Source organism: Chelonia mydas, chromosome 2 (assembly GCF_015237465.2).
Source record: "Chelonia mydas isolate rCheMyd1 chromosome 2, rCheMyd1.pri.v2, whole genome shotgun sequence".
Classification (NCBI taxonomy): Eukaryota; Metazoa; Chordata; order Testudines; family Cheloniidae; genus Chelonia; species Chelonia mydas.
The window spans coordinates 18,833,572-18,905,660 of NC_057850.1; the positions used below are offsets into that span (position 1 = coordinate 18,833,572).

A 72,089-nucleotide genomic window follows, 5' to 3' on the forward strand; every position below is an offset into this window, starting at 1 on the left:
TTCGGCACATATGCCCAAGCCAGCGGAGGCATCTCTGTTTGAGGAGGAGTGTTTGCATGCTGGGTATTGCTGGCCCATTTCAGCACCTCAATGTTGGTGACTCTGTCCCTCCAGGAGATTCCAAAGGTTCAATGAAGGCAATGCATATGAAAGCTGTTGATACTCTTATCAGGAAAAGAGGCTAAGGTCCATGTCTCGCTCCAATACAAAAATGGGCTGATAACACATGCACGATACACACAGATCTTTGTGTGTTCAATCAGTTTGTTTTGCCATACCCTCTTGTTCAGTCTAGACATTGTTGTGGCAGCTTTTCCACTGTGGATGTTGAGTTCTGTGAATTCACTACCTATGAATTGGTCAATTCAGAACATTAAATATTGCTTCATGTAATTACTGTCTAATGCAAATCAAACAATAGTTGAAAGACATAATGGTGCTGAAAACTAAACAAAATTCTAATGTCTTCTTACAATGCTTAGTGCCTACAGAAGTCTTAGGCCTAATCTGCACTAGAAAAGTTACGGCTACACTGTCAAACACTCCTAGTGCAGATACATCTTATACTGGCAAAAGATGGCAATCAGTATAGCTCAGACCAGTTCCCCAAGCAAAATAAGCTGTGCCAGCAAAAGCATTTTTTTTTATTTTGGGCCAGTATCACTATGTCTACATTAGAGCTTTTGCTGGTATAAAAATGTCATAAAGAAGTCATTCCCCTCTAACCAACATTACTATACCTGCCAAAGTTTTATGTGTAGACCTTATTATGACTATACAGTAAATTTGTTGAGAAATATGGAAACAATTATGTTTATGGCATACACACACTAGTTTGATTTTGTGTAGTACATTTAAGCAATAAGTATTATTTGATTTGCATTAGACATTGATTACCTGGAATATTCTGTGTTCTAAAATTGAGCAGCTGTGATTTTCTCCCGTACAGGACAATGAACCTGTATTGTGTCTAATTGTCCATAATGTAAATTGAATTGTTCCAATTACTAGAACTAATATATAATCGAAAGGAAGTCCTTGTTTTACTTTTGTTTCTTATTGCATGTTGGGATTGGGTTTTAACATTCAGTACCAGAGAATTTCCATTTTGCTTTGTTGTATGGCCAGACAATGTGGCTATGGTATTATGTTTAAAATCCATAACAAAAAATCATAGTCAAAACAAAGTTAATACAAAACCATTAACACAGTGCAGTGCACCATGTATGCAGCTGCAGCAGCAAGGAACATAGGACTGGAAGGGACATCCTGGATATTGGAGTCCATCCCTTACTATTGCAGGCCACCTCATTGCATAATTGTGGACTTAAAGCACAGGACTGAAATCTAGATATGTCTGGATGCTAGTCCTGGCTATGCCATTTACTAGTTGTATGGCACCTAATCTGTGCTTCTGCTTCCTCCTCAGTATAAAGGAGATCGTTACATTGTCCCGCCTCACAAGGGTGCTAGGAATTTTTTTGTTTTTTGAATAGTTGTCATGTGCTAAGCATTCTTGATTAACTTTATGTCATTAGATTAGGAGATACGTCCAATATGGAATTGGGCCTCAATTTTGCATCAATATCTGCTGATACAGACCTCTGCACCTGTGTGCCACTGACTTTAATGGGACTCCACATGGGCACAGGACTCAATCCTAAGGGATCCTCATGTGCAATCAGGGCCTTAGTTACTTAAACTTAGTTACTTCCTCTGTGTGTGATACCTCCACAGTTGGGCTTAAGGTGGAGCCCCCCTATTTTAGGCCAATTCTTCAAAAAATTTAACCACATAGAATTACAGGACTGGAAGAGACCTTGAGAGATCATATAGTCCAATGCCCTGCACTCATTGGAGGACTGAGTATTATCTAGACATGTTTCAGTCCCAGTGACCTCAGTGGGATTGACGTATGTGCATAAGAGTTTTGCTAAAATCAGGGCCAAACATAGGAGAGGCTGCTGCTATTGTATTATCCATGAAACTCTCTCACCCCTGGAACTTGTTCTCCATCTTGTTCTGGCAAAGCCCAAAAGTTTAACAAACACAGGCATGTGACAAAGTCCTCTGGCCAAATTCTAGTTGCGGTTACACCAGTATAAATCCAAATCAACTCTAATAAAGTCAATGTAGTTACTCTGATGTAAGTCACAGTCTAATCTGGGTACATCTTTTTTCCCCAGCTACAGGTATATGGGACAGATAAAATGTGTTTGTTAGGGTATTAGTTAAGGTTGTATAGTCAGTCCATTCACATGGTGAATGTTTCTTGACAGTCTCCATTTTAATTATTGTGACCCACATTCTGCCAACTCTTCCACTAGGGCAGATCCTTAGCAGGTGGAAGTCAGCATAGCACCACTCACTTCAATGGAAGCATGCCCATTTAGATAATTTGAAGCTGACTAGTTGATTAGAGCTTCGTGAACATTCATCTCATAATGGGACTGCTGGTGAAGTAAGGTATTCCTCTATGCAAGAATCCCGCCCTGTGAAAACAACCAGAGCAATGGATGGGCACTTGTAACAAATCAGAAGCAGCAAACAAAATGCATTAAAGTTCCAACAGGTAAAAGTGGAATAAACATCCACGAAACTTGGGCACATCTTAGTATTTAAGGGCCATTTCCATGAATATTTCACTACTAATACATCTTTCATTCCATAAACAAAAAATCACAGCAGCAGCAACAAAACATTAAACGGGGGTTAGAGATTTCTCATTTTCCCTTTTATGGGATTATAGGAGATACCAACCACTTTTGCAAGTGGCAATAAGTAACCATTTCAAAGCACTTGTTGAGCAGTAAATGTGTTTTCTGTAGAATAAGAGAATCCACATTACTGCCATTAACAACTGCCACATATCACCCCAAAGGTGGCTGCATTTCAGTTTTAAGCAAAACAATTACAATATTGTACAAAGGGCTTCATCTGTAGGTTGACACACACTAGGCAATTCTCAATGACAGGTGCTAAATAAATGCAAAGCATTGTTTCAGTTAATAGGTGGTACTCTTCCTTCTGAGACATAACTCAGCATATTGCTAGGAGGTGCTGTACTTTTGGAGACGAGCTAGATTCTCCATGCCACTGCACCACTTAGAGCTGTGCAAGGACATCATGAAATTCTACCAAGTATTTTATGCCTGTTTTCAGAGGTAAATTTGAACCCCAGGTGCAGGGCAGCAGAGAATCTTGCCCAGAACCATTCAGAAACCCGAAGTCTTGAGCACAGATGAGATACAGGATTCTCAGTCTAATTAATTTTACTATGATGGGATAGTATGAATGTTATAAGCAGCAGTACTTTCATAAATGCATAGACTTTAAGGCCTGAAGGGACTATTATGATCATCTAGTGAGATCTCCTGGTGGAAGATGTTCATTAGGTATATTGAAAATGCTTGCAGTTTATGATAGTTGGTGCTTTGAATAAAATTCAAATGTAAAGAGCAATGGCTGGTTGTACAGACAAATCTAAATTTGTACATAAAAATATCCAAGCATGGCATATTTTGCTAGGATACCAATAGCAGCCCTGGAGTCCTGGCTAGATTTCATTTCTACGCCTGGGAGGGAGAAGGCATTGACCAGCACTCAAGCTTTCACCAAGCAGTGCACAGAGCTTTCCATATGAAGCAAAGAATTTAAAAGAAGTGTAATAAAACCCACAAATATTACAAAAATTGGAAATCACATGCTAAAAGGTCACATCAACAATTCTCACATCAGTTTTAACTTCCAATTCATACACAAAGCTCATTAAGCAAACACTTTCTGAATGACTACAAGCGTAATACCCTTAACTCTGCCCCTTAAAAATCCAGTAACTACAAAGAACTGAACTTTATCCATTCATCCCTTAACTTTGACACATATACATAACTTAAAAACCTTATTCATAGACTTGCCAGCAAATTAAAGTAGTATGGGCTTGATGAATGGACTATAAAGGTGGATAGAAAGCTGGCTAGATTGTCGGGCTCAACAGGTAGTGATCAATAGCTCCATGTCCAGCTGGCAGCCGGTATCAAGCGGAGTGCCCCAAGGGTCGGTCCTGGGGCCAGTTTTGTTCAATATCTTCATTAATGATCTGGAGGATGGCGTGGATTGCACCCTCAGCAAGTTTGCAGATGACACTAAACTGGGAGGAGAGGTAGATATGCTGGAGGGTAGGGATAGGATACAGAGGGACCTCGACAAATTAGAGGATTGGGCCAAAAAATCTGATGAGGTTCAACAAGGACAAGTGCAGAGTCCTGCGCTTAGGACGGAAGAATCCCATGCACCGCTACAGACTAGGGACCGAATGGCTCGGCAGCAGTTCTGCAGAAAAGGACCTAGGGGTTACAGTGGACGAGAAGCTGGATACGAGTCAACAGTGTGCCCTTGTTGCCAAGAAGGCCAATGGCATTTTGGGATGTATAAGTAGGGGCATTGCCAGCAGATTGAGGGACGTGATCGTTCCCCTCTATTCGACATTGGTGAGGCCTCATCTGAAGTACTCTGTCCAGTTTTTGGGCCTCACGCTACAAGAAGGATCTGGAAAAATTGGAAAGCATCCAGTGGAGGGCAACAGAAATGATGAGGGGACTGGAACACATGAGTTATGAGGAGAGGCTGAGGGAACTGGGATTGTTTAGTCTGCAGAAGAGAAGAATGAGGGGGGATTTGATAGCTGCTTTCAACTACGTGAAAGGGGGTTCCAAAGAGGATGGATCTAGATTGTTCTCAGTGGGTAGCAGATGACAAAATGAGGAGTAATGGTCTCAATACAGTGGTGGAGGTTTAGGTTGGATATTAGGAAAAACGTTTTCACTAGGAGGGTGGTGAAGCACTGGAATGCGTTACCTAGGGAGGTGGTGGAATCTCTTTCCTTTGAGGTTTTTAAGATCAGGCTTGACAAAGCCCTGGCTGGGATGATTTAGTTGGGGATTGGTCCTTCTTTGAGCAGGGGGTTGGATTAGATGACCTCCTGAGGTCCCTTCCAACCCTGATATTCTATGATTCTATGACTTGCCTTTCATAGAGCCATAGACAATCCTCAAAAATGAAATTCAAGGGAACGTCAGTATCATTTTTCTCAGTGTTTGCATTGTGGCAGTGGCCAGAGGCCAAGGGTAGTGCCTAAAAGAAAGAAAACAAACAGAGAAAGATGATTCAGCACCTAAGGACCTCCTTGCTTTGGGGGTCTTTAGAAGGCAGCTTTACAGATTTCCTTCTCTGTGCCCGTGCTGGGGAAATCCTCCCCAACTGGAACTTAGGCTTTTAGGGCCCCTTCACATCACTCTATCCCTTTTGTCAGGCACAAAGTGCTAAAAAGAGGGGTGAGAATTTTACCCTGAGGCTCCTGACTCCCAGTCTCTTGTAGAACCATCCAGTCATATTCCCCTAGCAACCAAAATAATTCCTACCAGTAGTTGGACAAAACCAGAGAGCTGCAGTAGGAACATCGACTAAACATTACTCCTGTGCAGATTATAGAGAAACGATTTACGTTGTAACAAGCCATCAAACTTGATGCTGGAGAACAATCCACAAACTCAGCTATACATATGTGCCAGTGTTTCAAAAGGGTAAACAGGATGACCCAGGTAATTATAGCCTGTCAGCCTGACACTGATCCTGAGCAAGAAAATGGAGTGGCTAATCTGGGGCTCAAATAAAGAATTAAAGGAGGGTAATAGAATTCGTGCTAACCAACATGGGTTTACCGAAAGTAGATTCTGTCAAACTAACTTGATATCTTTTTTATGAGGTTACAAGTTTGGTTGTTAAAAGTAATAGTGTTGATATAACTTACTTTGACTTGGTACCAAACATTTTGATTAAAAATTAGAATATAAAATGAGCATAGTACACATTAAATGGATAAAAATTGGCTAATAGGTCTCAAAATGTAATTATAAATGGGGAATCTATCATCAAGCAGGAGTGTTTCAAGTGGGGTCCAGCAGGGATTGGTTCTTGGTCCTATTAAATATTTTTATTAATGATCTGGAAGAAAATAAAATAATCAACTGATAAAGATTGCAGATGGTACAAAAACTGGGGAAGTGGTAAGTTGTAAAAAGAGGACAGGTCACAGATTCAGAGGTAACTGGATCCCTTGAAGCTGGGAGCAAGCAAACTATATGCATTTAGATAGGTTTCAGAGTAGCAGCTGTGTTTGTGTTTGCAAAAAGAAAAAGGAGGACTTGTGGCACCTTAGAGACTAACAAATTTGAGCATAAGCTTTCGTGAGTTACAGCTCACTTCATCAGATGCATGAAATGCATTTAGTATGCATTTTCTATATGCATTTAGTATGGCTAAAAGTAAACACATAGAAGATCCAGGAACAAAGAATAATGGCCACATTTAAAGGATGTGGGGCTCTTTCCTGGGAAGCAGAGACTCTGAAAAAGGTTAGGAGGTTGTGGTGGATAATCAGCTGAACAAATTCCCAGTGTGACGCGTTGGCCAAAAGAACTAATGTGATCCTTGGATGCATAAACAGGGGAATCTCCAGTAGGAAAAGAGAGGTTATTTTACCTCTGTATTTGGCATTGGTGCAACCACTGCTGGAATACGGAGTTTAGTTCTTGTGTCCACCATTCAAGAAGGATGTTGGAAAAAAAAAAAAAATCAGAGAAAAGTCATGAGAATGAATAAAGGATTAAAAAACATGCCTTTAGTGGCTCAAGGAGCTCAGTCTATTTCACTTAGCAAAGAGAAAGTAAAGGTATGACTTGATTACAGTCTACATAGGGAACAAATGGGCTCTTCACTCTAGCTGAGAAAGGTATAACATGATCCAGTGTCTGGAACTTGAAACTAGAGAAAATTTAGATTGGACATTCGACATACATTAAAAAGAAGTGTGGGTAATGAACCACTAGAACAATTTACTGGGGTTGTGGTGGATTCTCAGTCACTGACCATTTTTAAAACCAAGATTGGATGTTTTACTAAAAGATACACTCTAGGAATTATTTTGGGGACCTTGTATGGCCAGTGTTTATACAGACAGTCAGACTAGATCATCACAATGGTCCCTTTTGACCTTGGCTTTTAGGAGTCTTATGTTATAAGGGGAAAAATATGCACAGTACAAAGCCCATTAGAGTCAGAAGGAAGATTTACCAATGACTTCAATGGAAGTATTCATTGGGACTTAAAATAGGAATCCAGGAGCAGAATTAATATTATTTGATTTCTTGTCATTGAAAACGTTTCCATGTAATGGCGTGTGTGAACTAGGTATAGTAACTGTTGATTTAACATCAGTGTAATGATTTTCATAGGGTATTGTTTGCACGCACCTGTTTTAAGTAGATGTATTTAAGGGCATATCTTGTCTTGAACTGTATTTAACTTTAACTAATATAACATCTTTTTTTGCTGTGAAGTTTTCATTAGCAAACAATTGTGCTTTATCCTGTATTGCACGCAACAGAGCCCACGCATTTGCGGAACCCTTTCCCACAGCCCTTTCTTTTTTCCTTTGGACTGCAGATTGAAGAAGAAGAGCCATTTGCAAGGTTAATCTGAGTTGACAAGCCTCCTTCATATTTTATATGTTCCTTAAATTCACATGATGGCACAGCCACCGGTTTCTGCTTACTCTGCTAACGCAGGAGTGGCCCCCTGATCAACAAGCTAGCAAAACACAAACTCCTGTCTGTAAACAATGGAGCATTGGAAAAATGCTGCTCAGCTGGTTCCTTGTGTAGTTTATGAGCTACCTGAGTGATAAGGAAGGCCTGCATGGGCTTCCAAAGAGCCAAGCCAAAGTGATTCAGTAGCATCTAAATCTGCCAGATCAAGCTCCGGCGTTAATGATTGTTTAGCTGGTGGTCATCCTGGATAGCTATTACAAAGGAGCGGACAGATCTTTATTAGACTGTAAGATCTTTGGGAGGGACCACGTTGTGTGCACTTGTGTAGATTGGGGACTCTATGCTCCTGTAAAAAATATTTGATAAAAATAACATTAATTAAAATAATAAAGGGGAAATATTAGTGACAGACAGTTGATGAACAGTGCATACTGGTTATGATCTATGAAAGGGCATGGTTATGTTTCGAAACATCATTAGTCAAAATAGGTTCACTCCTGAAACAAATGGCCACTCAGTCTCAAGGCATCAGTTCACCTAGGCTTATATGAATTACATTATCCTTAACTATAGCATAAATAATTAAGTATATTTGCTTACGTGGCCTCATTTTTAGTTCTTTCTGGGCATGGCACTTCCAGTCTATTTTAACTGTATAACCACGCACACGGGTAAGTAGACAAGCAGTTGTCTTTACACAATTATTTCTGATTCAAAACTCAAGGGCAAACTAATAAAACTTCATCAACTCAGACTGATATCATGCTTGAGTTTTCAGACTCCAGACATTAGTAATTTGAACTTGCTCTTAAAGCCCTGAAAATGACCATAAAAACAGCTGGTTTAAAAAAGAAAAAAGTGAAAAAGGAAAAAAAAAGTTTTAAATACAAAAAAAAAAAATAATAATAATAAAAAAAAAAATCAAAGTTTGGAAGTTTTGATCTGGCCTAACCATTAATGATTTCATCTCTTTCAGAAGTTTTCTGTAATCGCTCCCTCATTTGTCCATTTCCATGAACTTGTGTGTGTGTGTGGTATAATACACACACACACACACACAGTGTATTATTTACCTTTAAGAAACCTTTGTAGCTCTTTAACCTAAAGTGTCTTAATAAAAATATGCTTATTCTTACTTAAGCCATATCATGCTATAGCCTCATGAGGCACATAAGGACTCCCAGTCTGACGCTGGACAGGATAGATTTTAAAGCTTCTTCCTACAGCCAAACCTCTACCACCCACTACACAATCTTTTCCCTGAATTTCATCTACAGCCCCAATGAAACACACCAGATTTCAATTAAAGTAAGTATTCTCCCTTTTCTGTCAATACCCATGTGTAGGTTCCTCAGTCACTATTCACAATCCTGAAGACCAGGAATATTTCCAGGGGGGTGGAAATCCAGCTACTCAAGCAGTTCTTGAAAACCGACAGCCATTTCCCTTGCAATGATCACTTGATAGATTATCTCAGCAATTTCTTGGGATCCCATCAGTATTGTGCCAACAGAGTGGGCTGTGTATGTGTACCATTGATTTCTACTTCAGGAAAATAGGAGAGCTATGATCAACACCCGCTCTGGCAGCTGGCCTACCAAAAAAGGACCAAGAACTAATATTAGCAGTATCTAATGAAGATTCTCTTTTCCTACAAGCAGAAGAGACATGTACAGCATCACAGAACTGGAAGGGACCTCGAGAGGCCATCTAGTCCAGTCCCTTGCACTCAAGGCAGGACTAAGTATTATCTAGACCAGTGGTTCTCAAAGCCCGTCCGCCGCTTGTTCAGGGAAAGCCCCTGGCGGGCCGGACCAGTTTGTTTACCTTCCGTGTCCGCAGGTTCGGCCGATCGCGGCTCCCACTGGCCGTGGTTTGTCGCTCCAGGCCAATGGGGGCTGCGGGAAGGGCAGCCACTATGTCCCTTGGCCTGTGCCGCTTCCCGCAGCCCCCATTGGCCAGGGGCTTTCCCTGAACAAGCAGCGGACCGGCTTTGAGAACCACTGATCTAGACCATCCCTGACAGGTGTGGTCCAACCTGCTCTTAAAAATCCCCAATGATGGAGATTCCACAACCTCCCTAGGCAATTTATTCCAGTACCTAACCACTCTGACAGTTAGGAAGTTTTTCCTAATGTCCAACCTAAACTGCCCTTGCTTTAATTTAAGCCCATTGCTTCTTGGCCTATCCTCAGAGGCTAAGAAGAACAATTTTTCTCCCTCCTCCTTTAACAACCTTTTATGTACTTGAAAACTGGTATGTCTCCTCTCAGTCTTCTCTTCTCTAAGAAAACCCAGTTTATTCAATATTCCCTCATAGGTCATGTTTTCTAGACCTTTAATCATTTTTGTTCTTCTCTGGACTCTCTCATATTTTCCACATCTTTCCTGAAATGTGGCACCCAGAACTGGACACAATACTCCAGTTGAGGCCTAATCAGTGCAGAGTAGAGAGGAAGAATTACTTCTGGTGTCTTGGTTACAATACTCCTGCTAATACATCCCAGAATGATGTTTGGTTTTTTTGCAACAGCGTTACACTGTTGACTCATATTTAGCTTGCGATCCATTATGACCCCCAGATCCCTTTCCACAGTACTCCTTCCTAGGCAGTCATTTCCCATTTTGTATGTGTGCAACTGATCGTTCCTTCCCAAGTGGAAGGAAGACCACATAAGAAGATCTATGTTGAGACCAGAAAGTCTTGATGAATCGGCTATGCAGAAGTGCGGTTTAACCTGACCCTCTGGAGACATTTCTACAGCACATATTGCTGTATTTTCTAGGGATTATACATGGATTAACCACACAGCAGGAGCTACCAGGAGTTTTATAACAAATCCACAGCCACCTAGGAATTTCAAGGCTATCATTGTGCTTTACACCATGCCAATTTGGAACGTCACTGTTACAAGAAGATACATCTCCTCCAGCTCCAAAAGCACAAGCCCCTTACACTTGACCCAAAAGGAAAATTTCTATCAGTCCACTTACACCCTTGAGGCGTTCTGATTCCATCCAGTAGAGGGAAGAGCAGTATACGTATTATATACACATGTATCTTCATTGCAGCATAGTTAAAATCAATTTTTGACAGAATGAATGAATGAATGGAGTTAAGATCCTTCCAATACACTCAGGCCCTTCCAGCTAAAAACTTGATCTCACAAAAATTGATTCCAGTCATGCAAAAAAGAAAAAAAAACATTCACTTCCCCATATTGGCTGCATGTTGTGCCCTTCTTCCCAGGACATAACCTATTCCCTGTGTTCAGTCCACAAAATGTGTCCTATAATTTGCAATAGCTACAGCATCTTTTAAAGGAAACACAATGGTAGACCATGCAAAGGATTCTGGGTATTACTTTCATCCACAAGTACCCACTGAACATGACTGAGCAGAAATAGGAATTGCCCTACTGGAGGGAGACCAGCTGGTTAGAAATGTTGCATCTTAATGTTTCTGGATTAACCAGTTGATTGATTTGTCTTCATTTTAGACAACTGTCTGCTCAGTCTAGGTCTGGGGTTACCTTGGTAGCCACAGTGCACATCATAGATCTGCATTTTAAGAGAGATCTTTCAGTCTAGGAATGAATCAGGTTTTCTTTGTTCAAGAAGCAATGAAAACACGCAGGTTCATTCAATGAATGACTTTCCTAACAGACTGAAAGCATGTGAAAAAACCATCTGAAGGGTGGGAAACCTCATGAACTTCAAGATTTTACAAAACTTTTGGGGGTCTTATAACAAGAATGTGAGTTTGTGAAACCAGTTTAAGCCAAAAATGTTCTTCCAAGTATGATTCAGTTGTTTGTGGGATGAAGCCCACAAACTCCCACACGCTTTAGCAATCGGCCTGAGTTTCAAAGTTCGAATGAAGGCCCTGCTATCAAATTTCTTCAAGCTTGGCAGCGACTGGATTTGGTATGGATATGTTGTTTAGGGCAACTGTTGAGACCCAGCTACCAAGTTAGCAACTGGATGTTAACTTCCGCCTAAATGGGATTTTTCAGATCCAGCATTTTGGTTTCTACCGGTCTGATTTAGAACATTTCATTTTAAAATAATAGAATTGCCATATTGATCAGACCAGTTGTCTAACTTGACCTCCTACTAACAGCAGCCAGTACAAGATGCTTCAGAAGCGGATGCAAGAAAATCTGAAGTGGACCACAGAGAATAGTCTCCTCATAGGAAAGGCTTCCTACTAGTACCCAACAGTTCATGGTTGGTTTATGCCTTGAAACATGAGGGTTTATATCCCTTACAATTGTCAGGATAACAGTGGATACATTTTATCAATATCCATGTCTAGTCCTTTTCTGAATCTTACTAAGCTCTTGGTAGCTATGATTAACCCTTTTAATGGGGTTTTCAAATGTGGGGACACTTGGCAATATATATTCTTTTAAAAAGCACTTCCAACTTAAAGTCCTGAAAACGAGGCAAAGGTTCTTAAAAATGTACCTGATGTCCACAGTGTTGCCATCTCTGTCTGTAAATATTTGGTGTTTTTCTTTAAATTCTCAGCTCCTGGCCTGAAAGTAGGGATTGCCAGATGTTAACATGCTATTACTTTAATTTAGTGGGAACAAGAGGGGCCAGACCACCCTTGGGTCTACCTGTTTGCATGCTTTAGCATCCCTCTCTAAAAAAAATTCAAAGTCTTGTAAATAAACAGACTCATCCTTGGAAAGGCACGTTTCTTGGATGAAATCAAATTGAGCTAAATAATTCCAGAAAGCCAAATCTCAGGATTTACTTTTTTATAGCCAGCAGTATTCCACAAGACAGATTTGATACAAGTTTTACTGAAATCCCCATCAGGCCCATCGAGTCAATTCACCTTCCTTTCCTACTGCCTCAACTGAAAATTTGCCATGAAAAACTGCCCTATTGTCCTTATGATTAGGCCTAATTCTCTGAATATGGTGGTCTTCAGTCCTCCGGGTGGCTTTTGGGTCTTGAGCAAGAGGGTCTGAGACCAGGCTGTTTGGTTTCACCTAAACAGTCCAGCAAGAGTTGCTTGGGTGGTCTGGTAATTTATTTTGTTGTTAAAAGGATCAGAGATTCTTTCTGGCCGTATGTTCATAAGCTGTTTCCTTTTGACTTTTTCTATTGAATGGCCTCTATAGCTTAGAAGAGCTCTCTCACTCCAGGTTTTCTTACCCACCCACCCATCTTTAAACGCCACCTTTAACTCTCTCATGATCCGATATAAGAGAGCCTTTTTTATCTTTAGAGTTTAGTTACTGGGTAAAGAATAAAACTCTAGCAATACATATATAGGACATTGCAAATGGGCCTGTGATGCAACCTTTTCCCTAGAGAGGTTTTAAAAACAAGAGCCACAGGTCAAAGGTGCTTAGAAATTTCTTATTCTTAAATCGGGGTGGTTTCAATTAGATTGGGTTGAGAGGATAAAGCAACATGTGGAGACTCCTAAGGCTGCCTACTAACCTCAGAGGTATGGGAAGGAATAGCAAGAATGGTTTGGGAGTTGTCATCACCTTTTGGGGACGTACCAGGCTCAGTACTGATGGATGTAAATCTGACACCCGAGCCATTACGTGGATCCGGATCAGAAGAGATGCTAAGCACCCTCTTCTGATTATCAGATATTAACGAGAGGCACTCAGGGTTAATACTTCCCTTAGAATAGTTGGGCTCTTGCCAAACCTGTCATAACCCCACCACCACATTCACAGCATAACCTTGAAATCAAAGAAAGTTTGATTTCTGAAATAGCTTTAATCATCATATCCACTAACTTCCCTAAGGACAGTCAATGCTCTCAGCAGAGAACTTGTTCTGCTAACAACCCTGGGAAAGAGTTTTAAAAATCGCCCTGTGTAGGATGTGTGGTTCTGCGAGGACAGCCCAGATCCCTATTATGACCATGAGAGAACTGTCCAGTCCTTGATTCACAGGAGGCATTACTTACTCCTTGCTTATAGTTAGAATTGGATAATCAACCAGAGAACTCAAACTAGGGGCAGGACAAGAACCTGATAATGAAATCGTGAATCAGAGGGTCTCTCAGGTAAGAAGTGTGCTCCTTAACTCCTTCCCACCAAAATAACCGGGTGGTAGCTGGTATACAGATACTAGGAAGATTTTTATGGGAGGTATTTTCTGGGCCTCTGCAGGACCCCTCTTGCCAGGGTATGAGGGGTTATGAATTCTGTCATTTTGATTTGACCAATAGTGGAAAAAGATACACTTACAACTGAGACCAGTCATGAGGCCCCTCAGGGGAACCCAGGCCTGTTAGGCCCCTTGCTACCCCTTGGCCATAGCATGAGGGACCTTTGTCTGTGCCTGCCGTGGGTCAGCTCCCCAAACCCCTACCCCCCCCCCCCCCGACCACAAGCACTTCCTTCTAGGCCTACTCAGCCCCCGCCCCTGTCCCACTCCCCCCACCGTCCCCAGGTTAGAGAGGTCACATTCCAACTCTCGAGCCCTCTGAGCATCTCCCTGGTGGTTCCAGACCCTGGTTCACTGGACACTCACAGTGTTCATAGATTCACTGCTTCCAAAGAGACAGAGAGCTTACCAGTTACACCTCAGATCACCGCTCTGCTTAACACACAGCACTTAGATATGTTTATAGTGAAAAAAAAAGTAAAAAAAAAAAAAAAGTTTACCAAAGTATAGAGATTCAGGTGATAGCAAGTAGAAGTACAGGAAACAAAATGGTTACATATAAAATAAAATCAGAACAGGCATTCCAGAACTTAGATATACTTAACTAGATACTTTCATGTCTCCTAGAGCAGAATTCCAGCACTTTACAGCCAGATTTGGCTGTGATCATCCATTCATGGGACGAGTCATGTTGTCACCTGGTCTCAGTTACAGATCCAGGGTGCACCTCTGCACCCCCAGCTATATGCCAACAATCCATCACCTTTACTCGTAAATAGGATGTATCTGGCTGTTTATTTCTTCTCAAAGATTTCACAATCCCTTGATTAGCATTTGGCTCAGTATGCAAATAGGCACCCATTGTGAGACACAATGCCCAACACACACGTGACAGGACAGGGAGATAAGTATCTGTTATGTCCTGCTTGAAAAGAACCTGTACAAGACAGGTCACCACCTGCCTACTTGGCTACCTTAGGAATGTAATTTTCACTATAGACACAATATTTAAGGGGTTATCTGTACATTCATTTTGCAATGATTATGATGATCAGTGGGTTACTAGCTCTCGGTAGAGACTCACTTGCCATCTTGTAGTGAATTATTTTGCATATATATATATATGACCCAGGGGATGCCTGTAAACCTCTATGCCAGTTGGCCTCATGAGGTCCCTGATCACACCTCACCCCTTACCTTGACATTATAAGGTTAGCCACTGGCTAATCTGTAGGTGTCAGCTTGGAACCCTCTTGCCTGAACATTTCATCTGCCACCACATTTTCTGTGCCTTTAATATGTACAGCTTCCATATCATATTCTTGCAGAACTTTGCTAAAGCGTAGCAGTCTGGAATTAGCTTCTTTCGTTCTATGAAGCCATGCCAATAGAGAGTGGTCTGTTAGGACTCAGAACTTCCTATTGAATAGGTAAGGTGCTCCACTACCCACCCTCCTCCCCTCTACTTTGGAGTACTAATCAGACAACTTTAAGGTAGAGAAGGAACTGAGGGGGTTGCAGGATGCATGCGCTCAGGCAGACCCTAATGATGCCGTGAGACAGCAGCTGAGCACGTGCATCCCAACCAGGCACTGCTACCGAAGATCTCCGATCAACAACGCTGGGATGCACCATCACCTGGAGTGGAGCACCCACAGGGACACACATCTCGAAGAACCTCAGTTACTGCAAGGTGAGTAACTTTCTCTTTAGTAGCACTGGGGAGTTGTGTGAGGCTTGGGATGGAATATAGGTAAGTGTATTGGCTGGTTAAGGTGGAATGTAGACACCACCTTGGGGAGGAATTTGGGGTGGGAGTTGCATAGTAACCTTGTCTGTAGAGAAAATGGTGTTTAGAGGGTAGGCCATCAGAGGGCTTATTTCACCAACCCTTCTCGTTGACATTATGGCAACCAAGAAAGCCACTTTCATAGACATGTGGAGCAGGGATGAGGTAGCCAGGGACTCAAAAGGGGGTTTCATAAGAGTGCGGACAACTAGGTTGAGAATCCAGGAGGCTACTGGTGAATGAATCTCAGGGTAGAGATGTTGCAGACCTGTGAAGAAGCATTTCATGGTGGGGTGAGCGAAAAGTGAATAGCCATCTGTCATAAATATAAAGGGAAGGGTAAACCCCTTTAAAATCCCTCCTGGCCAGAGGGAAAATCCTCTCACCTGTAAAGTGTTAAGAAGCTAAAGGTAACCTTGCTGGCACCTGACCAAAATGACCAATGAGGAGACAAGATACTTTCAAAAGCTGGGAGGAGGGAGAGAAACAAAAGGGTCTGTGTCTGTCTGTATGCTGCTTTTGCCGGGGATAGAACAGGAATGGAGTCTTAGAACTTTTAGTAAGTAATCTAGCTAGGTATGTGTTAGATTATGATTTCTTTAAATGGCTGAGAAAAGAACGGTGCTGAATAGAATGACTATTCCTGTCTGTGTACCTTTTTTGTAACTTAAGGTTTTGCCTAGAGGGATTCTCTATGTTTTGAATCTAATTACCCTGTAAGGTATCTACCATCCTGATTTTACAGAGGTGATTCCTTTACTTCTATTAAAAGTCTTCTTGTAAGAAAACTGAATGCTTTTTCATTGTTCTCAGATCCAAGGGTTTGGGTCTGTGGTCACCTATGCAAATTGGTGAGGATTTTTACCAAACCTTCCCCAGGAAGTGGGGTGCAAGGGTTGGGAGGATTCTGGGGGGAAAGACGTGTCCAAACTACGTTTCCCAGTAAACCCAGTTAAAAAGTTTAGTGGTGGCAGTGGAAATCCAGGGTCAAAGGATAAAATTAATTTGTACCTTGGGGAAGTTTTAACATAAGCTGGTGAAAGTAAGCTTAGGAGGTTTTCATGCAGGTCCCCACATCTGTACCCTAGAGTTCAGAGTGGGGAAGGAAACTTGACACCATCCAGGGTGTGATGGAAGGCGGTAAGGGCCGCGAGATGTACTCTGATAGAACTGAGCGAAAGCCTGTCCTGTTTTAGTTTGAAAAGATAGTCGAAGATGTCAGGGCGGGTTGCAGTCTGGGGTGTCAGGTGGCTGTGGAAGCACCAGGTGGAGAAGCGTTTCCACTTTTGCAGGTAAGCCTTATGAGTGGAGTCCCTTCTCCCATGCAGGAGGATGTGCTGGATCTGTTCCAAGATGGCTAATTCATGGATTGAAACCACGAAGGAACCATGCCGTCAATGGAGTTTCTGGAGCTGCGGATGAAGAAGCCGACCGCGGTTCTGGGAGAGGAGATCTGGTCTGTCGGGGAAGAGCCCTTGGAGGATGGATGGACATGGCATCCTTACCTGCTACGCATGTCTGTCTGGGCCAAACTGAGACAATAAGTATGACCCGGGCCTTGTTCTCTGTGAGCTTGCGTAGAACCCTGTGTATCAGTGGAATCTGTGAAAAAGCGTACATGAGGGAGTTGTTCCAAGGAATGAGGAACACATCTCCTAGAGATGTGTTTCCGAGTCCCGCTCTGGAGTGAAATAGATGGCATTTGCGGTTTTGAGGTGTGGCAAAACAGGTCTATCGACGGAGTACCCCAGTGGGACTAGAGCTGTCGGAGTATCATGGGATGTAATTCCCATTTGTGTTCCTTGGAGAAGTGTCTGCTGAGTGTGAGATGGATGTGCAGATGCATCTCTGATAGGGTCCAGCGGCCCTGCGCCTTGTGGTCACCTAGGTGCGCTCCCCAACCTATCAGGGAAGTGTCTGTGGTAAGCATGAGTACTGGGGAGCGTGGATGGAAGGGAACACCCATGCATAGGTTCTCTGGTTTTGTCCACCAACGTAGGGAGGTCAATACATACGGTGGCGGAGTCAGTGTTATGCAGAAACTGTGTCCGTTGGATTTGTAGTTGGAGTTGAGCCAACCCTGAAGGCATCTCATGTGCAGCCTGGTGAATTTGACCACGAAGGTGGTGGCTGCCATGTGACCAAGAAGCTGAAGGCAGATCCGTGCCTATATTCTGGGGCGAACAGAGATCGTGCCTATGAGATGTGGAATAATGAGGAATCTGTTGTGTGGAAGCAAGGCTCTGGTTCGAATCGAGCACAGGTGAGCTCTAATAAACTCTATCTGCTGTGTAGGTATTAGGGTGGATTTCTGGAAATTTATTTGCAAGCCTAGGACTGTGGAAAAGGGAGATGGTAAAGCTTGTCACTTTTAATGTCTCGTCGTAGGAGCTGGCTTTGATAAGGCAGTTGTGTCAGAGTGTGAATTGCAGGAAGCGTCTGTGTGCCAAATGAATGGATATATGGAAAGTCATCTTGTAGGTCGAGGGCTGTGAATCAGTTCCCTTGTTCCAGTGTGGATATTATTGTGCCCAATGTGACCATCTTGAATTTTTGTACACATACAAACTAATTCAGTCAGTGTAGGTCTAAAATAGGTCTCCACCTCCGCCCCCACCCCCCGCCTTTCTTTTGGGTCAGAAAGTAGTGGGAGTAGAACCCTTTTCCCCAATGTTGCGTCAGTACATGTGCGACTGCATCTAGGTGGAGAAGATGAGCCCCCTGCACACGGAGAAGGTGCTCGTGAGAGGGGTCCCTGAAGAGGGACGGGGAAGGGGAAAGGGATGGAGAAACCGGACTGAACTATTTCCAGGATCCAGTGGTCCTGCGTGATCTGTTGTCAGACATCGTAGAAAACCTGGAGGCAGTAGCCAAATGGGCAAATAGGCGGCGGAGTTGCACAGACCCCCGACCAGCACTTCAAAATTGTTGTTTGTTACCCGATGGGTGGGAAGTCGTTGGTTGCACCCGGTTTTGCCTGCACCTAGGAGGTCTGTTGTGGTTTCTCCCAGTGTTATACGGTCTGGACTGGGGTTGGGGATATTGTTGTGCGCAGGGCCTCTGATAAGGTTGATACCGTGGTCTTCTGGGGATGGATGGGTACGCAAAGTGGCCCTAGAGTCTTTCATAGTGTGAAGGACTTCATCGGCGGTTTTTTGAAAAAAAAGTTTGTCTTAATCAAAGGGAAGATCCTCCACTTTGGTCTGCAAATCTTTGGGGATTCCAGATGCCGAGAGCCAGGAAGATCTGCATCACCATTGCAGTGGCACGGGCTGCTGTATCATACATGTCCATGGACTTGTAATGTCATCCTAGACACCAACTGACCCTCAGTGAGGACTGACTTGAAGTCCGCTCTCCTGTCCTCCAGTATATGGGATGCAAAATCAAAGAGCTCATTGTAGTTGTTGTAGTCATAGCTTGTAAGGAGGGCCGAACAATTTGCAATTCTAAATTGTAGAGTAGAAGAGGTATAAACCTTGCAGCCCAGGAGGTCAAGGTGTTTAAGGTCCTTGTCCTGCGGAGCGGGGCTGGTGGTATGGCTGCTTTGCTCTCTGCGTTGCTGCATCCACCACAAGAGAATTGGGTTGTGGATGGGAAAATAAGAAATTGACATCCCTCGCGGGCATGTAGTACTTACATTCAGCTTTCTTTCATGTTGGTGGGATGGAGGCAGAGGTCTGCCAGAGAGTATCAGCTGGTTCTAGGAGAGCTTCATTTATGGGTAGTGCGATCTTTGAGGGGTGCAGAGGGTTGGAGGATTTTGAGGAGTCTATGTTGTTTCTCCTGGACTTCCTCCAAAGGGATGTCCTGGCTGAGTGCCAGTCTCTTGAAAAGTTCCTTGAATTGCTTAAAGTCGTCCACGTTCTGTGGAGGAGGAGGCGGCATGAGGGCGACTTCTGCGGCTGATGGCGAGGCAGGAGCCAGTAAATCCAGGAAGGGTTCATAGCCCACGTCTTCAGGAGGGGGTTCAGGAGCTCCACGTCTTGATGGAGCTGGGGATATAGACATAGGACAAGCTTGCAGTCCAGTAGAGGTGGCAGGAGCAGACCACAGGTACCACTGAGGCCAGAGAACTGGGTAGGAAAAGTTGGGTCCTGGCCACCGAGTCACAAAGTAGGGAAACTGAGGCTATTCTTATGATGTGCCATGTCTTGGGGTACGTATGGCTCTGGTGGAGGGGGAAACTCAGGTGGGGAGAACTCTGCCTGCTGTGTGTTGTTCTTACTATCAGTGAAAGTAGCCAGGTGAGGTGGTGAGAGATGCTGTTCAAACAGCGAGTGCTCCCTGTCTAGGAGCAGAGAGTCAGGCTCAGGGGCCACAGAGATATCCTGCTGATGCAGGAATTGTTGCTGCTCCCTAGGCTGGTGTGCGAGCAGCAGCCCGGAGTGATTTTATTTTCACTTTTGTAGAACCTGTGAAACATTTGTTAGAGCCCCGCAGGGAGGTCTGAATCTGCTCTGGGGATGGTGGGCAGGCTCAGTGCTGATGTTCTGGTCAGCACTGGGGTGGAACGCGTTGCCAGCACTGGGTCCATTGTCGGTGCTGGCAGGACCAGTGTTGCAGAGAGCTTCCCCCTGTAGGAAGTCGGGTCCCTGCTTTTGCATCCTGTGAGAGTTGCTGCTGAAGTGCTGGGGCCCTCAGAGTTGCCTGCTCTCGGCACTGACAGCACCAAGGGTAAAGACCTTGCAGGAGATCCTTTACCCTTTTGAGTGTCTCAGAGGAGACATTAGTGCTTCCTGCCTCTTTGCGGGAGAGGGTGGGGCTGGGCTCCCGGTCAGTTCTGACCGGCAGGGGAACATGAGGGAGAGGCTTTACTGCCCTTCTCTGTAGACGGCTGCAGAGCTTTCTCCATGAGAAGCGTTTTTAGCCGCAAGTCTTTGTCACGGCGAGCTCTAGTTTTTAAATTGGTGTGGTGGAGACACTTCACAGGGACGTGTGTCTCGCCAAGGCATTTAACGCAGAGTGAGTGCCCGTCCGACTGCGACATAGACTCCTTGCAGGAGCCACATTTCTTAAAGCCTGGCGACTGCAGCATAATGAAAGTATGAGTGGCCAGGGAAGTCTCCACAAGACACTAACTTGAGAAAAAGAGACTAACTTTTTTTTTTTTGACACTAACAAACTACGCTAAAGGAAAGGGAGAACTGGGAAATGGCTAGCTAACTCTTTCTATTTTTCTCTACTTATTTCCTACAGTAACCAGGGAAGAGATAAGCACTGCCCCGAGTCCAGTCTTCAGCCGAGGACGGTTGAGAAGGAACTGAGGGGGGTGTGGACGCACGTCTCAGGCAGACCCTAACGATGATGCAAGACAGCAGCTGAGAGCGTGCGTTCCAACTAGGCACTGCTACCGAAGATCTCTGATCAACAGCGCTGGGACGCACCGTCACCTGGAGTGGAGCACACACAGGGACAGCACTCGAAAAAGAACCATAGTTCAAGCAGCTGCAGCTCGGGCCCACCCCATCCAGAAGCCAGAGAACAGAAATGCAGCACTTCCTAGCCACTCACACATAGTCTGCCTCAAATCCTCGCTGTCCAGGGCAGCCATGGTTACAGACAAGGTCAACCAGGAGCCGCCATCACCACCAGATCTAACAGGCAGCACTGCCATGTCCAGAGGCAGCCGGCCCATCTGCCAGACCTAGCCAGAGGAAGCATTGCCTTGGAATTCCAGAATTATATTGGGATAAAGGAGATCAGATTTTGGCCCACAATGTAAGAGTTGGGGCTCAAACCTGTAAGGACTTCACAGTTAAATCTGAATCTTAAGGCTTTATTGTGCCTAGGCATTAAAATCTAATTTGTCTTGTGCCCTTTTATATCATATTACATGAGCCAACTGGAATTGACAAGGCTAGATAGGGTTGGTTTATTATATTATATTCAATTTCTTACTGGTAACTAGTATAGGTTTAGGTCCAAATTATCAAAAGTAACTGACCATTTAAAGTGCCCAATCTGAGACACCTGAGAGCGGCCTGAATCCCACAAAGTGCTACTCACCCAACCTTTGAAAATCAAGTCCATTTAAGTATCTCATTGGGCACCCCAGAAATCACTGGCCACTTTTCAAAACCAAAACCTTAAAACTAGACATTTGGCATTTATCCTACTCATGCTGTTGGGAGAATGCATACACTTCCTTAGTGATAACTGAAGGGAGTGGGGGAGGTGGAATAAAGAAAACAAGTTCTCATGCAAATTGCGAGATTAATGTATATTTTAAAAATAACCATTTATCTGAAACGCTTGGGGCCAGTCAGTCAATCTTCTCCTCTAGGGAGAAATAAGCATAAGGAAGCAAATCCCCTTTTTTGTATTTTTGGTCATAGTTGTGTCTGGCCAATATTTTTATGCCAAGATAATAAGCACTTTAGAAGTACTTCATATACAGTAGATAATGTACAAACAGAAGTTACCTGCCTCACAAAATAAATCACTATAGCCCCTATAGGAGGTCACAGTCTAGGATGACAATGCATATTGCACATACTCATAGTAAAAGACGCTCCTTGAACCAAGAACTTGCAGTCTAAATAGACATGATACACAAAGAGCTGGGCGAATGCAAGCATAATCCCCATTTTAGTGATGGTGAATTCAGTTTGTGTATTGAGAACTGTGTTAAAATTATAAGCTCTCTTTAAATTTGCAGTGGTTTTCTAGTCCTGCTTGCGGCCTAGGGGGCTCTGTAGGGAATTGAGAGAGCTGGGTCTTTCAGGGTATATCTGCACTGCAATAAAAACATCTGGGGCTGGCCTGTGTCATCTGGCTCATATTGTGGGGCTTTAAAATTGCCCTATAGGTGTTCAGGCTTGGGATGGAGCACAGGCTCTGGGACCCTCTCACGGTGTCCCAGAGTCCTGGCTCCAGCCCAAGCATCTACACTGAAAATTTATAGACCTGCAGCCTGAGTCAGCTGAAACAGGCCATCTGTGGGTGTTTTACTGCAATGTAGACATAACCTCAGTAGTCATGGTAAATAGCTAGCATAGGGAGCAGCCTGCTTTCTCTCTGTTTTCAGTTCTTGCATATTCCAGTTTTGAATTCTAAGAAATAAAAGTGATGTGTGAAGTTGCAACCTTCCACAGAGTTTTTTATCCAACTTCTGTTCCTGAGTCATGAACATAACAGAACTGAGGCAGAGTGGGGAAGTGACTGGCCCTATTTCACACAAAGAGCAGCAGAGCAAGGAATGGAAGACAGATCTCCTGAGCGTTTTAACCACAAGACCATCCTTCCTCTAACTCCCAAATTGATAGCATGTTAAGAGAGCTACATTTTTGGCTTGTTGAATTATAGGTGTCGGAAGGGGGGGAAAATAAGTTCTTGAAGATAGAGGATTACTATAGAAATAATTTATGATCCTTCACAGCTCAGTAGGGTTCCTGACTCACAGGCAGTGAAGAGGGATATCACACGGCCAGTTCTCCCTCCTTTTATGCCGCTCCCTTACTTGGATCTACTGGATTTTCATCCCTTCTCCTCATGGAAACAGAGAGGATCATTTGGCTTTTATCATTTAGCACCAAGGCATGACATTTCTGTTTAATCAACACTAACCCTTGAGTGAGTTAAATGACATCTGGGGCTGGACATTGGACAGGAATTATTGACCTCAGCGAGTCATCAATAGCACATACGTTAGCAGGGATAGTCAATAAATCAGGGACTCCACTTCCTAGCACTGCACATATTATAATGCAGAAAAACAACACTAACACAAAATGCAAGTGGGCCCAAGATCATGCCCTAGCATATCCCAGAGGAACAAGATCAGAATTAAGGTATTGATGGCAACAAAATGAGAAAGAAAATAGTAAGTTAAGTCATAGCCCAAAGGTTTTAATTTCATGCTTTGAAAGTCTCTCTTCTCTCTGCTTGTTATTTCACGTTCTGGTATCAGATAATAAATTAAGGCTACACTAGTCATTCAATAGCTACACCTATTGAATTTAAAGCAGGATGGAAAGTCTATATATTCTTCAATAGCTACGATGCAACTATAGAGAGCATTAATGAAAGGGACAAAACAAATCCACTATGTTAGAAGTGAGAACAATGGTTTCCAACAGTTACACAGGGTACTCAAAATAAACCAATCACCAAAAATATAGTAAATACATAATGGAAAAAAATACATAGAATCATAGAAGATTAGGGTTGGAAGAAACCTCAGGAGGTCATCTAGTCCAACCCTCTGCTCAAAGCAGGACCAACACCCACTAAATCATCCCAGGTAGGGCTTTGTCAAACAGGGCTTTAAAAATCACTAAGGATGGAGATTCCACCACCTACCTAGGTAATTCATTCCAGTGCTTCACCACCCTCCTAGTGAAATAATGTTTCCTAACATCCAACCTAGACCTCCCCCGCTGCAACTTGAGACCATTAATCCTTGTTCTGTCATCTGCCACCACTGGGAACAGCCTAGCTCCATCCTCTTCAACTACCTGAAAGGGGGTTCCAAAGGCTGCTATCAAATCCCTCCTCACTCTTCTCCTCTTCAGACTAAATAATCCCAGTTCCCTCAGCCTCCCCTCATAAGTCACATGCCCCAGCCCCCTAATCATTTCATTGCACTCCTCTGGGCTCTCTCCAATTTGTCCACATCCTTTCTGTAGTCGGAGCCCAAAACTGGACGCAGTACTCCAGAAGTGGCCTCACCAGTACCGAATAGAGGGAAATAATCACTTCCCTTGATATGCTAGAAATGTTCCTACTAATGCAGCCCAATATGCCATTAGCCTTCTTGGCAACAAGGGCACAGTGTTGACTCATATCCAGCTTCTCATCCACTGTAATTCCGAGGTCCTTTTCTGCAGAACTGCTGCTTAGCCAGTCTGTCCCCAGCCCGTAGCAGTGCATGGGATTATTCTGTCCTAAATGCAGGACTCTGCACTTGTCCTTGTTGAACCTTATCAGATTTCTTTTGGCCTAATCCTCCAATTTGTCTAGGTTACTCTGGAATATATCCCTACTCTCCAGCATATCTACCTCTCCCACCAGTGTCATCCGCGAACTTGCTGAGGGTGCAATCCATCCCATCATCCAGATCATTAATGAAGATGTTGAATAAAACTAGCCCCAGGACCAACCCCAGGGGCACTGTGCTTGATATCGGCTGCCATGCTTGTATAGAAAGTATGTCATTGAGTTTATAAAAACATAGGAGTTACCATAACAAGATACTGGACTAAGTGGATGTCTAGACTCTGACAGTGGCCAGTTCCAGATGCTTCAGAAGAAGGCGCAAGAAACCTTGCAATGGGCAGTTATAGGATAGTCTTACCCCAGGAAAACTTTCCTCCTAATCTCCATTATTTAGAGATGGTGTTTTGCAACATGAGGGTTTATAGCACTTCCAAACCGCCATAAAAATATAGCAAACAAGGAGGGAACACTATGACAAGTATAGATTATAAAATGCAGAATAGCTCAAAATCTATGGATTTGCGAAAAGTACTGTTAAAAATAAACAATAGGAGATGCCCTTTCCCCCCTGCATTCCATGTCCCCATGATGTTTGGTAGTTGTAGAGATAGCTGGATTATCTCCTGTCACCAGCGTGAAATGTAAGTGGACAGTAATGCAGCGGAAGACACTCAGGCTATAGGGAGGCCTGGCTCACTGAAGACAACTACCCAAAACGTAGGCTGTGAATCTAAACATCCAAACCTTTAAAGGCTCCAGCACCTTTGGGATTCTCTCTCTCCCCAAATCATTGGTAATATCTTCATCCACCAGCAGGCCACAGAGCCATCTTCTATTGCTAGACATTTTAATTCACCCAGTTCACCCAGGCAACGAGACGAGACACCGGACATAAAAGGAATTACTGAAATATAAAATGACAGATCAATGGGATACGGTGATAACTAGCTATGAACTACATGGGAAAGAAAGTTGGGTCAAAGATGTGTGGAATTGCCACTGAACCTAGAAGTTATCATGGAATCTAAGGAGATCAAATTTTGGATTAGAGAGAACTGTGTATCTCTGTGGATAAAAATCCCCAATCACAAATATAGGCCTGGTCTACACCCAATCCCAGCTTCTGGGAAACAGAGGCTAGGGACACCATTCCTGCCTATCCTGGCTAATAGCCATTGATGGCTCTATCTTCCATGAATCTAACTCCCTTTTGAACCCCGGTATAGTATTGGCCTTCACAACACCCTCTGGCAAGGAGTTCCAGAGGTTGGCAGTGCGTTGTGTGAAAAAAAAAAAAAAAACACAAACAACTTTGTGTTTGTTTTAAACCGGCTACCTATTAATTTCATTTGGTGGCCCCTTGTTCTTGTATTATGAGGAGGAGTAAATAACACTTCCTTATTTAATTTCTCTATACCACTCATGATTTTATCCCCATTGACTCTGCCTATGCTTCTCGTTCCAGTGGAGTACCGGAGTCGATGGGAGAGGGTTTGGCAGTCAATTTATCACGTCTTCACTAGACTCGATAAATCAAACCCCGCTGGATTGATCACCCCAGAGGTAAGTGTCAACATACCCATAGTAGCAGCATTATTTAGGTGGTCCTCCTGATCACGAAAGACAAGGTAGGGTGAGGTAATAGCTTTTATTGGACCAACTTCTGTTGGTTGACAGAGACAAGCTTTTGACACACACACTCACTACCAGAAGTTGGTCCAATAAAATATTACTTCACCCATCTTGCCTCTCTAATATCCTGGACTGACACGACTACAACTATGCTACATACAACTCAGGAAACAGTTAAAGCTGAGGAGTACCAAAAAGGCAATTACATCTCATCAACAAGTAATACATTAACTATCTGAATATAAACTGGTCAAATATCCCCATCAAGACTTCTTTAGAAAAGTAATTTCTCAGTTGCTTCTGACAGCAGTTGACTCTAGAGCAGACCAGAAAGAGAAGCTATTCTCAACTTAGTCCTGAGTAACACAGGTTTGAGCTATACACAAGATAATTTGCCAAAGGAAACTGCTGAATGTAGAATGAAACAGTAGAAAATACACAGGTGGGTTCCTAGAAGACAGCAGAAACAATTAATATCCTACAGTCACTTTACAGACTTTTAGTCAATCCTTACAGTAACTCTGATGTATGCAGTTATTACCCCAATTTTACAAATGGGGAAAACAGACAGAAGTAAAGGGACCTTCCCAAGATCACAGAGGGCCTGATCTAAAGCCTACTGAAATCAGTAGGAGTCTTTCCACTTGGCTTTGGATCAACCCCAGAAATAGTGACTGTTAGAGCTGGAATTAGAACTCACCATGGGTCCTAGTTATATGCTCACCTGTCTCCATTACATACAGGAAGATGGATTATGCCACTGGAGTGTCTTTCCAATCCTATCATTAATTGCTAATAATGAAGTCATGGCACAATGGCCATATGATCTAAAATAATTTCCCAGTGTAGGGGGGAGAGAGCTTCTGCTTGAGTGCCTGGAGCACTGGACCTGGTGCAAATCTGAAGCCTGAACCAGGGGCTGTGAACCCAAGTCAGGCCATGTAATAAAGCAGATGCTTACAAGTTCACTGTCCTGTACATGAACTTGGCAAAGTTGTTGCTAGTATATTAGGCATTAGCTATTTCCATAAATATATTTCAAGGCTAGTACAGATACACCTCAATCTAGTACAAGATAAGATGGTTTGACAGAACAATGAATAGGGATGTTGCGTCTGAGATATCAGGAACAAGGGGAGGTAATTGATGTCATGAAACATTTAAGGTGGTACATAAGTTATTTATTCCAGTTGTTTGTCTCAGTCTATAAATGTCAGGGTACCTTGCCTTAGCCCTTTGTGTGGCTGAGGGGACAGCAGAAAATCCCACTTCTCATTGAGCCATTCCTGGTCACTGGACACTCATATGCTAGTGTATTAGTAGTTCCTACGGGATGCTAGTAATGTGCCTTGAGGGCAATCAACTTGGCAGAGCACCTTTGTTACTTAACTGTGCCTGTGGTCTTTCTTGAGTAACAACGAGGTCTGCTGAATCAGCAGGCTCTATTATCTGCTAACACTGGAGCTCCAAGGACAGAAGCACTGAGCAGCCCAGACAGTGTTATCGAGGCAACAACATTCCAGCCTTCAGCACTTAGCACCACCAAATAGGTTATAAAAAGTACTTTGTCCTTAAAGAATATCTAATCTCTACTGCATGTTCTGAGTGGCATAATGTTCAGCTTCCTCTTAGACCTTCTTTCTAAAAAAAGGATGGTGGAGATGATTTCTGAAGGGCAGGTGAATACTTCATGGATCTGTTTCAGTGGAAAAGAGGACAAAACAGTGTTAGTCTAGTCATAAGTGCAGCTCCAGTTTAAGCATCTTGATCCAAATTATGTCCCATAAATCCTGATAGCAAGTTAGCAGAATAGTTTGTAATTAATCTTATACTTAGCCCCCTGCTAGCTTCTTTCCACCAGCTATTTGTAGTGCTGATGCAAATGACTCTTCAAGGATGGGCCTCTTGCACTGGGATAAACTTTTTTTTTTGCTTTAATAAATTAGATTTTCTCTCTGGTAAAGACATCTAGCTACTGAATCCTGTCTCCGATCTTACACAGCAGCTACCTACAACATGAGCCACCCATAGTCAGTTGCCAAAGTGGTGATGCCATTTCATTTCACTATTCTTAAAACAAAAGCTATCATCAACTTTCAGGAATGGATCAGTAGCCAGGTCCCATTCAAATGGTTAACACATATTGGGGCGGGGGAGAAGAAAACACACACAGCCCCCTCTGTAGTTAAGAGCTGTGTTTTAATGAATGGAAATTAGTCTTAGGATCACAGAAGTTAGAAACAGAAAGGACCTGTTGTCATCTAGTCCATTTCCCTGCTAATGCAGGAACCTTCTCCTTAGTACATCTGCTAGTGCCTCATCTTAAGTAAGCAGGTTGGTGCAATGTGCTTAGTGGTGTGCCCACAGACTGGATGCCCACAAGTGTTTTTCATTGAAAATATAGAAACAAATTGTTTTGCAGAAATGTTATCAGTTTCAACTAAACTTTCTCGGTTCCAGGATGGAATATTGGGTCAGAAGCAGAGCGCATGCGAGATTCCAGAATAGCCAAAGGGTGAGGGCATTCAGAGCAGACTTGAACCTGGATCTCTCAGCTGAATCAGGAGGATTTAAACCTGGATATACCACATCATTGCCGGTGAGTACCCTAACCTATAGGCTATCCTAGAGGTGTGTCTGTGTCCGTGGTTTCTTTTTTTCCCTCTCCTCTTCATCCCTCATTTTGTTCTGATGCAGGATGAAAACAAACATGCAAAACCTTGATTTTTTTCATGACATGAAATTTTTGCTTTGTGGATAGTCCTAAATATAGACTAGACAACCCAGACAAAGAGTGAGGAAAAAGGACTATAATCCCCCATTTTACAAATGAGAAACTGAGGCACAGATTAAAGTGATTTGTCCAAGGTCACCCAGGTAGAGCCAGCAACTGAACCCACTGCTCCTAAGTCCCCATCTAGTAACTTAATCACCAGACCATCCTTCCTCCATTGAGCTTTAGAAGATTCAATGACTGCAATGATCTTTCATCCTGTGGGGAGCCGGAGTCCAACTTGAGCTCCTAAAACTGTCCTTGATTAGGCCTAATTTTGGTACAATCATAAGCGCAATGGGTACAGTATCCCACTCTTATTTCTCCACCACATTAAGTGAACCACATAAAATCTTAGAGCGAAAGCCTCATTAGAAAGAGAAAACTGGTAGGGGAAATCATAATGCAAACCATCTGATAATAAGAGAGAGAGTGCAAGACTGCTGAAAACTAAACTGTCCCAGAGTCGAAAGGGCTCTTCATGAGTAACCAAGTCCAGATTTTTACTGCATTTCATTTGGTTCAAACATATCATTAACACTGACCCAAATAAAGTTTCCAATAAAGAATTTCTTTTTTTGATAGATGAGTGAAAAATATGTCCCATCTGAAAAAGCTGAGGTTTCAGTTGACTTCATCTGGGTTGTGTCATTAAGTGTCAGCCCTTCCAAAGAGGCATCAGTATTGATGAATCTCAGCTAAGTAAGGGGAACTCACTAAGGTGCTCACGTGTTACTGACTGGAAATCAGGAACTTTCAACCTTATTTGGAGGTACACAAAAAAAAACCCAACCAGATTGTGAGTCAAACTAGTAACTTCTGATCAGCATAGTGCTTACCAACCTGATAGAAACTAAAAGCACTTTCACTAGAATAGGCTAAATTATCCTAGCATTCCTCAATGTGCTTATATCAGAGATTGGCAGGAGATTCTGTTCTTGGCATATATTCCTGATTATAAAAATCATAGGACTGGAAGGGACCTTGAGAGGTCATCTAGTCGAGTCCCCTCCACTCCTGGCAGGACTAAGGATTATTCAGACCAGGGATCGGCAACCTTTGGCACGCAGCCCATCAGGGAAATCCACTGCTGGGCCAGGACAGTTTGTTTACCTGCAGCGTCTGCAGGTTCAGCCGATCGCAGCTCACACTGGCCGCGGTTCACCGTTCCAGGCCAATGGGGGCTGTGGGAAGCAGTTCAGGCCAAGGGATGTGCTTGCCGCTGCTTCCCACAGCCCCCATTGGCCTGAAACGGTGAACCACGGCCAGTGGGAGCTCCGATCGGCTGAACCGGCGGACGCTGCAGGTAAACAAACCATCCCGGCCCGCCGGCGGATTTCCCTGACGGGCCGCATGCCAAAGGTTGCCAATCCCCGATTTAGACCATCCCCGACAGGTGTTTGTCTAACCTGCTCTTAAATATATCCAGTGATTGAGATTCCACAACCTCCCGAGACAACTTATTCCAGTGCTTAACTACCCTGACAGTTAGGAAGTTTTTTCTAACGTCCAACATAAACAACCCTTGCTGCAACTGAAACCCATTGCTTCTGATCCTCACCTCAGAGGTTAAGGAGGAGAATTTTTCTCCCTCCTCCTTGTAACAACCTTTTTAGATACTTGAAAACTGTTATGTCCCCTCTCAGTCTTCTGTTGACTAAAGAAACCCAATTTTTTCAATATTCCCTCAATAGGTCAAGTTTATTATGTGCCACTAGCTGGCTGTGACCTTGGATGAATCATTTCATTTCTCTCTACCTTTGTTGGGCTGCGAAGAGTGTTTAACAAATAATAATAATACAATAATAGTTTACAGGCATGTTGTGAGGTTGAACTGAAGTTTGGAAAACCCTGCACACTTTTAGAGTCCCTTTCATCTGAGGTTCTCAAGGTTATTAATCTCAATCAGCCTGAGCCTGACACTAATTTGCATCTGAATTTGGTGAGACTGTGATCTCCTGGATATCAATCCTCAGGACCTGTTGGTCAGAAAACGTTGACTTTCTTACTTAAACTGTACGCTCTTTGGGACAGGGACTCTCCCTTTATTCTATGTTAGGCATTGTATAATACCTAACAATGTCACCCTGATGACTGTCTTAGGATTCTTTAATTATACCAGTTACAGACAATCTGAGGATGTATTAATACCAGAAAGGAATAGAGGATTAACAGATTTTAAGATGGAAGTAGCTAACAATAAAAAAAACCTTCCCTTCCTATGTGCAGTGTGAGATGTGCTCGGGAGTTGAAGACATCTATTACTAGTCACTATTAAGATGGAGTGAATTCACTTTCCAGATGTTACATGAACATTACAGCCAAGGAATGTTGTCTCAGCTGGAGGAAGTGGTTACTATTTACTTACTGGGACACTCCAAGTTTATGAATACTATAGTCAGCTCATAAAAACTCACCAGGTCCCAGGTAATTTACTTTCTCAGTTTAGCTGAGGAAAAACTAGTCTGGGTATTGGTGGTATAGAAGCAATGCTCAAATTACCATAGTGTGGACCACATCTTAATAGAAATAGAGCTGGTTGAAAAAATTTCAGGAAAACATCTTTGTGTCATTAAATGCTGTTTCTTCAAAATGTTTTGCATGAATATATGGATTTTTGACAATTTTCAGTGGGAAAATTCAAAGCTGAAGTGGAGTTTGTCATTTAGTATTAATTTTATTTTATTATATATTGTTTCCATATTATTGACATGAAGCGTTTGGACATTATCAAAAAAATTAGGTTGTTTCAGAACAGGGGTGGCCAACCTGTGGCTCCGGAGCCACATTCGGCTCTTCAGAAGTTAATAGGTGGCTCCTTGTATAGGCACCGACTCTGGGGCTGGAGCTACATGCGCCAACTTTCCAATGTGCCGGGAGATGCTCACTGCTCAACCCCTGGCTCTGCTCCCACTCCTCCCCTTCCCACCCCCTCCCCTGAGCCTGCTATGCTCTCACTCCTCCCCTTCCCCTCCAAGCCTCCTGCACGCCACAAAACAGCTGATCAGGAGGTGCGGGGATGGATGGGGAGGCACTAAATCGGCGGGGCTGCCAGTAGGCAGCAGGCGCTGGGGAAGCTGATTGAGGAATGCGGACGTATGACTGTGGCTCTTTGGCAATGCACATTGGTAAATTCTGGCTCCTTCAAGGCTCAGGTTGGCCACCTGTTTCAGAAGGTCCAAATCAAAATATTTTGGAATTTCCATTCTGCAAAATATTTCAAGATTTTGACTTTTAGTTGAGACAAACATTTCAAAGTGTAGGAATTCCCCCTGAGACAGAAATTCTGTTTTCCTCACTAGCTCTAAATCTATGTAAAAAAATATTGTTTCAGAGACCTTTCACAGTCACATAGCATACTCATAACAATAATAGCAATTGCTTACATTGAACCACAGATCCTGAACAGTTTTCAGAGTAGCAGCCGTGTTAGTCTGTATCCACAAAAAGAAAGGGAGGACTTGTGGCACCTTCGAGCCTAACAAATTTGTTTGAGCATCAGCTTTCGGGAGCTACAGCTCACTGCTGTAGCTCATGAAAGCTTATGCTCAAATAAAATTTGTTAGTCTCTAAGGTGCCACAAGTCCTCCTTTTCTTTTTGCGGATCTTGAATCAATAACTGATGAGTGGTCTGTTTGATAAAAACAAAGACACACAATTTCTGCCCCATGGAATTAACAATCTAGGATAGTCCCAGAGAAAAACATTCGACCATATAGTATATATTGGCTGTCCAATCACTGTTTCTGGAAAAAAAGATTCCCGACCTCTATTAACAGTTCACCAGACTAATAGACTTGTGATTCACGTCTTCCCTGAAAACCCATTTGTTCCATGGGCATTCCTGTCTGACTTTATTTGAAGCATTATATTTTTGTCAAGTTAGAATTTATCATGAAACCTAGCAGACAGACAAAAGCAGAACTCCCCCCCCCCCCCCCCCCCCATCAACAGCAGGTTACACATCTGGCACTGAAAATCACTACGACTTCTATCCAGCGGCCACTTGGCTGGGCTGTTAACGCTGAACTGTGGGAAGATATCCAGTTACACACCTACAGAGTCTATTCATGCTGCTGCATAGAGTTTTTTTTTGTTTTTTTTAAAATATCAAAGTGGCTGTGGATCTCTGGCTCTGGCACTTTTCTCCATCCACACATACGGAGGTGTTTGGTTCCACTTTCCCTACCCGAGAGTGTCTGAACTTGACTGGTGTATATTGCACAGTGTTGCATCTGGATAAACTATTATTTGTTTAGTGCATGTAGTGGAAAAGACACCAGAACTGACTTACTATCATTCATACATCTCCTTTGAGGAAAGAGACATGATTAAAGTGCTCAAGCAGTAATAGTATTTACAGTATTTCAGTGATATGTTTAAGTCCAGAATCCCGTCTCTGTTTCAGAGAAACACAATAGCAATGAGCTAATTTAGGAAAAATGGACTATATATATTCTGATCATAGTTTCACAAAGAGCTCAATGACTCATTCCTAACTAATGACTTACTCAATGAGCCCTGATTCAGCAAAGCACTTAATTATGTGACCAGAAGCCTGATCAAAGCAAATTCACTTAAAACTGGGTATGAACAGTTACAGCGCAATTGGGAAAAAAAAAAAATCATTTCGGGACTAACTGAAATAAAAAAAAAAAAAAAGTAGGAAAAAAATTTCCGGCCAAGCAGCCTAACCACTGGGCTATAGAGTCACTCTCACTCCCTATTTCTGGCCCATTGACTATTTAAGTATATTATACAAAGTGGAACAAATTTGCATGTTGTTTTCTACAGTATATAGAAAAAGCCCAGAGGATAGAAGTCAATGATTTTGGTGCCAGATGTGTAACCTGCTGTTAACAGGGGGATAGCAAAGTTCTTCTTTTGTCTGTCTGCTCAGTTTCGAGATATAAATCCTAACTTGACACCCAAAAATATAATGCTTCAAATAGTCAGACAGGATTTTTTTGTTGTTGTTGCCATATTTCAAGCTGGATTCCTTTATTTTTTATATGAAAAACCCTATACACAAGCAGAAGGATTGTGGATGGAAGAATTTCACTTCCCTCAGCAAACAATTTCACTTCCCTCAGCGTCGTGACAGGTACACACTTCTCGGTGTAACCTCTACTAACCCCAGTTACCCTACTATCAGGGAACCAACCCCCCGCCCCCCCCCCCCACATTTATAATCCAACTGATTCCTTTAAAAGTCAAGTGGAATCATCAACACTACAGCCTATATCCAGAGGCCACCACACCAGGTATTAGACCACTGAGCAGTTATTTATCATATTACACATTTGGTAGGAGCCCACATTTGTCCCACATGCTGATTAGACAAAAACAGAGGGTCAGGAGGTGGGGAGATAGGAAGAGAGAAAACACCAGTACAGAATCTCACACTTTTTTAAAATTCCTGACCTTTCACTATAAGTTTCCATCTTCTGTGTATTCCCCCATTACACGAGAGAAGATGCTACTTGTAAGCCAGATAACAGCCGCTGGATGTGTACTAGGTGCTTCTAAGAAACCACCATCTTGTTCTCAGAAGATCAGGAAACTGATGTGACCTCGAGGATAGAGATCAAAGGTAGAGTCAGGGGAAATGTTTTGTAACAGCAGTATCTCCCTGTAGCTTGGTCAAATTCTACTACAGAGAGAAAATTTACATGTGCCTTGGGCAGATCTGGCTTGATTAACGGAGTCCATTAACCCACTTACACCAACAGCTGGTGGATCTGAGCATTCCTTGACTCTCATTCATAACAATAATAAGCTTTTATTAGGCACTTAGCATCCATCTCCAAAGGTTTCATCAAGGGAGACAAAAGATTAGTTACTCCCATTTTACTGCTGAGAAGACTGAGGCACGGTGAAGGTAAGTGATTTGCTCAAGGTCACACAGAATGCGAATGGCAGAGCTGGTAATATAGCCCAGGACTCCTTACTCCAAGACAACTGGCTGTCTCTGGGATGGCAGCATGAGATCTGGCAACACTCCCCTCTTCCTTACCTAGTACAAGCAGGAGGAATCCTGCAGGGTCACCATTTTACTTTTATTCTGCCATTCCTTTCTCCCCCCTCCCATCACTGTTTTGTCTTTTTAGACTCTCAGCTTTGGGGTAGAGATCTTTCCCTCTCATGCTTGAAAAGTGCCTATTGTCTTTAGTTAGACAAATTATTGGGCTTGACACAGGCATAGCTGGGTGAAATTTAATGACCTGCGATATACAAGAGGTCAGGCTAGTTGATCTCATGGTCCCTCTGGGTTTTAACTTTACAAATCTATGAACTGCATGCTCTACTAGAAAAAAAAAAAATACCAGAACTGAACAATGTTAAACAATTTGTCCAAAAATGGCCTTTTCTACAGACTTTTTTTAAACACAAAAAATTGACATCAAAACATGAAAGTTGCTTACAATATAAACATTTTTGGCTAAAAACGTTGTTTTTTAAAAAAATTGATGAGTAACACTAAAAATCATCAAAATGGTTATCCAAATTTGTGTGTCTGTCCATATATCAGATTTGCAGTAAATGAAAAATATTGAATAGCCAGTTTGGTAATGTTTTTAATTAAAATTAAATTTGTGTATTATATTAAAAACAGAAAAAGTTTTGGGGTAGAGAAGTGAAAATATACATCTGTTTTGAATCTTTCATTTAACCTCTCCCTCCACCTCCCTCCCCACCCCCCAACTAGTTTTTCCTGTCTTGAACCAGCTCTGATAAAATGTATACACCCGTGAAAGATCACAGAGGCAAGCCAGCGAGATGGCATGGCCACCCATATCTCCACACACAGAAAGATTGTCTTGGTTTCCCCTAGAGATAGTAGTTATTACTTCACAAGGATGTTGAAAACATTAGCTGGTTTGCAAGAGCCTTAATTTGACTACCTTCAGGGGATGCTGCAAAAAAATTGTCTTGATCTGTAGGCATTTATGGCAAAGCAGGGTCCATGGAATGATGTCTGAAAATTCTAGGTGTGTGAGATCAAGATGGTGGGTCAATGTTGCTACTGTTATAGGACTGCACAATAATGGACTTGTTATTTTTAAGTATTGCATTAATATTATGTAGTATTTTAAATAATATGTAGCGCGGAGGGTCTGATTGTAAATCCACATAAGTTAATGGAGAGACTCCTGTGGACTTCTATCTTTGGAAGTCATATGGCCCCTATTACCATAGTTCCTTGAGCACTTCACAGTCTTATTTACCCTCATAGCACCCCTGCGAGGTAAGGAAGTGCTATTATCCCCATTTTACAGATGGGGATCTAAAGTTCACAGAGACTAAGTGACTTGCCCATAGACAGCCTGTGGTGGAGCAATGAATCAAACTGTCTCACAAATCCCAGGCTAGCAACCTAACCCTAAGACCATTCCATTCTTCCTCAAGGTCCCAACTGAAAGCACATTAGGCTTGATTAGACTTGGGCCTGGAACAGGCATTGGAAGCACCAGAAAAAGTAATAAAAATCAAAGGTTTGCAAGCACTTCAAATGCAAAGAATTACCTGTCCTACTGGTGACATTTCTGAGTATTTACTTCTTTCTCAGATCAGCACAACCAAACTCACTCCCCACCGGCCGCACATTCAAACAGCATTAAAAGTTTGACTCTAAACCAGGGCCAGGAAATTCTGAACCTCTGACATTTACTTTTGTTTCTAGGTATTGGAGCAGCACAACATACAAAATTACTCATCAGTACTGACCCCTCTACAGTTAAGACTCTGTGGAGGCAGCTGAGAGAAAAAAAAATGTGATAGCCCCTGCTATATATCTTCATGTATTTTAGGTTCAATGTAGTTTCCAGCATCCTCAAGTTTAGGCTCAGGGGAAGGACTGGGGTTCAGTTACTGTGCGCTGTACAAAAGAAAAAACCCACCAAATGTTTTCAGATGCAAGGGATACATTAAGGGTGTGTTTTTAAAGCACATTTTTGACCTGTCTGAACAGAATTTTGTTTTTGAACCGTAACACTGAATTGCATAAACATGCCTGTTACTAACAGAGATCTTGGTGAAGCGTGCCCGTGGAACTGCCGTATGTGTTCATTCTAAGCTCTCTGATGACACTGCAGCTGAGGAAAGATTATTGCATGTGAATAGTGTCACGTGTTTACAGCAAACACACAAAAGTTAAAAAAAAAAAAAACATCAAATACTCTTGCTGGAAGGTTGCAACATAACACGACTTTATTTCTTAGAATCCAGAATGATAACACGCAGTAACCAAAACAGAGACAAAACAAGCTACTCCCTAAAGCAGAGAGGGTACAACACACTCCACCTTTTTAACAGCTAGCTGTCTGCAGACTGACTGCTGCTAGGACTAGCTCCCACACTTCCCCCACAGAGCCCCCTTTCCTGGCAAGCAGGATCAGGAAAACCTCCTGAAATTTAAAGTGACAGCTTACCATTTTAACACAGATAGATCTCAGAACACTAGAAATAGTGGCTACTTTTCCAAATGACGTAATCCTGAACGCTATACATCTTTCCATGAAAGAGCCATCTGTTGGCGCTGATTGGAGCACAAACGCAAATAGGGCTGGAGTCTTAGGTGAGGCACCAAAAAAGAGCCGGGTTCACACTGTTGAGGGGTGACGAGTGAGGGCATCAAACCATTATGTGTGTCCTATTGTAGTTTTGATACTCCGAAGGTGGTGGTGGTAGAATCAATCCAGCACGAGTTGCTGATTTAGCAGAAGAGAAAGGGACGTTCACTGGCCACTTACACAGCTTATGATTAAGGACAGCTCTACATATGGGGTCTGATCCAGAGGGGTCTGATTTGAAGTAGAAATCTTAATAGAAAGCTTTGGATCAGGCCCACGGACAAGAGAGTAGACCATCTCAATAGTTTGAATACACATAGAGCTCAATTCACATCCAGGAATAAGGGCTCAGAGGCATTTAAGGAACAAAAGGCAACTGACACAACTGTTAACTAGAAGTGGTCAGAAAATAGGCTTCCAAAAGTTTAGAGAAAAATGAAAAAGAATACATATTCATTGAAGTTTTTCCACAGAAAAGTTTGACTTTGTGGCAAAAAGAAAAAAATTTCAGTTTTGAGTAATGCTTCCCTAGTTCTTCATGCGAGTTGGAATTCGGGTGCTTCAGGCTCCTATTCTACTCTGTAGGCTGGGCTCCCTGGACTGACTACATCTCCCATGATGCACCACTTTCTCCCCTTGTTGATGATGGAAGGGGATACAATAAAGGCTGTGGTGCTTCATGGGAGATGCATTCTAGATGGGGAGCGAGGCCCACTGAGCAGAATGAGGGCATGAGGAGAAAACAAACAGCTCCATGAGGAAACTCAGACTATCCAAATAAAAGTATTTTTGTTTTGCTGAATTTTGGGGTATGCATTTGGGGGCGGAGGGAATCAGTGCTCTACAGAAAGCAGAGACTTTCTGCAAAACATTGCATTTAGCCAAGACTTGAATTTTCCTGTGAAAACACAGTTTTGATGGAAAATACTTGACCAGCTCTATTGCTGACCTTATTAGAGGTGGACTCAAGCTGCAAGATTTGGATCTGGCTCCACATCCAATCATCCCCAAAGCTAGGGAGTCTGGCTCTGGGGTGAAAGTTTTTCTTCCATCTTTTACTTTGTTATTAACATAAAATTAGTGTTTTGTGATGGAAACAAACATCTTCTGTTCAGACTAGTTGTGTGTGGAAAAGGTTAGACAAACACCTGGCAGGAATGGTCTAGTTCAGGGATTGGCAACCTTTGGCATGCAGCCCCTCAGGAAAATCCGCTGGCGGGACGGGACGGAACGGTTTGTTTACCCCACAGTGTCCACAGGTTCAGCTACCCGCAGCTCCCACTGGCCATGGTTCACCGTTCCAGGCCAATGAGGGCTGCGGGAAGCGGCACGGGCCAAGAGATGTGCTGTTCCGCCACTTCCCACAGCCCCCATTGGCCTGGAACAGCGAACCGTGGCCAGTGGGAGCTGCAGTCGGCCAAGCCTGTGGATGCTGCAGGTAAACAAACCGTCCCAGCCTGCCAGCTGATTTCCCTGACATGCCAAAGGTTGCCGATCCCTGGTCTAGTTATTACACAGTCCTGCCTTGAGTGCAGGGGACTGGACTAGAAGAGTCTTGGGGTCCCTTCCAATTCTACACCTCTAGGATTCCTTAATGTTTTGGAGCAGGTGCAGCTCACAAAACAAGGTGATATTGGTCCCAGTCTAATTTGAGCCAGTTAGGCCAGCCTACTAAACGGTGGAGCAGGGTTAAGGAACCTGATAGCGACTCAAGAATGGCAGTAGAGAGGGAGGAATGAAATCAGTGACTTTGGATCAAGCTTAAAGACTACTTGAGGAGGATTAATGGGAGTGGACATATGATCTCTGCTGGTCTGTCTTTCCCTACCTACAAACAGCAGCTTTTTTCCTGTTCCCTTACGTTACTCGCAGTGTCACTACTATGAGCATAACCACATGAAACCTATAGCTTTGATGGTCTAAGTTTTGCTTTCACCAGCATTGCACAGAAAACTACGCAGACCAGTAATCTGAGCTAAAAAGCCGATGAGCAATATTCTGTCCTGATGCACACCGGTTGAATGGGTAAAGGGTATTTCACTGGGTGCACGTCATGGCAGATTTAGACCCATTGTCTTTTCTGGGGGATTTACACAGTCTTCCCCACTATCTGTCAATAATTACAACACCAAACCTGTAAACCAACAAAAGGTTAGGGATGGTAGTGTTCAATCCTCACTATAATTCAGTAGCTACTGAAAATATAGAATGAACCCATTTCTTTAAGATAGCTATGGGTGTTTTTAAGATAACTTTACATTAAGATTAATAGCCTTTGTAGAGTCCAGAGCAGGGATTCAGTTAATATTCCTAGATGTTTGATTAGCGGTCAGAATTTAAACTGTCCTAAAGGAACTGTGATGTAATGCAGTTTATAGACTAGTGAGTCATCAATAGATCTTTCCCAAGATTTTCTAGATTTGTTACTCAGAGGGATTAGATGCTACATCACTGACGCATCAGTCACACAAAAGCCCCATCTCAGACAGGTGTATTGGGTAACAGAGAAATTAGATATGTGCCAATCTGGGTAGATCATTCAGCTCAGTTTAGTTAAGCAATTGGAAATAGCGCTTCTTGCTTATTTCCAAACAGCTAAGTGGCCTGGATCTGGAGACAAAACACTTTATGGTTAAAATTTGAATCCCTTCACTCTGCAGATCATGAATATGGCCAATTTAAGTGACCATGACTTCCTGTCAATGTTATTGCCACCTTCTGCTTGTTTGCTATATCAGCTTATCATGTCTTGTGTTAAAATTAAATTGTAAACTCTTCAGGGCAAGAACTGTTTTTCCCTATGTGGCTGTACGGCACCTAGCATACCATTACCCTGATTCTGATTGGGGCTGAATATAAATAAGAATGCTTGTTTATATAAAGTAGTGTTCCCTTTTCAGATTGGATGTATTGTATGCTGCCTGTTTCTCTGGCCTAGATAATACAGGGTGTATGTATCCGACAGGGGCAGTTTCCATAATATTAAGATTTATTTCACAGGAAAATGACTCTGCATATTTGAAGTTTTTGGTATTTATTCTCCGCTTACATCCTGCAAGTGGAACTCGAAGTATCATGAGAACACCCAGAGGTTCTGAGAATTTTGGCTGTTGAATAAGGATCCTGCACCACTGAATACAATGGGAGTTTTGCCAACAACTTGCCTAAGAGCTAGAACGCACCCTAAGTTCAGGTAAATTTCCAGTAGGCCTCTAAAGATCTGGATTTTTATCTAACCCACACCTCACCTCCAAGCCATTTGAGGTTGATGCCATCACTTAAAACCAAGTGCATACATGCTGCAGATGGATGCACGCAAACACACAATTATCTCACACATACATCCCAAACATGCCACAACATAGTTTGCTTTTGTTTTGCCCCTTGAGCTACTGCTCCAGAAGAAGCTGTTTCTGGTACACTGTCAGCAGTTGGATGCACCTGCCCTGCATAGATGACAGGTTAAGGAGTATACTCTGGCTGTATTTCTGGAAACAGAAAGCTAATTTCAACAAACAAGTGTTGATGCAACTAGAGCTGGGTACAATTTTTCAGACAAATAGTTTAGATGAAAAATGCATTTGGGTGATACAATTTTTTTTTCAAATTTGACACAAGGCATTTTGGCAAAATGGCCGGAAAAGGAAGAAGAGGTGGTGGTGTTGCTGCTGTCACCCTCTCACTCCCACCTTTAGACCAGTGGTAGGGTACGAACGTGGGATGAAAAGTCTAGGAGACCAAGGTATTATTATTAAATCATTCTCACTCTCTGGTACAAATAATGCTTAGTGATGCAGGTGGCTCTCTTAAGGAGGTCTTATTTTCATATGAATCTCATTTGGGGGAAAGAGAAGGGGAAAGGATGGGGGAGGGGACCCAAGTGCTTAGTTACATCAAATTCAAATTAGCCCACTGACTGACACCAGTTGAGGCTCTCCCCCTCCTTTCTGTATAGTTCGTTTTCTGATAGTTCCCCTTACCATTGCTATTAAATTGCTGATTAGCCTCCACGAGGCTACATTCCAAGCACTGTTTTGATAAAGAGCTTCTTGGTGGCTTTTCTTCTCTCACACACCTTATATATATATATAAAACTAGCTTGCTTAAATGGTCAGCAAAGTTCATAATTTCACAGGGAAATGGCAGATTAATCGGATAAATATTAGAATACATTAAAAAAAAACACAACATCACCCACAACCCTCTGATGTTTACCAAGGACAACAGTTTTATCATAAAGTACCAGGTGCTTCTGAGTCCTTCAGTTAGGCCTTCACAAGACATCCTGCATCGTAACCAGCTAAGGAAGTGGGGGGACCACACAAGCAAATATTTAAAAAGCCAAGGGAAAAATTCCAGTGGTTTAAAGCATGGATTGAGCTACTATTGCTCTTTGACCAGAAGTAGGATTAAAAGTTCAAAAGGGCAGGTCACATAAAGGCACTGGGGGCAGAGCAGGTCTTGCAGGGACATGACCTAGGAAATACTGGCTAGTCAAAGTGTGATCCCATACACAGTATGCTACCAATTAGCATTTAAAGACCAAATGTGGAACGCATTAGTACTTCTGAGCATTCAGTACGTTTTCAAAAGGCCCAAGATTGTTCTTTACAAAGATTCCTGTGTAGTTTGGTTCAAACTGAGTTTGGGGAAGTCTTGAGACTTTGCCTGGATTACAGAATAGATTGCTGCAAAGTCCCGTGGACACAAGAGTACATCAAAAAACAGCTTTAATTGGAAAGTAGTAAAATGTTGGCTCTCATGGAGCAAGGATGGATGTTCAGCTGTTCAGACAGTGTTTTCCTCATTGTTTAATTAGAGCCATAAATCTTCATAAATGATCTGGAGGATGGTGTGAATTGCACTCTCAGCAAGTTTGCAGATGACACTAAACTGGGAGGAGAGGTAGATCCACTGGAGGGTAGGGATAGAATACAGAAGGCCCTAGACAAATTAGAGGATTGGGCCAAAAGAAATCTGATGAGATTCAACAAGGACAAGTGCAGAGTCCTGCACTTAGGACGGAAGAATCCCATGCACCGCTACAGACGAGGGACCAAGCGGCTAGGCAGCAGTTCTGCAGAAAAGGACCTAGGGATTACAGTGGACGAGAAGCTGGATATGAGTCAACATATCCAAGAAGGCCAATGGCATTTTTGGGATGTATAAGTAGGGGCATTGCCAGCAGATCGAGGGACATGATCGTTCCCCTCTATTCGACATTGGTGAGGCCTCATCTGGAGTACTGTGTCCAGTTTTGGGCCGCATACTACAAGAAGGACGTGGAAAATTGGAAAACGTCCAGCGGAGGGCAACAAAAATGATTAGAGGACTGGAACCCATGACTTATGAGGAGAGGCTGAGGGAACTGGGATTGTTTAGTCTGCGGAAGAGAAGAATGAGGGGGGATTTGATAGCTGCTTTCAACGACCAAAGAGGATGGATCTAGACTGTTCTCAGTGCTAGCAGATGACAGAACAAGGAGTAATGGTCTCAAGTTGCAGTGGGGGAGGTTTAGGTTGGATATTAGGAAAAATGTTTTCACTAGGAGGGTGGTGAAGCACTGGAATGCATTACCTAGGGAGGTGGTGCAATCTCCTTCCTTAGAAGTTTTTCAGGTCAGGCTTGACAAAGCCCTGGCTGGGATGATTTAGTTGGGGACTGGTCCTGCTTTGAGCAAAGGGTTGGACTAGATGACCTCCTGAGGTCCCTACCAACCCTGATATTCTACGATCTGTAGGACGCTTAATAGAAGAATAAAGAATATGGGCTTCGATTGAGCTGTGCCAATTTATCGACTGAGGATCTGACCCAGGGTCTCTACCTTACAGACTTTGCTATCAAAGGCCTGATCCTGCACACACTTCCTACCATGACCAGTGATCACTTGCCACTTCATGGTAGCAACTATTTGCAGGATGGTGCCTTAAGGTGTCATTTAAGAGATGACTGTGGTAGTGGGGGAGGGGGTTGAAGGACAAGGGAAAAGGTAAAGGCCCCCTCCTCTTCTGCTAGAGAAGAAAAAGAAATTTACTAACTATAAAGGACCTAACCATTCACTCCTTGTGCCTCTAAACTTTCCAGCTAATGAAGCTGGGACCAAATTCGTGTGTGTTCTTGGTGTAGTTTTTACTTTGTTTCTGTCTCTTCTTCTCGCCCTCTCCCTTATCTCCATGCTATTTTCTCTCTCTCCACTCTTTAACCATTTTCTTTTCTGTTTTCTGCCCTTCCCCCACCACTTCAGTTTTCTCTTGCCTCCCTCTGATCTTTCCCATTTCATCCCCTTTCTCCAAACAGGTTCGTTTTCTTATTCACTTGCATATTACTATGCATGAGACTGACTCATCTCTGAACTATATTTCTGGCTAAGGTTTTGACCAACAGCATTTTAAACCTTAGTGTCAACTGACTCACAGGCTGGGTGGGTATTTCCAGGGAGTTGTGCGGTAAAGGCTTGTGTGATAGTTATATCACAACTACTGAGGAGCAAAACTCAAATGGTATCATCACCTGTGCGCTACAGCCCCTTCACAGTGCCTAAGAGGGCCAGAGCAGCATGAAGGGGCCCTAAAAGCCCTGTAACTGGTAGAGAGAGGATTCCCCCGGCTCAGGCACTGTGGAACACAGACATCCGACTTCTTTCCAAGGACCCCTTTGCAAGCTCCAATGTAGGGGACATGGCAGGATGGGGCTGGGATGAAAGAGGCATGTTGGGGGACAGTGCTGCAGAGATTCCAGGCTGTGCTGCAGACACAGGGTGTCATGGGAAGGTGGCTGTAATTACAACAGCCCCCAGGACAACCTAGGATTGAGAGGCAGAAAGGTGGCTTAGAGTCACCATGACCCCCTCTCCCTCCGCTCCCCTGCAAATGTTGTGATGCACCTCAGAGGCACAGCACAGAATCGGACCAAAAGTCTTCAGTAACTTAGTTCAGAACAATATCTCAAAGCCTGGATGCTTAAACTTGAGTCTGCAGAATTGGGCTAGAATTTTCCTAGGAGTCTGTTACAGTTTGACGACAATGGCAGCGATCCATTAGGAGTCACCGATGTAGGAGCAGCCAGGATGAAATTCCCCAGAGAAAGAGGCATGATGATATGCAGTCACCACACCAAGTGTCTTTAAGGGCCTTGTGCGTGTTACAGCCCCCTCCTTGGTCTAGCACCTGGAGCTCTGAATTTCCTTTGTATCGCAAAAGAGAGGCGGGACAGGAGAGTAGATGTCCAGGCTCTCTTTTCCAGGCCATTAGGGTCCCAGTGAGCAGCCTGGGATGAGGGGCTTCCCAGGTGGAAAACCCAGGATTGAGGCAGAAAGAAGAAGACTGAATGAAGCAACAAGATTGACACGAGACCAAGGAGAGAGACAGGATCTCTTTCTGGGGGCAGGGTAATGGTGCCTGACCTGATGTTTCTGGAAGAGGGAGATCCCTGTGTGACATTTGTTACCGCCTCTGTCCAAGGAAACTGGATTTGTGATCATTTTGTAAATCAATCAGGGACACTAAGAAAATGGCTGGCTCTGCATCACCTGCTTCTGAACCAGATGGGAAGCTGCCCTACAAGGCCCCCCAGGTTCTGCTTGGCGCAGGGAGTTCCCATTCCTTTTTGCTTTCAGCCAGGGAAAAAATAAGAGGCAGCGTGGGGGTCAGGATATTTGGGTTTTATTTCAGCTCTGCCACTCACCCACGCTGATGACCTTGGCAAGTTACTTCACCTCTCCGTGAATGTTTTTACCTTCGCAGCCTTAGTCTTGTCTATTTAGATCAGCAGCAATTTGGGGCAGTGACTGGTTCTAAATGCATGTACAGTGCCTGGCACACTAGGGCCCTGATTTCAGCAGGGAGATCTCTAGTTGCCCCTGTAAATAATAATGAATATATTCTGTGAGAACAGCCAATCTCCTGATATTTCTGCACTCCCACTTCAACTCCTAAGTGAGACAGATGGAAAGAAGCCCTGGCCACCTATATACAAATACAAACTGCTCAACCTGGGACTTTCAACACCAAAAGCACAGGCCTTTACCACACACACAAGACATCACTGGCACAAGAGAAGCTGCTGAACATGCCTTGAGTTATCTAATACAATACTTTACCCAGGCAAATAGCTGCTTTGAAAAACTCTCATGATCATTTGAGTACCAAACATATTTTATAAATGTTCAAAATAAGGGTCTGAACATTCTTCCATTGATCTCCCTGGGCAGAAGATCATGTCCTAAGAATCTACAGCATGCACCAGAATGGGTCCCAGGGATCCATTACCATTCATTACATAAATATGCCTTTTATCACTCAGTCTAAGTACTTACTCTCACAATGGGCTACTTCATCTCTCACTTTGAGAAATGGTGCCATACATATTGTGGCAGGTGGCGTATGTGGCAGTACAGAGCCATAGTGCCCGGGGAGAATCACACTGCATAGTACCTCTCCTCCTTAACCCCTACCACAGTCTTTGGGGTGCAAGGGCCATGAGAACACCGTGGTATCCCTTGTGATGGTGCAGAGTGCTTCGCCACTGCACGCTGGAGAGGGGTGTAGACTCACCTCGGTGTCCTTTGAGCAACATGCCCTCCCCCAGAGGTGCATGGAGGGAGCAGTCCCCATGCTCTTCACCCACCCCCAAGTACAAGGGCTGAGATAGCCTCAAACCCTTCTATAAGAAGGTTGGGAATCTCTTCCCCTTCTCCCAGCAATTGAGCAAGGGCTAGGGCACTGTATCTTTATGATATGGGAACAGAAAATAAAAATAAATTTCTCTTTGTTACCTTACATCTTGACACTTCAGATAGTCCTGTCACTTTGGTTTAGCTGAAGATGTTAGTTGAAGAACTCAGCCATATGGACTAGGAGCTTTCTTAGCTAGCCTTGAAAAATGAGGTGTGTTGAATCTTTAAAGAGATCCTTCCTTCTAGCTCTGTGACTGGTGTGAAGAGTTAAACAGTCCATAAAATGAATTCCAAATTAATCAACTTGAATGAAAATCACTTCATCTCTAAATTAATCAAGGCTCCGTCCCTTGGTATCTGTGATGTCATAAACCTACAAGTTTGCCAGATATCAGTAGATTCTTCCAGAAATCATCCCCCTCTCCGAAGGGCATTTACTCCCCAAATTAAGTACTTAGCTGGATAATTGGCCATTTGCATGCACGATGGAGGTGCATTCAAATTTTGGATGTGCAGTTAAAGGCAGCCCCAATTATCTAGTTCTGTTCACTTCTCCAACTTTTGTAGGTTTAATTCAGTATGTTACTACTATATAGCTGCATGTAACTAAGCAGAAAATTACAGACAGATCGGAGACTCCCATTGCATTAGAACACAATACAAATGAACCATGTTTAACAGTGGGGGTCAGAAACAGCTAATGCCGGAAAGAGCTAACTTCAACATGTGTCTCCCATTCTACAATGCTTTGCTTTATAGATCCTTACCAGGGACACAACTGCTTTTGATAGCAATTGAGGAGAGGCCTAGGGGGCATGCCTGGTGTCCTTTGTCAAGCCCAGCTCACTACAGATATACTTGTAGGCATGGTATAGGAAATGATCTAGTTAGGACACCTACACACTACAGGCATCATAAAGCTGAAGCACTATCCAGGCTTGTATTGCAATTGACAGCTGCTTCGCTTGCTACACTGTTATCTTCCCGCTGGCCTAGACCATTTCTAACCCATAGAACATATGTTCTTCTTACATATGTATATATTTATGTTCTCTAGCCTTCACAGGCTGGCCAGTACACACAGCTATACGATAGGGTTCATTTTGACACATACTCTGTAGCTAAGCCATCAAACACCTGTTTCAACCTGGCTTCTCTCTAAATCACATGATGTGCCTCAGATACCTTTTCATGAGGAGGGTAGCTTAAGGATATCTGACTCAGCTGGCTTGATTTTTTGCAGCTGATCCTTTCATTCTGCAGCAGCTCACAGTGGAAGTTAGTGGATCCTTGGACTAATTTTAATGAGGTTTTCTTCTTGTGATGAGCTTTTGAAGAACATGCACTCAGAACACAGCTCTTTAGGAAGACTCTGCAATTCCCTGCTCTGTCCAAGCCTAGAGGTTTCAAATCCATCATTGATTTCTGTAGCAATGACCTACAAAATGGGCATCAGGAGCTTCAGATCTGTCAGCATAACCACTGTTAGGCATTCATATAGTGGGGCAAAATTAACTGCCAGTGTAATATCTATTAGAGATAAATCCCATGGATGAATTGTATCCCACACTGAGGAAGGATGATCCAGTGGTTAGCACATTACTCAGCAAACAGGGCTTCCATTCCCTGCTCAATCACAGTGCCTGTGTGCTCTTGAGCGAATCACTTCGTCTCTTTGTGCCTCAGTTTTCCCCATGTGTAAAATGACGATAATAGCTCTTCCCTGTCCCACTCGGGTGTCGTGAAGATTAATGCATTAAGGACCGGGAGATGTTCAGACAACAGGGTAATGGGTCCCAGGCCACAGATATTGTCATATGTTCAACTAATAGCAACTTTACACGCCCAGTTCAAGTTGCTAATTCTGATCAGCCCCAACATGGTGAACCATAGGTTTGTGGCTGACTGTCCTGCCAGAAAGCTACTTGTGATACTGTTGGCTGTAGAAAGTTAACAGGGACCCTTGGCATGTCCATATGTGTGTCAGTGTTAGAATTGTGTGAAATTAACAGCTTTGCATAAGTGGCATTTCACTAGCTTAGCAATACAACTGACACCAGAAACCCAATTCTGCTGCTCTCAGCAACACCAATGGAAAACTTAGTAAGTTTCAGTGCTTAATTTGTGCCAGGGCTGAGCCCCGGCACCTCTAGGCTTGGCAGTTCACAGCCCTAGCACCTCTGGGCTGGCTGCATCACTTATGAATGTAAAAAAATTACTTGAGCCCCAGCACCTTAACTGCTTGAACCCAGCACCTCATTCATTGGTAAATGGTGTAACTCCACTTTTACACTCATGTAACTTCGAGCAGAATTTGGCCTCTGAGGGTGATCAGTAGGTGTCAGCAAAGCCCAATGCAAAGAGATGCAAAGACTGCCACAGCTGGCAATAGGAAGAAACAGAAGAAGCTTTTGCAGGAGGATAACGTGAATAGACTCTACCACAGGGGTTCTGTGGGGATCGGTGCCCTTTAGCGGGTCACGAGGTTATTACATGGGTGGGAGGGGTCACGAGCTGTCAGCCTCCACCCCAAACCCCACTTTGCCTCCATCATTTATAATGGTGTTAAATATATAAAAAGTGTTTTTAATTTATAAGTGGGGGGGGGGTTGCACTCAGGCTGCTCTACCATCTCGTCAGTTATTGTAAAAAGAACTCGGTATCTTTAAAAAAAATCATCACATTCCAGTATGTCACCAGAACAAATACAGGGTTGTTGTTGCCAAAAGGACAAGGGAGCAATTCCTTTATAAGATCGCTGCTGTGTTAGATCGTGAATGAAAGTTCTGATGTGGTGATTGCAGGGGAAAGTTCATTTCATCCCAGGCAGTCAGCCAAGTGCTCAGTTCATGTTAGCACTCTTCCACCAGGGTTTAAGAAGAGCACACCACAAACACACAGATTTATATCAGCGTAGGGTGGGAACAGATCCAAACACTGGATTTCAGCAGGTTTGGTGATGCAGCAAAGAAAAGAAAAAAAACAAAAACCTAGACCCTTAAAAGAAGATCACACAATGTTATGGCATCATGTTGCTGTTTGGTTTCATTTCAGAATCCTTGAGGAAGGTAGAGTGGGGAAGGGGACGGGCAGTGGTTATCGATAGGGATGGGTGGAAAACAATGTTTCCAAAAATGTTCAGGTTTGGGCATTTGTTGTCATTATGCATCAGAATGAAACCGAGACTTTTTTAAAAAAATGTCATTAAAAAAACCCCAGCACCTCCCCCACCCCCCTCCCTCCCACAGCTCGGAGACACACGTTAAAGTTCCTGCTCTGAATCAGGTAGAGCAGGCATTTGGACCTGGGTTTCCCACATCCTAGTTGAGTGCCCTTACCAATTGGCTGTTCTTGGGTGGGCACCTGGCTGTCCCTATGTTTTGCCCAGAAATTCCATCCTGGATCCAAGAAATCTTCCCAACTGCCCCCCTGCCCCTGAAGAGTTTTGGTTTTGATAAGTCAGCATTTTCCAACCAAAAAATATTGCTTCAAAAAAATTCGCAACCAGCTCCGCTCCTAAGCCTTTTCCATACTCCTCTCTCTCAGAGGCTCCCCTCCCATTTAGCAATATGGAAAGGACACAATGGCCTCAGGGTTCAGTGAATCACTAACAGGATAAAGAACTTCTTTTAAAAAATGTGTCATGATATAGTGCCTAGTCTAGAAGCCTCTGTTCTGTACAGTTTACGTTCTGAAGAGACAAGAGAAACAAAGCATCAATACTGTCTTATTGTTTCCTGATACTTACTCATCTGGCTGTATCCTCCTTTGTATCTTGACTTATACTTAAGTTTTAAGCTCTTTGGGGCAGGGAGTCTATTTGTCCTGTGTTTGTACAGTGCCTAGCACAGAAGAGCCCCAGTCATGGATCAGGCCCCACAACATGTTACAGCAATACAAACAAGGTAAAGTGACTTGCCTGTTCAGTGCTCCTTACTCAGGGCCCAATCATGTCCCACTGAACCGTGTGGAAATCCTCATTTCAGAGGTAGTTTTGCCTGAGTAAAGAGTGCTGAGGAAGGTAGGAGATCAGTTCAGTTGGAAGAACTGCACGCAGATATTGTAGAACAAATCACTAACCAATGACTGTATATAACTCAACTGGACTTCTATTTTATTTGTGTTATTTCATCACCTTTCTTTACCTAAGGTCACCTTTTCATCCACTCTTGCCAAGCCTTCTCAGTACCTGGTGATATCACAACATAACCTTTACATAGGGGTCATTGGAACATATGGATGGAAAAATGTGAGCTTTGCAGATTCAGAACATCTGGTTCAAAATCCTCTCCGAGGTCCTGTACTGGAGCAAGGAAATACCAAGCATTCCGTTTTAGAATTGTTATCACATATGGAGGTATGGTTATGTGCTTCCGTAATGGAACAGTGTCAAAAAATACCAAGCCAGGAAGATTTTTTTTTGAGGTGAGGAGATAGGGAGAGTGAGGGTGGGAATTAAGATATCCCAAAGCTGTGGATCCACTGCTTTTAGGTTGGGAGTCTCATAGGAATTAGAAGGGAGAGCCCGAATAGACTATGTGATACTGTGGTATCCAGAGAGGTGCAAACTGTTCTTGACTCAGGGGATTTCAAGAGGTGCTAAAGATACTCAGGCCCTTGCAGGATCGAGGCCATAGTATTCTACCTCTTTGAAGTGCTCAATGCCCTTTACCCAACTGATCCTTGTGCATCAGGTTGTAAATCCTGTTTTACAATACTCAGAACAAAAGCTCAGAGTAGAGCTTCAATTACGCTGTAAAGACACAGGCTATGTTATGTATAGCCTTGCATGAGTGCACAGGAAGAGAAGGGATGCAAGGAGCCATCTTTGCCCTCCTCTTCTGTCCATCCCGTTGCGGTATTTCTAAAATTCAGTCTTTCCTTTCTATCCCAACCACCAAATTGCTTGTTTATGCCTTGGCCATCTCCCATTCTCATTATTTGCAATGTCCTCCTTCTGGGTCTTTGATAATAACCTCACCTTTCTCCAGCTGGTCCAAAATTCTAATTCCGTAATCTTCATCTATAGCCTGCTACTTTGTTTCTCTCTCTCTCCCACTCTCTCTTTATGTGGGTGTTTCTCTCTCTGTTTCTGTCTTTCACACACACACACCCCCTACCTCACACCCTTGGAACAACTTTTCTGGCTCCTGAGTGTGCTAAGCATTACATGTAAGCTTCATGTCCTTGCTTTCAAAGCAACGCATTATCACAGCTCACGTCACGGGTCTGATCTCCTATCACATTGGTTAAGCACAGATCCTCAGAGCTGATTCTCATTGGTCGCTGGATAATGGCCTTAGTGAAGTGGCAGCACCACATTGGGTTGCAGTGCAGCAGATTAGACTGTCCTGTCAATGGATGATATGTTGCATTGGGAAGCATTAGGATAGTTCAAACTCTGCTGTAAATAGTTCTGAAAGGAACCATATCTTATATGGTATGAGAATTATGGAAGATAGCTGTATTTCGGCTTGCTGCCCAGGACTGTTGTTCTCAGAATAAACATTTTACTTTTCTCTGCTTCCAGTCCACAACCAAAATAGGAGAGCTTTGTCTAAAATTAACTAAAGAGGCTCTTTCATCTTCAGGCCATTTAGATTTGAGACTTCAAGTAATGCTTTAAGAAGAGTCTTTTTTTTTCCAGCAGACTCCTGGAATTTCTGGGCTGGGTGCCCTTGGCCAGATAAACATGAGGTCTTCATAAGTGGGAAATAGATTTTTATCTCCATATATCTCTTTTTCTGTAATTTTAAAATATTTTGGCTAGAGCGCCACACTTCAAAGTCTGTGACATGCCTTCTTGAGGGTTTGTGTGTCTATTAATACACAGGACTCGAACATGAGCTCTCACTTAGTGCCTTGTTGTGGGACAGACTTGGATGGATATCGAGTATAAAAATGAGAACAGGGTGTATTTCAGCATCAGGACATTTCAGGTTACGATGGGCACTTTTCAAAAGCCCATTCTAAATGATGACAGGTTGTGGTTCTCTAAAGAACCAGAAAGTATCTTGCAATAAGGGCTTCAGAAAGACCAGCTATGTAAACTACACTACAGTTGCCATTTCAGATGTATTCATTTCAGAAAGAGAAAACTGCAGTGATTATTTATAATACTTAACGGCCTGATCCTGAACCCACTGAAGGCAATTAAAGACTTCTCTGAGACGTGCGTTCTAATCATGACCATGACTCTGGACGGTGACATGTCTCAGGCAAGTCTCTTAGCCTCTCTGCCTCAGTTTCCCTATCTGAAAAATGTGGAAAACAATATATGTTTACGTAAAATAAGCCAATTGTAAAGACTGACTAGACATATATGTACAGGACAAGTACCTTGTATTTCTAGAGTGCTCTTAAAGTACTTTTAGAACCATAGTCTGCAGAGCTAGTTCCCTAGCAAGAAAAAAATTGTCTAGTGTTTCTAAGGAGGACAGCAAACTCAGTCTGATGGCTGGTGTAATGCAGTACTGATCTGCCAGACAAGATCTTAGTTATAGATAGTGTCACAATTCAGATTTGGCCAAAACTGATTTCTTATGCCAAACCCAAAGTTTTATAAACTTATCTGTAACCCACACTAACCACGCTTTTTGTCCTATGACTACAGGGGTGTTAATAGGCCACTCTACCCTTAGAACATGTGCTAACACTTATGCTAAACTAACTGTCTGATCTTTTATTTAGCTGTGACACTCTCCATACCTTTCCCAGACCTGAGGAAGAGTTCTGTGTCGCTCAAAAGCTTGCCTCTTTCCCCAACAGAAGTTGGTCCAATAAATATTACCTCACCCACATTGTCTCTCTAATAATCTGAGACCGACACAGCTACAACACCACTGTATAAACTGATCGCAGTCACATGAATGTTATGAATACAAGTATATGATAATTGGTAAAACTATGATGCAGGAACAAGTCACTTCAGAATTGCAGTCCACTTTCTCTGTCCCTCCATTACAAAAATCATACGCAGGACACCAGTCCCAGGTATTGCTTGTAACTGCCTTTCTCCATTCTGATGTCAGCTCAATCTAAACTACACCCCACGATGATTTAGCATAGGAAGTGCCATCACAGAAAAACACTTAGTTTAGCCTTTAAGAATTAATAACTTTAAAAAAATAAAAATAAAATAAAATAAAATCTATGGAATTGGAAACATGCTTTATGAAAGGTAGGACAATGCAATAGACTGCCTAGAAAGGTTGTGGAAGCTCCTTCACAGGAACTTTTCAAAAGGAGGCAGGATAGCCATCTGTCTTGGATGGTTTAGACCAGGGGTTCTCAACCTTTTGCTTTCTGAGGTCCCCGCAACATGCTATAAAAACTCCACGCCCACCTGTGCCATAATAGCTGGTTTTCTGCATATAAAAGTCTGGACCGGCGTTAAGGGGTAGCAAGCAGGGCAATTGCCCAGGTCCCCTTGCCACAGGGGACACCGTGAAGCTAAGTTGCTCATGCTTCTGCTTCAGCCCTAGGTGGCGGGGCTCACGGCCCCAGGCTTCTTCTCCATGCAGTGGGACTCTGGCTTTCTGCCCTGTGTCCCAGCAAGTCTAGCACTGGTCCTGCTTGGAGAACCCCCCTGAAACCTGCTCATGGCCCCACAGGGGGCCCCAGACCCCTGGTTGAGAACCGCTGGTTTAGACACAACAAATCCTGCATCTTGGCTGGGGGTTAGCCTAGATGACCCTTGTGGTACCTTCTAACCCTCTGTTTCTATGATTCTTTAGTTTTGTTCTGCCAGCACTCCCAGCTACCTTCGAGACACCACTGACTTCCTGACAAAACTACAATCCATCGGTGATCTTCCTGATAACACCATCCTGGCCACTATGGATGTAGAAGCCCTCTACACCAACATTCCACACAAAGATGGACTACAAGCCGTCAAGAACACTATCCCCGATAATGTCACGGCTAACCTGGTGGCTGAACTTTGTGACTTTGTCCTTACCAATAACTATTTTACATTTGGGGACAATGTATACCTTCAAATCAGCGGCACTGCTATGGGTACCCGCATGGCCCCACAGTATGCCAACATTTTTATGGCTGATTTAGAACAACGCTTCCTCAGCTCTCATCCCCTAATGCCCCTACTCTACTTGCGCTATATTGATGACATCTTCATCATCTGGACCCATAGAAAAGAAGCCCTTGAGGAATTCCACCATGATTTCAACAATTTCCATCCCACCATCAACCTCAGCCTGGTCCAGTCCACACAAGAGATCCACTTCCTGGACACTACAGTGCTAATAAACGATGGTCACATAAACACCACCCTATACCGGAAACCTACTGACTGCTATTCCTACCTACATGCCTCCAGCTTTCACCCTGACCACACCACATGATCCATTGTCTACAGCCAAGCTCTGCGGTACAACCGCATTTGCTCCAACCCCTCAGACAGAGACAAACACCTACAAGATCTCTATCAAGCATTCTTACAACTACAATACCCACCTGCTGAAGTGAAGAAACAGATTGATAGAGCCAGAAGAGTTCCCAGAAGTCACCTACTACAGGACAGGCCTAACAAAGATAATAACAGAACGCCACTAGCCGTCATCTTCAGCCCCCAACTAAAACCCCTTCAACGCATTAAGGATCTATAACCTACCCTGAAGGATGACCCAACAGTCTCACAAATCTTGGGAGACAGGCCAGTCCTTGCCTACAGACAGCCCCCCAACCTGAAGCAAATACTCACCAGCAACCACATACCACACAACAGAACCACTAACCCAGGAACCTATCCTTGCAACAAAGCCCGTTGCCAACTGTGCCCACATATCTATTCAGGGGACACCATCACAGGGCCTAATAACATCAGCCACACCATCAGAGGCTCGTTCACCTGCACATCCACCAATGTGATATATGCCATCATGTGCCAGCAATGCCCCTCTGCCATGTACATTGGTCAAACTGGACAGTCTCTACGTAAAAGAATAAATGGACACAAATCAGATGTCAAGAATTATAACATTCATAAACCAGTCGGAGAACACTTCAATCTCTCTGGTCACGCGATTACAGACATGAAAGTTGCGATATTACAACAAAAAAACTTCAAAACCAGACTCCAGCGAGAGACTGTTGAATTGGAATTCATTTGCAAATTGGATACAATTAACTTAGGCTTGAATAGAGACTGGGAGTGGCTAAGTCATTATGCAAGGTAACCTATTTCCCCTTGTTTTTTCCTACCCCGCCCCCCTCAGATGTTCTTGTTAAACCCTGGATTTGTGCTGGAAATGGCCCACCTTGATTATCATTCACATTGTAAGGAGAGTGATCACTTTAGATAAGCTATTACCAGCAGGAGAGTGGGGTGGGGGAAGAGAAAACTTTTTGTAGTGGTAAACACCCATTTTTTCATGCTTTGTATGTATAAAAAGATCTTCTACACTTTCCACAGTATGCATCCGATGAACTGAGCTGTAGCTCACGAAAGCTTATGCTCAAATAAATTGGTTAGTCTCTAAGGTGCCACAAGTACTCCTTTTCTTTTTGCGAATACAGACTAACACGGCTGTTACTCTGAAACCTGTTCTGAAACAAAGGATGTCAGGGAATGTGCAGACAGGTGAAGAAAAGAATGGGAAGCATTATATAAAATTAGAACTGGTTGAAATTTTTCAAGCGATAAATGTTCTTACCAAAAACAGGTTTTTGATCAAATAACTTTTCATTGGAAAGAGTAATTCATCCATAATTTCTGATAAAATTATTTGAAATGAAATTAAAGTTTTCATTTTGAATTGCATTTTTCACTTCAGTTTTCAAAAAAGTAAAAAGTTTCAGGTTTTGGTTTTCAATTTTTGAATTTTCAGATTTCTTTCTTCCCTTTTCTGGTAAACTTTTCCTCTGCCAGAGAAAGCGAGAGTGTAAATGAATCAAAAGAAAGTGGAGGAAGTCCACATTCTCCCCCATGTACCTTTTTTCCCCCTGTGGACAATGTTGGACCAAAACAAAAGTAAAAAATTGGAAGGGAGGAGACATACTTTTTAAAAATTGAAAAAGTGTAAGAAGAAAAAAAAGGTAAAAGTGATGATGAAGGAAAGTGCTATTTTCTAGACCGACATATTATATTAAAAAAAATAACTTTACACTTTTCCAATTGAAAGGAGTAAAAAAAAAAAAAAAAAAGTTTCCCCGAACTTTCTCACAGCCAAAAGCCCCAACCAAAAATTCAAAACTGAAATCAATATTTTCATTCCTATGGAAAATTTTCATTTTGTTTCAAAATTTCCCTAAAAATATCAGAATAAATTTTCAAAAAAAATGTATTCACATTTTATGAGTTTGTGTGGTGGGAGGGGGAAGAACACAACAAAAAATAGGTTTTTGACCAGCTCTGTATAAAATACCACATGGTCTGGAAAGTCCATTTGGAAGCTAAGAAAAACACAGGACTCTGGAATTTGAAATACAGACTGAACACATCCATTAAAAATGAAGCAAAAATATTCAATTAGGAAAACTGTATATGACTCCAAAAAGAGATCAATATAGTTTAACTGTCCATGCACTTTGTTGTCATTGCAAACAATACACCCATAAAGCCAATCAAGCAAATCTATGATCACTTATCAAAGTAAGTGGTTTTTCCCAACAGCTGGAGGATCAAAAGAATAATAGGCTTTTAAGTCTGCAGACTGCATCAGTGCAGTTCTTCAAATTTAAATACACCTTTGTGTATCGGGCTGTAAAGCACTTTGGGATCCTTTGGGATCCAAGATGCTATAGAAATGTATAATGATATTATTAAGCACACCAAGACATGCAAGAGCCAAAATTACTGACCTTTGCACTTGGTAATTTGGGAAGAGAATTTTAAATGTAGGAGGTCCAGATTGTGCATCCCTTACATTGAGTATCGCTAGCTCACATGAGTATTCCCATTGGGACTGCTGGTAGGTGCTACTTGGGGCTACTAAGGACTGGAGCAGACCCACATGCTCCTCTGTATAGGGATCATGGTTTATTTGCTTGTGCAGTGCTGATCACAATGCTAGTGACTTCCATATAATGCTACTGCTTGTGAGAGAGAATGAAAAGCTGCCCTCTTCACCTGATCACTGTTCCAGTCTCTGATGTATTGAGAGATTGATACTATTTGTAGGCCTGCCTCTCCACTCCTTATATAAATGACCCCTCCTCACCACCCCTGAAGGGACCGGATTCCTTCCATCTTCAACGTAGTAGGAGTGGGGAGGGAAAAGGCCATTGAGCCACACCCCAAAGGCCAGTAGAACATAAGACGAGGAGCCTGCTTCCTTTTGAGGGCAAGAAGATCCCATGGAAAAGGGTTTCTCAAACTTCATTGTACCATGACCCCCCTTCTGACAGAAAAAATTACTACACAAGCCCAGGAGAGGGGACCGAAGCCTGAGCCTGCCCGAGCCATGCCAAAGCCCGAGCCCCACCAGTCCAGGTGGGAGGACCAAAGCCCAAGGCCTTCAGCCCCAGGCAGGAGGCCTTAACCTGAGCCCCGCCACCCAGGGCTGAAGCCCTCGGGTTTGGGCTTCAGCCCCGGGAAGTGGGGCTTGGGCTTTGGCCCCAGGCCCAAGCAAATCTAATGCCAGACCTGGTGACCCCATTAGAATGGAGTCACAACCCACTTTGGGGTCCCGACTCACAGTTTGAGAATTGCTGCCATATAAGGTAAGAGCAGATGTTCCCAAGTGTTGCTGAAAGTCAGCTGAGGGGATGGGTAAAGATTGGAGAGCCCCAAACCTCTTCATAAAACACCATGTTTCAGAAGGTGTCTAGTTCACAGTATGTGGTTTGAAGCCATTTAGGATCAGTGCCTTTAATGGGTGCACCTAGACAGCCTCCACGTGGCTTCTCATCTCCACCACTCATCTCCACCTAGATTAGACTTATAGGTGTGATTTAAGTGGAGCCATTATAACATTCTTGTCATCAGTAGATCTCAAAACACTTTACAATGAAAGTCACTATCATTATCCTCATTTTACAGATGGGTAAACTGAGGTACAGAGGAGTGAAGTGACTTGCCCAAGGTCACACAGCAGACCAGAGGCAGGGCCAGGAATAGAACTCTTGCGTCCATCCTGTGCACTATCCACTAGTCCATACTGCCTCCCCATAGTGAATTATCTTAGAGATTCAAGACAATATTGGCTTACAAACGAAGGTGTCATTTTCTTACCAATGAAGCCTTTACATTATCTTCCAGAGAAAGGATTCTTTATAAAGCATTCCAGTGCGCTTAGTTCTTTCACAGAAGCAAAGTTTTCTGCCATTCTAGGGATCCTACTTGCTCTGACTTGACTTGCCATGACATTTTGAGCCATTGTTATCTTCCTATTCCCTCTCCCACAAACCTTGACGACTCCTTGTGCTGGAGGGTGATGGGATGGAGTGCTTTGTACATATGATACATACCAAAGGTGGAAGCATTGGATGAATTTTTGGAAGCAAAATTTCAAAACCTATCTTGAGTCTGGGACTGACACAGAAAACTAAAGAAACTCGTCTATAAAGTCTCTCTTTAAAGTGTAGTTTGGACCAACTTAATTAATATTGGTCTTGGATTTGGGATGGATTAAACCTCAACTAGTTTGGGAAATACCAAGCTTCAGTACTCTCTGGCTGCTTCCACTGTAGCCACTTGAGCCTGCTTGGAGGACCTCTCCATTGCTCCTTTCCTAGGACAAGTGTGGCAGGACCCTGACGCCTCCATCAGGGGGCCTCTGGTCCTAGTCCAATCTGTCCTGTCCCCCCATTCCGGAAAGGATTGGGGGGGTAGTTCTGTAAAGGGAACTCTCTTTTTATCCCCTGTTTAGCCCCAGGTTAGCAGAGTCTTCCCCTCCCAATTTTCACTCCATCTCTACCCCCACTCCCAAACAAATCAGTGTTTTTTTCTAGTCTATCTTTAAAAAGGCAGAAGCTGCTACCCTTTTGTGGGTCATGCTATTTTTGACCCTGTGGAAAATGTTCTGAGAGTGCTTTCTAGACTCTCCTGAGATTTGGAGGTAGGGCATTCCTGAGGCATGGGGTCTACAGAAGCAAAGAGAAAGAATACCCATTCTTCCCCCACTCCTCTCCTGGATGACATTGTATATAACATGCTGAAAAGATAATTGGAGAACCATTCTTTTTAATCTTTGTCTTTTAGCAAAACCTACATAGGACTTAAATTGGGGGCATAATAGTACAAGGTACCAAGTGCTCTCAACTCCCACTTATTGCATGGGAGTTGATGGCATGTGGCACCTCATTGGACTGGATTTTTAAACTTCTACCTGACCCAGTTCCTGCCCGACATGGTAAATCTCATCGAATAACACCGAGTTCCCATAAAAAAGAGACTTACTTTCTGCAGGAGAGATGGAACGTTAAAGCTGCAGAAGTGGAAAGACTGGACCTGGGTGAATAGTTGTGCCAGTGTTTAAATGAATTTGTGTAAGATACACTGACACTCCTTTTCACTTCCCATGAACTTGAAAGGGATTGTATTTTGCTCGCAAAAATATTCATGAAAAACAAATTCCAAAGTCACATGCAGGAGGATTGTGAAAATCAAATGTTTCCCATGTTTCAGTATTCATGCTTGGTGTACATGTGTGCTCATCCAATCTAGGAACAGATATAAAATGGTGACTTTCAGGATTGGTCTACTCCATAAAGTTAGGTTGACATAAGGCACCTTGCATCAACCTAGCTGTGCATGGGTCTACACTCAGATTTGTTTCCTGCAGATGTTAGTGCCCTGTTATAGTGATGCAGGAACACCATGTCCCCAAATGGCGTTGAGCTATGATCAACACACTGTGGTTGACAGTGTGAGCGTAGACAGTGCATGACTTATGTTGACCCTAACAGTCGTCCAGCAGCTGTCCTATAATGCCTGGCACTGACTGCTCTGGTTACAGTTGTGATGCCCAGGGGATCCCAGAGACTGGAGCTCCCACCCCCACCCCCTTTAAAAGCCCTGCATATTTTTGAAATAACTTTTTCTGGTTGCCCAGCTTGGTGAGCACACCCAGCAGCTCTCCCTTTTTGTGTGCTGCTGACCAAATGACCATGCTGGTTACATGCCCTAAACACACATGATGCTCCTGCCCCTAGCAGACAGACTGGATCTTGTGGGCCTGATGGGAGAAGAGGCTGTGCAGGCACAGCTACAGAGCAGTCATAGGAATGTGGACATCTCAGAGCAGATTGCTCAGGCAATTCAGGTGAAGGGGCACAGCAGGGATCATCAGCAGTGCCATGTGAAAGTGAAGGGGTGTGTGTAGCCAAAACTGGACATGAATGTTTTTCCCCTTGTTAAATTCTGTTCATTTATTTCAGAAGTTTTTATTGTATTTGTTTTTCAACTGCACATAGTTTTTGCACTGTTTTGCTATGCCATAAAATTCTATTTTGGGGATGCGGGTAATTAATTCATCTTTATTATTTCCCCACACACGTTGTAGAATGTCTAGTGATACTGAAAGCACCCATTACTTCTTATGGTACAGGGTGACAGAACCCATGGGATCAGTGACACTCAGTGTAATCATTATAAAATATACAGCAAGCACTGGAAAACTAATGGGTGCATTAACAGACAGTGTTAAATTCATAAACATACCCCAGCACCACATAATTCCTAACAAGCCTAAAACTTTAGGTACAGCAGACTCCACCATACCACAGCACTGTGAAGGACAGTTAAAGTGCTCTTTCAAGGCCTCCCCTCAGCACTGAGCTCTTCTAATAGCCTCTGTGTCTGGCTGTTCAAACTGCAGACGGCCACTCCACCTCTGTGGCAACTTTTCCCCCTTTGCTTCACAAATATTATGCAGGACACAGCAGACAACTGTAACTACTGGGATATTTTTCTCAGAGATCCAGTCTTGTGAATAGACAATGCCAGGGTCCCTTCAATCTACCAAACACACATTCAACTGCATCTTGGCGAGGGTTAGACTAGATGACCCTTGTGGTCCCTTCTAACCTGTGGTTCTGTGATTCTAACGCTCATTCTGCACCTGCTGAGCTGGTAGTTTAATCTTTCCTTGGGACAGTTGAGGTGGCCGGTGTACGGCTTCATCAGCCAGGGAAGCAAAGGGTGGGCTGGGTCCACCAAGATCACTATTGGTATTTCAACATCACAAACAGTGATCCATCAGTCAGGAAAAAATGTCCCTGCTTGAATCTTTCTGAATGGTCCTGTGTTCTTAAAGACACGCGTCTTTCCTGACCAGCCACACTAATGTCATTGAAGTGTCCCCGGTGAACCACCAACGTTTGTATAGACATAGAAAAGTAGCCCTTTCTGTTGATGTCCTCTGTGGCAAGGTGGTCTCGTGTCAAAATAGGGGTATGCGTGCTATCTATCACTCCATCACAGTTCGGCAACCTGATTGCTACAAATCCATCCACTATGTCCTGCACATTGGTGAGAGTCACAGTCCTGCATAGCAGGAGATGATTAGTGGCCCAGCACACTGGCATGACAAAGAACTTCACTGTGGATTTTCCAACTCCAAAATGATTTCCTGCTGACTAGTAGCAGTCCGGTGATGCAATCTTCCACAGTGAATCGCCTCAGTGAAGCTCTCATTCTAGTGTCCCTGAGCTGGAGGGCTGGGGCAAGCTCCACACACAGATCTAGGAATGTGGCCTTTTGCATCCGAAAGTTCTGCAACCATTGCTCATTGTCCCAAACTTGCATTATGATGCGATCCCACAAGTCAGTGCTCATTTCTGAAGCTCAGAAGCAGCACTGCAGTTCTGCCATGTGCTCACCTACTAAGTAGAGCTGGCTGGGAATTTTCAGACTAAAAAAAAGTGTTTTTTTCAAATGGAAGATGCTGCTTTGTCTGTGTGACAGGTGTCGGTCGGTCCTCCAAGCCCCTAGGGGCGATGGAGAGCAAGGGTCTCCGTGGCAGGCCTCGGCCCCACCTCCCGTGTGTTGGGGAATTAGCGGGAAGGTGCGCCGGCCGGAGTCAGCAGCGCGCCCCTCAGGCAGGGGGGCGCCGGCCAGAGTCAGCAGCGCGCCCCTCAGGCAGGGGAGCGCCGGGGTAGGGGAACGCAAACCCACCCAACTCCACTGCATTCCAGCCCAGGGCCCTGACAGTGGCGGGAGGTGAAGGTCCCGCCGCTGGGTCAGCGGGGCAATCCGCACCCACTGACCAAACACACCCACCCCACGGTGTAGTTCTGCCCCTGGGCTACTTCCTACTTGGTCTCTCTCAGGCGGGTCGCTCCGGTCCCTCCATCTCCTCCGGGTAATCCACTGCGGGCAGCTCCAGTTCCTCCGGGTATTCCGCTGCGGGCCACCCCCGCTCCCCTTCGGTATCGGGCTCACGCTGGCCCGGGCTGCAGTCAGGCCCCTCCAGGTCCTCTGGGTATTCAGCGGCTGGCAGCCCTGGTTGCCATAGGCCTTCCCCCCGGTCAGGCTCCTCCTTGCCCAGGGCTTCGCCTGGATCAGCAGCAGGATTGCGAGGGAGCAGCCTGTGTCTGTCTCCTTCCCTGGTGCTCTCCTCACTGGGCAGAAGGCCCCGCCCTTTGTAATTCCTGTCCCACCCTTCCCCTTCCGGGGATTGGCAGAAGCTTGGCCTGGCCCCGCCCACTCAGGCTCAGGGGGTGGCTCTTTACCCTCTGGTTTGGAGGGGAGCCACCCTGGCTCCCTACAGTCTGCATCAAAACATTATCATTCTGACAAACTTTCTCAGGTCCATGGTAGAATTTCTGGTCAAAACTGGAGAGCATAAGAAAGACCCCAGAATAGCTGTGTGATTAGGGCAGTCATCTGGACAGAGCAGGGACTAAACCCGGGGTCTCCCACATCATAGATAAGTGCCCTAATCACCCATCCCAGAGCCAACAGTTGGGTCTCCCTCTTGTTTTTTTTTTTTTTTTCAGAAAAGTTTCAAAAGGTCTCGTTTTCATTCCAATGCAGAACAAAGAAAAGATTTCAAAATCTCAAAGTTCTTTTGCCAAACAAAAGTCCTTGTTTCCAACTAGTCCTACTGCTAACTGCATTCATTTCACACTCCCTTGAAGTGGGCCATATTGTGGAGGAAACAATGAATTCCGTTCAGGTCTCCAAGGAGTGAGGTCTCAGAAAGCAACTCTCCTATCAGGCTCCCCTACTGCCCCAGGACTTCCGTGGAGGGAGAATGACAAGGAATGATTCCACAGACTCGTGGTTCCCTCCATTTCATCTTTCCCAGCCAACATTCACAAGTTCAGATTCGCCTCATGAAAGCTGAGGGGATGATTATGCAGATTGATACTATTTGCTGACATTATTCCATTGTAACTAACCTCACTAGACATTTTATACTACACATTCCCAACACTGACTTTCCAGTCACTTATAGCTGAGTCAATAATGGCAAACACTATAAAACAGACACTGTAATAAGAGCAATTTTCAGCAAGTTAGATGGCAGGTGGAGGCTTAAATTAGCTTATAAAGGAAATGTACTTACAACCTTATCAGAGGAGTGATTGATTCTCATAATGAATCCTCACAACAACCCATGGAGGTACAGAGGCTAGGGCCAACGTTTTCAGACTGTCACACTGTAGAAGTGTGGTCTCACTTCTAGAGCACTTCCTCGTCACTGGGTGTGGCGTAGCACCTCTCTCCTGTCTAGCACCCCCCTGCCAACAGTCACTCCAATGCCGTGGTGGTCAGGGCCAGATTAATGCAGGAGATTTAGGGGCTGCAGCCCAGGGCCCTGAGCTAAACGGGGGTTGGCACAGCAGGGCTCAGGCAGGCTGCCTGCATGCTGTGGCCTCATGCTGATCCCAGAAGCAGCTAGCTGCTGGTACATCTCTGCAACCCCTGGCGGGAGGGAAGGAGGGAGGCGGCTCCACGCGCTGCCCCCGCTCCCAGCACTGTCTCCGCAGCTCCCATTGGCCAGGAAATGGGAGCTGCAGAGGAGGGGCTTGCACGCCCGGGCAGCGCATGGAGACACACTGTCCCCCTCCCCCCAGGGGTGCACAGAGAATTGCCAGCAGCCGGCAACTTCCTGGAGCAGAGGGGCCACAGCATTCAGGCAGGCTGCTGTGCTGCCGGCCAGGAGCCACCTGTGGTAAGCTCCTCCTGGCCGGCACCTACACCCCTCACCCTCTCCTGCACCCCAACACTCTGCCCCAGCCTGGAGCCTGCTCCTGCACCCAGACTCCCTCCCAGAAAGAAACTAATATAACAGCTGTTCTAAGGTAAGAAGTAGGCTATTTTGAATTAACTTAACTATATTCTACATGTTTTAAGACTGAAATGTAACCACAGAACGGCTTTATGTTTAATTAAAAGGCAAATTTAGTACAGTATAGCGTTAATAGCCTCGATGCCATAATTGTAATCATTTTGTTTTAAATTAGGAGAAAGACTTGTAAACAGGGGCCCCACAAAATCTAATAGCCCCTGGCCCACAGGAAAGTTAATATGGCCCTGGTGGTGGTCCACTTCTTCTTGTGACTCAGTTCTTTGGCCAAGTCATGTCGGAATCTACCCCTTCTTGGGTAACAAGTCAACAAACTAAAGTCCAGAACCTTGTATGAGGTCTTTGGCCCTAACTCTGGATCCTCCTCCCCACCTTTTCTCTCAGGCCTCAACATCATTCTTGTCCCATTCTCTGGCCTCATGTCACCTCCCAGCTGGTGGTAGGCCGAGGAACAGGCCCTCCCACTGCACTACACCTCCCACCCTATCACCAGCAGCCACGGGGTGTTCCATCCAACGTTTTCTTACTGTTTCCTTGGACTTCTTCCCACACAACCTTTCTCAAGCCCTCTCTCCTATAACCTCTCTAGGTTAACCTGTCTGTCAGGGGCCTGGACTCCGAGGAATCTCCTCTGGAAATTTTTTAAGTCCCAAACCATAAAATATAAATGTGAACCAACGACTTTACATCCCTCTCAATTAAATACCTCTCAGGTCTGGCTCCCTAGAAAGTCTAGTTCTTGCTCTTTTGTCAGGGCTTCTTGCCACAGTCTGCTCCACTCCACTGGCCGCTGTCTATCACTCTTGGCCTTTTCCAGACTTCTCTACTCCAGAGAGGATCCCATCCCAGGATCAAGTCTCCCCCTGTGCTGTCTCCTCACCACCTCTCTAGTTCCAGAGAAAGCGACTGCAGAGTTCTTTGCTCTACCTGCAGCGCCAGTCTGCCTTCAACTGCCTCAGTTTATAATTCTCTCCCAGCCAGCCACAACTGGGCTTCAGCATTAATTAAGGCTGGCTGTCCTGCCAGGTGCAGCCAGGTAGCATAATTCTCAGCCCCATACTAACCTATTCAGCGCCTGTGAGGGGGTATACATCCCATCACAGGCACATGAAGATCCACATCTAAATCAACAATTACACATTTGTCTCATTTCAGAGTAACAGCCGTGTTAGTCTGTATTCGCAAAAAGAAAAGGAGGACTTGTGGCACCTTAAAGACTAACCAATTTATTTGAGCATGAGCTTTCGTGAGCTACAGCTCACTTCATCGGATGCATACTGTGGAAACTGCAGAAGACATTATATACACAGAGACCATGAAACAATACCTCCTCCCACCCCACTCTCCTGCTGGTAATAGCTTATCTAAAGTGATCATCAAGTTGGGCCATTTCCAGCACAAATCCAGGTTTTCTCACCCTCCGCTCCCCCCCACACAAACTCACTCTCCTGCTGGTAATAGCCCATCCAAAGTGACCACTCTCTTCACAATGTGTATGATAATCAAGGTGGGCCATTTCCTGCACAAATCCAGGTTCTCTCACCTCCTCACCCCCCTCCAAAAACCACACACACAAACTCACTCTCCTGCTGGTAATAGCCTATCCAAAGTGACCACTCTCCTTACAACGTGCATGAAAATCAAGGTGGGCCATTTCCAGCACAAATACAGGTTTTCTCACCCCCCCCACCCCCATACACACACAAACTCACTCTCCTGCTGGCAATAGCTCATCCAAAGTGACCACTCTCCCTACAATGTGCATGATAATCAAGGTGGGCCATTTCCAGCACAAATCCAGGTTTTCTCACCCCCCCCCCCCAACAAACTCACTCTCCTGCAGGCAATAGCTCATTCAAACTGACCACTCTCCCCACAACGTGCATGACAATCAAGGTGGGCCATTTCCAGCATAAATCCAAGTTTAACCAGAATGTCTGAGGGGGCGGGGGGGGCAGGGGTAGGAAAAAACAAGGGGAAATAGGCTTCCTTGCATAATGACTTAGCCACTCCCAGTCTCTATTTAAGCCTAAATTAATAGTATCCAATTTGCAAATGAATTCCAATTCAGCAGTTTCTCGCTGGAGTCTGGATTTGAAGTTTTTTTGTTGTAAGATAGCGACCTTCATGTCTGTGATTGCGTGACCAGAGAGATTGAAGTGTTCTCCGACTGGTTTATGAATGTTATAATTCTTGACATCTGATTTGTGTCCATTTATTCTTTTACGTAGAGACTGTCCAGTTTGACCAATGTATATGGCAGAGGGGCATTGCTGGCACATGGTGGCATATATCACATTGGTGGATGTGCAGGTGAACGAGCCTCTGATAGTGTGGCTGATGTTATTAGGCCCTGTGATGGTGTCCCCTGAATAGATATGTGGGCACAGTTGGCAACGGGCTTTGTTGCAAGGATAGGTTCCTGGGTTAGTGGTTCTGTTGTGTGGTATGTGGTTGTTGGTGAGTATTTGCTTCAGTTTGGGGGGCTGTCTGTAGGCAAGGACTGGCCTGTCTCCCAAGATTTGTGAGAGTGTTGGGTCATCCTTCAGGATAGGTTGTAGATCCTTAATAATGCGTTGGAGGGGTTTTAGTTGGGGGCTGAAGGTGACGGCTAGTGGCGTTCTGTTATTTTCTTTGTTAGGCCTGTCCTATAGTAGGTGACTTCTGGGAACTCTTCTGGCTCTATCAATCTGTTTCTTCACTTCCGCAGGTGGGTATTGTAGTTGTAAGAATGCTTGATAGAGATCTTGTAGGTGTTTGTCTCTGTCTGAGGGGTTGGAGCAAATGCGGTTGTATCGCAGAGCTTGGCTGTAGACGATGGATCGTGTGGTGTGGTCAGGGGTGAAAGCTGGAGGCATGTAGGTAGGAATAGCGGTCAGTAGGTTTCCGGTATAGGGTGGTGTTTATGTGACCATTATTTATTAGCACTGTGGTGTCCAGGAAGTGGATCTCTTGTGTGGACTGGACCAGGCTGAGGTTGATGGTGGGATGGAAATTGTTGAAATCATGGTGGAATTCCTCAAGGGCTTCTTTTCCATGGGTCCAGATGATGAAGATGTCATCAATATAGCGCAAATAGAGTAGGGACGTTAGGGGACGAGAGCTGAGGAAGCGTTGTTCTAAATCAGCCATAAAAATGTTGGCATACTGTGGGGCCATGCGGGTACCCATAGCAGTGCCGCTGATTTGAAGGTATACATTGTCCCCAAATGTAAAATAGTTATGGGTAAGGACAAAGTCACAAAGTTCAGCCACCAGGTTAGCCGTGACATTATCGGTGATAGTGTTCTTGATGGCTTGTAGTCCATCTTTGTGTGGAATGTTGGTGTAGAGGGACATCCATAGTGGCCAGGATGGTGTTATCAGGAAGATCACCGATGGATTGTAGTTTCCTCAGGAAGTCAGTGGTGTCTCAAAGGTAGCTGGGAGTGCTGGTAGCGTAGGGCCTGAGGAGGGAGTCTACATAGCCAGACAATCCTGCTGTCAGGGTGCCAATGCCATTTGTCTCATTGGCTTGATTTTAAGAGGTGTTCAGCTCCCACTGAAATATATTGAAATTGATGAGCTCTCTGGGTGCTCAATATAACCCACTGGCACGTGCATATAACAGGTACCCTTCTGAGCCCAATCCAGGTGTTTTAGGCCACCTATTAGACCATTTGCTCTTTAGCTCAAGCTGTAGCAGCTCATGTATTTAGCTTTGTCTGCCCCCAGTTCGGTTAGTGGAGATGATGCATGTCACACTCAACATCTCTACAAACCAGCCTAAATGCGGCATTAGTTGCCAGATTTTAAATGCACGCAGTCACATTAAGACAGATTGCATTAGGCACCTAAGCTTGTCAGCTCTGATGTACATGACTTGACCATGGTGGCAAAGTGAGTCAATGACACAGCTAAGAACAGGACCCAAGAGTGCTGACTCCTCATTCATTACTGTAACCACTACACCACACTCCCTCTGGTCAAGGGCCAGCAACTTTACAGCTGTAAAGTTGCTCAGTGAAGGCCTGCCTTTTGTCTTTTAGAGCTGGGTGTACATTATACATATGGAGTCAATTAAACAAAAAAGGATCTACAGCAAAACACACTGTATATTCCCAATTAATTAGCTCAGTTCCTAAGCTGTCATCCCTGAAACAGCTGCAGCTCTCACCTTAGTGAGAACCAAGGCTATTTTGAGAGAGAACAAGTTTCCCACCAGCATCAGGCACTGAGCCACCATCTCCACCCAAGATCTCTTACAGCCTCAAGTAAAAGCAAAGTCGATAAAGCACTTCTTGTGCTCGTGAACAGGAATTCTTGAACGGATGCCAGGGCAATAAACATATGTTTAAAAACAACATGGCACATGTGTAAGGCTCATTTCACAGAGCTGGGCACAGAGGTACTTGGGTTCCTAAGACATCAGGTGAAGCTCTATAAGGTGCCAGTGTTGAGGCAGGGAGGGAGTAGGAGAGTGAGAAAGACACTGAAGTCTGGCTTGAAGCCAACAGTTCCCAGCACAGAAAGGCATCTCTTCATAATTTCCACCTTGGGTGTTTGTTTTAAGTGTTTGCATTCCTAACAGAAAGCAGCAGCTGATGTCGTAAGAGCGTGGAAAACCCCCGCATCAGTTTTCCAAGAGATTCAGTTATGGGAGGGAAATGCTGTTGATTGTGAAATTATAATACTGTAAAAAAATAAACACACACAGCAGCACCTCCAAATTAGTGCTAAATCCAACCCTTCCCCTTTGCATGGCCATTCAGAGCCAGGAGAATAAAAGGAGAAGCCTATGAAATTATAAGAACAAGATGGGGGGAAAACACAAACTGGCTTACTGTCATGAAACAGCATATTAGTGACATTGGAGGGTGATACTAAACTATGATGAATTGCAAACACCTATAGAGATAAATAAATATAAAACGAAGGGAACTAAACAGGCAAGAGATAGAGGCAGGAAGAAACCAAAATAAGACTAAAAGAACGAGGAGTACTTGTGGCACCTTAGAGACTAACAAATTTATTTGAGCATAAGCTTTCGTGGGCTAAAACCCACGTCATTGGATGCATGCAGTTCTATCTGCTACCCAAGATCCAAGTGGTATTCTGTCTGCTACCCAAGTGCTGGTAGCGCAGGGCCTGAGGAGGGAGTTTACATAGCCAGACAATCCTGCTGTCAGGGTGCCAATGCCTGAGATGATGGGGCATCCAGGATTTCCAGGTTTATGGATCTTGGGTAGCAGATAGAATACCCCTGCTCAGAGTTTTAGGGGTGTGTCTGTGCAGGAGGTGCTGTTGTCATCATAAATAGGTCAGAATATGAACGAGAGGCTGCTAGGCAGCTCTCTAACACCACTTTATACAAGCCATTACCCTCTGATCCCACTGAGGGATACCAAAAGAAACTACACCATCTGCTCAAGAAACTCCCTGAAAAAGCACAAGAACAAATCTGCACAGACACATGCCTAGAACCCCGAGCAGGGGTATTCTATCTGCTACCCAAGATCCATAAATCTGGAAATCTTGGATGCCCCATCATGTCAGGCATTGGCACCTTAACAGCAGGATTGTCTGGCTATGTGGACTCTCTCCTCAGGCCCTACTGTACCAGCACTCCTAGCTATCTTCGAGACACCACTGACTTCCTGAGGAAGCTACAATCCATTGGTGATCTTCCAGAAAACACCATCCTGGCTGCTATGGATGTAGAAGCCCTCTATACCAACATTCCACACAAAGATGGCCTACGAGCCATCAGGAACAGTATCCCCGATAATGTAACGGCAAACCTGATGGCTAAACTTTGTGCCTTTGTCCTCACCCATAACTAATTCACATTTGGGGACAATGTATACCGGCACTGCTATGGGTACCAGCTTGGCCCCACAGTATGCCAGCATCTTTACGGCTGACTTAGAACAAAGCTTCCTCAGCTCTCATCCCCGAACGCCCCTACTCTACTTGCACTACATTGATGACATCTTGATCATCTGGACCCATGGAAAAGAAGCCCTTGAGGAATTCCACCATGATTTCAACAATTTCCATCCCACCATCAACCTCAGCCTGGTCCAGTCCACACAAGAGATCCACTTCCTTGACACTACGGTGCTCATAAGCGATGGTCACATAAACACCACCCTGCACCGGAAAACTACTGGCTGCTATACTTACTTATATGCCTCCAGCTTTCATCCAGACCACACCACACGATCCATTGTCTACAGCCAAGCTCTGCGATACAACCGCATTTGCTCCAACCCCTCAGATAGAGACAAACACCTACAAGATCTCTATCAAGCATTCTTACAACTACAATACCCACCTGCTGAAGTGAAGAAACAGATTGACAGAGCCAGAAAAGTACCCAGAAGTCACCTACTCCAGGACAGACCCAACAAAGAAGGTAACAGAACGCCACTAGCCATCACCTTCAGCCCCCAACTAAAACCTCTCCAGCGCATCATCAAGGATCTACAACCTATCCTGAAGGATGATCCCTCACTCTCACAGATCTTGGGAGACAGGCCAGTCCTTGCTTACAGACAGCCCCCCAACCTGAAGCAAATACTCACCAGCAACCACACACCACACAACAAAAACACTAACCCAGGAACCTATCCCTGCAACAAAACCCGATGCCAACTCTGTCCACATATCTATTCAGGGGACACCATCATAGAGCCTAATCACATCAGCCACACTATCAGAGGCTCATTCACCTGCACATCTGCCAATGTGATATATGCCATCATGTGCCAGTAATGCCCCTCTGCCATGTACATTGGCCAAACTGGACAGTCTCTACGTAAAGAATAAATGGACACAAATCAGACGTCAAGAATTATAACATTCATAAACCAGTCGGAGAACACTTCAATCTCCTTGGTCACTCAGTGACAGACCTAAAAGTGGCAATACTACAAGAAAAAAAATTCAAAAACAGACTCTAATGAGAAACTGCGGAATTGGAATTAATTTGCAAACTGGACACCATTAAATTAGGCTTGAATAAAGACTGGGAGTGGATGGGTCATTATACAAAGTAAAACTATTTTCCCATGCTTCCCCTCCCCCCCCCACTGTTACTCACGCCTTCTTGTCAACTCTTGGAAATGGGCCATCCTGATTATCACTACAAAAGTTTTTTTTTCTCTTGCTGATAATAGCTCACCTTAACTGATCAATCTGGTTATAGTGAGTATGGCAACATCCATTTTTTCATGTTCTCTGTATCTATCTATCTATCTATCTATATCTTTCTACTGTATTTTCCACTGCATGCATCCGATGAAGTGGGTTTTAGCCCACGAAAGCTTATGCTCAATTAAATTTGTTAGTCCCTAAGGTGCCACAAGTACTCCTCTTTCTTTTTGCTGATACAGACTAACACGGCTACCACTCTGAAACCTGTCAAAATATGACTGCAGCTGATACTGAAATGAGATGAATGGAGCTGATAATAATGCATGGGCATGTTTAGCACATGGCTTTTGGGACAAGTCCTGGACACCTTGGAATCACAAACTTTGAGTGGCTCAACTTACTCTTGAATTAACCCTTGTTTATTACAAAGGACACGTTCAAGAGTGTCTTCTCCTTATGCATTTCAGAGTTAGCAATTGTTTAATAAGTCCAGAAACTGCTTGCCTAAGCCTTGTCTCAACAAGACATTTGACCAGTTTTATAAGTAGGTTGTTGAAATCACTCATCAGGACTGTTATTAGAGTTACTTGTTTCTT

General features: G+C 43.9%; 1 long non-coding RNA gene across 1 annotated transcript; it reads right to left on the minus strand.

Moving 5' to 3' along the window:
- Positions 1-27,278: 27,278 nt before the first annotated feature.
- Positions 27,279-46,603, minus strand: LOC122464390. Its single transcript, XR_006288350.1, has 3 exons — positions 46,238-46,603; positions 34,316-34,464; positions 27,279-27,814 (listed from the first exon to the last, which is right to left on the minus strand). It is a non-coding gene; the product is annotated as an uncharacterized LOC122464390 (long non-coding RNA).
- Between the last annotated feature and the right edge of the window lie 25,486 nt (positions 46,604-72,089).